This window comes from Heloderma suspectum, chromosome 4 (genome assembly GCF_057233095.1).
Source record: "Heloderma suspectum isolate Gila_16-S chromosome 4, 16-S_ref, whole genome shotgun sequence".
Classification (NCBI taxonomy): Eukaryota; Metazoa; Chordata; class Lepidosauria; order Squamata; family Helodermatidae; genus Heloderma; species Heloderma suspectum.
Window position 1 is genome coordinate 73,535,718 of NC_139461.1, and position 72,035 is coordinate 73,607,752.

Consider the following 72,035-nt stretch of genomic DNA (forward strand, 5'->3'; position numbering starts at 1 on the left):
AAAAAAAGTCTGAATAAAAGGAGTTTTAGAAAATGCGGCTTTTCAAGAAGGTAGGGGCTAGTTGGCAGCAGATTGGTGACGATGTCATCTGTCATGAAGGAACTCAAACCACTCTAACTTCGACCTAAATTGCTTGAGAAGACAGCCTCTGGTTTTTGTTTTGCTGTTGTATTACAGCAGTGGTGAGGCCTACAACCCCAAATATAGGCCCCCCCCCACAATTGCTATTCATCCTAGGAGGGAAGCGGACACTGGTGCCAATGGCAGCATCCGTCTGGGGGTAAATACCAGCTTTAGGGTGGGGTGGAGTAATTTCCATAGGGACTGTAGTGCAGGAAGAAAGGATGAACCCCTTCCTTGTGCCCCATAATTCTGCTCCCGATCACCCCCATCCCACATGTCTGTAATTTATTAACAGTGGCAAAATCTTCAGATATGTGAAATGCAGTCACTGCATCAACTGCCAAAGAACGTTAGCCAGCCACTGAGGGACTGCAGCAGCAGCAGGGAGGGAAGGATGGTTTATTTTGCCATCATTGCCTGGGGAGGGGACAGCAGAATCACTGGCTCATCCCTGAGAAGGCCTCTGCAATGAGCCTAGAGCTTCTGGTACTGGGCCATTGTTCTGGACTCCGTGTGGGTGGCCAGAACAATTGACAACTACCAGGAAATCCTCTGTAGCAGCTCGATTATTATGAAAGCCAGGGGAAGGATTATTATTGCAGTCTTAATTCCTAGTGGGCTTCCTGGGTGCTATCTTGGTGAAGAACAGGAGAAGATCCCAGGCATTTTAGAATTCCAGCCTTTTAGCTCTGTAGTTTTAAATCTGCTATTGCATTTTAAATGGCTGCATTGCTGCTAGGTTTTACTCTGGTTGCATTTTTATACTGTAGCTTTAAGCTATTATACTTTATATATTTTTAAGCTGTATTTTGTGGTTTTAATATCTGTGAACTGCCCAGAGAGATTTGGCTATTGGGTGGTATAGAAATGCAACAAGTAAATATATAATAAGATCTGCATTTTCCACCAACCCGCTACTGAAAAGACCTCCAAGATGGCTGTAATTATATTTTCATGTGTTTTATAATCTTGTAACCTGCCTTAGTGTGCCCTGAAAGGTGAGTTTTACATCTTTTAAACAAACAAACAAACAAACAAACAAACAATATTGTCTTGTTTGGTGCTGATTCAGAGACACGTGTGGCTATGCTCTTTTCAGTCTTGGTAGATCATACCCTTCCTTATATATAATTGAGGAATCTTTTATATTTCTTCTGATCATGGGTCAACCACTTTTACAAGGGGCCTCTCTGCTGACATGGAGGGGATTCCACCTACCAAATTTCAGACAGTTTGGCCCAGTACTCTTTGTGCTAGGTGCAGCTGAACTTGAGTTTTTCCACAAAAACTCTCAAAGCAAAAAGAGATACCTCTCAGCGCCCTGCTGCTGCTGCTGCTGCTGCTGCCTGCCTGCCTACTCAGCTGTCTATGGCCGTGTCTCCATGACAACAGAAGGAGAAGCTAATGGAGGAGTACTGGATTTTAATTTAAAAGGAATCAGCTTTGCTGCAATGTGATCCATGCAGGGCTCCACGAGCAGGTTCTCTGGAGCAGTAAGAATCGCTTCACAGAACATACTTCCTGGTAGTGGTGGTGGTGGTGGTGGAGTGAACGTCATCTGACTGGCAGGGAATGCTCAACCAATAAGAGAGGCTTCCCCCTTCTCCTTCCTTTCTCCTTTCCCCTGAAAGTCCAGATGCCCCCGCATTTCAGGAGGAAGCCTTATTGAGCACAATGGGAGTTGCTTCTGAGCAGACACACATATGCTTGTGCTGGGAAAGAGAGCAGTAAACACAAAGGGGACCAGGTAAAATGAGGATCCAAAAAATCACAAAAGGATCCTCCTGATTTCATATGATTTTTAAAGGGGAGACCCACAAAACCACCATCCAATCACAAAGCACATCTGCCTCCAAGGGCTGAAGCAGAAAAATCATGGATCCACCACTTGTGGGTGCAGCCACTGTGGATAAAATTGGATTTGAGGCAGGGATCCTTAGGGAGCCTCATGATTTTTACAAGACAAATACCCCCAAACACCATCATATCACAGAGCACATATATGACCATGGATTGGGTGACAAAAAACATAGGTATGGGGGCTTCATAACACCATCATGTTATAAAGCCATGGATAAAACGCCCAATTCAATACGGATCCTCTGAATTTTTACATTGGGTCCCGCCTGCCTAACCACCCCCCATCAAAGCACAGAAATCACCTTTGTCCAAGTATGCACATTAAGAATCCCAGATCTGCTGCTTCCTAGCAGATCCCAGATCTTCTGCTTCACCTCAAATGGTGTGAAAAATCATATGAAATCAAGAGGATCCCTGCCTCAGATCCCTGTTTTTGCACCAGTGGCGGATCCATGATTTTTCTGCTTCAATCCATGGAGGCAGAAGTGCTCTGTGATTGGATGGTGGTTTGGGGAGTCTCCTCTTTAAAAATCATATGAAATCATGAGGATGCCTTTTTGATGGATCCTTGTTTTACTTTCTTCCAACACAAAGATGGAAACCAGCCCCCATTTTAACCCTCAGGTAGGGTTGGCGGAGAATTTCTCCCCGAATCTTTGGGAGGCTGAGCGCCGAGGCATTCGGCCCCCCGAAAGTGTTGGGGAAATTCTTCGCCGGCCCCCTGCCCCCCCCAGGATGGGACTTACCTTCAGCGAATGTCCTCCTCGGCGGCGGGTCCCGGAAGCGGTTCGGCGGTGGTTCAGCGGGGGCGGGGGCAGGGGCTAGTCTCCTGACCGGCTGCTGCCGCCACCATTACAAAATAGAAAAGTAAGTAAAAAAAACAAACAAACCACACCCGTGATAGGCTACGTGACGATTTATGTAGCCTATCACGGCTAGATTTCCAAAGTCAGCCGTGATAGGCTACGTAAATCGTCACGTAGCCTATCACGGGTGACTTTGGGGGGAAAAAAAGCACGTACGCAAATGGTGGCGGCCCATGGGCGCCGCCATTTGCATTCCTTATTTTGGCACGTCTACTCTACGTAAAGATTTACGTAGACTACGGCGAAAATAAGGGCAACGCAAATAGCGTTCCCTTATTTTCGCCGTAGTCTACGTAAATCTTTACGTAGACTAGACGAGCCAAAATAAGGAATGCAAATGGCGGCGCCCATTGGCCGCCGCCATTTGTGTACGCACTTTTTCCCCCCCACCAAAGTCACCTGTGATAGGCTACGTGACGATTAACGTAGCCTATCACGGCTGACTTTGGAAATCTAGCCGTGATAGGCTACGTTAATCGTTACGTAGCCTATCATGGGTTTTTTTTTTTTTTACTTTTTCTTTCACAGCCAGGGAGACGGGGCGCTTCTCCCCGGCCTGAATTTCGGACGGGTGAGGCGGGGCGCCTCCCCCCCGGCCTGAATTTCGGCCGGGCGAGGCGGGACGCCTCCCCCCCTTGCCTGAACTTTGGGGGGAGAAGCGAAGCACCTCCCCCCCACCGCGAATCACCCCTGCGAAAAGGTAAGTGACTTTCGTACATCCCTACCCTCAGGATCTCTGTAATGAAGGGGTGCTGTGCCTTGTCAATTGAGGGGATAAATCACTGGTGGAAACACCCCCAAGGACTGCTAGCTGTCTCCTGCTAGCAAGTGGTGGGGACGTGCGCCTCACCTCCTCCTGCCAGGGCGATTCACAACACTTTTTGCATATAAGTCTTTGTGCACATAGACTTTCAATTGCCATGTTATTTAACAACATGGTGATTGTGGCAGAGGAACCAGCGAGCAGAGCAGGGGCTGGGCGGGGTGGGGGGGGGCTTTCTCACTTCTCATATCCCTAAGTAACACCACCAGACTGATCTCTGTCTCTGAAACGCAGCCATTTTTCTCCAGTTATTCAATCTTCCCCCCTCCTCCACCACTGTCTCTGATTGGAGATTGCTGGTTTACGTTCAGCCCTGATTTGGCAACTACAGTTTCCATTTGCCAAAGCTCCCTCCCTCCCTCCTCAATCCTTTGCTGAACTTTCTGAACTTGATACTTTGGCACCAGGCTGTCTGAGTTGCTCAGAACGAATCACCAAGTCAGACAAGGTGCTTCGTATACAAGCTGCTTCGCTCCGGGGTGCTTCATTGCTATTCTGCTCCATCTCATACCACACGGAGGAACCTCTGAAACAACCCGCTTTGACTCGTTATTTGGGCTTCAGACCGAAGCGGTGCACAGCCCTATATTACATTAAGTATATGTATACACAATAAGAATACATGAAATTTATTTTACAGTAGAGTCCTGGCTAACTAATGTGGAACCTATGTACAATAAATATATAGACTTCCATTCCATGTCAGAATTAAGTCAGCTGTACAAATGTTTCAGGACAAATACAACAGAGTAGCATCCTTGGCCTCTTTACATAATGGTACCTGGAAAAGCTTGGCAGATAAAATCTGTTAGACCCTTCCCTCCAAGGCCCCACATTTAGATGCCCCTTATGTGTATGTTGTCTCTGTTAACACTGACTCCTCCTGTGCATGCACCGGGTCATTGCTGACCCCTAGAGGGACGCCGCTTACGCTGGTGTTTTCATGGCAGACTGTAGCGGGGTGGTTTGCCATTGCCTTCCCCAGTCGTGATTAGCTTTCCCCCAGCAAGCTGGGTACTCATTTTACTGACCTCGGAAGGATGGAAGGCTGAGTTGACCTGAGCTGGCTACCCGAGACCCAGCTTCCGCTGGGATCCAACTCAGGTCGTGGGGAGAGTTTCGGTTGCAATACTGCCGCCTACCACTCTGCGCTACTCGAGGCTTAATAGGAGGTTTATGAGCAGGGTTTTATACCGCTCCTTGGGACAACTCTAAAATACAGGCCTACAGCAGGGATTCTCCTAGACTCAGGGAAGAGAGGATGGGTGTATCCTGAAGGTAATTTGTACATAAAAGGATAGTGCACAGTTAATTCACTTTGCCTGAATACAACATAATGGGCCAGTTTGCATGACATGACAGGGGGCATGGCCATATGGAGAACCCTGGATTGGGACCCCAGGTGGGCCAGATTTGGCCCATGGCCATGGGATTCAACACACCTAGCATATGCTAATTTGTACGTACAGATACCACTTTAGCAATAATTACTATAATTCAAAATACAGTAGAAATTATAGAAATACAATACAGCTCATCATTGTAGGGAAAACTATCCTGAGCTTCATGACCAAGAGGCATTTGATACCAGGGTCTCCCTACTCCAGGTCCAACACTTTAGCCACTGTACTAGTACAAACCAGCTCCCAATTTTTAATATCCCACAATTACGAGAACATCCTTGTGTCAATACACTATAATATTACCACAAGATTAAAAGTATACTTGAACAGTTACTACAAATAAATGGTTGGACACCACAGAACACTTTACTTTTCTTCTGCCAGAAGATTAATGAGTTGTTTGGGTGTATTCTAAGGAGCATCTCCCTCTTTGTATAACTAACGTAGCTCAGCTGACAAATATATCACCTTGAGTCAACAGAGTTCTCAAGGTGCCTTGATATTTACATCATCCTGCATGAGGCAGAAGGGCAGGAAAGGGTGGACACAAGCTGATGGAAGTACAATGTATTTTCATTCTATAGTTGACAAAAGGTCAGCAAAATTTAATCAATTTACTTTTATGACTAATGATGATATAATAAACTGTTTGTGGAACAGTTGTTACCAGCTTCCTCTAGGGCTTCACAGCAAGATCAGTGGTTCTGTCAAACAAAGGATATTACCATTTTTTATTGCAAATTTCTTCTGCTTTAATACACTTTCAGTTCTGTTTACCTCTCCTCCTTTAAGCCCCTCCTCAAGACTTCAGTAAAGCCTGGAATCAGAACCACCCTGTACCCCTTAGCTGCACCTTCATTGTCATTTGATTCTCCCCTACCTCACCGACCTCTCCCCTTTACTCATACGTCAGTGTCTACCTCATCCTGGTCTTCTCTGTTTCTTAACAGGCCTGATTTTACAACCAGCAACCCCACATGACTGATCCATTACCCAACTCTGCTGCTCCAAGCTTCAGGTGGGGAATAGAGTGTTTAAATACTCCTTATTTCTTTTTAAAATTGCCCCACACAGAGAAACATAGTTTGGCAGGAAGAAGGCAGGTTCGGGAACCCTTCTTCCTGATATGCTACTTTTTATGTGCAGGGAGTACTTGACATGGGTGCGGGGAAGACATCCAAACATTTGGTACCCACCACCCACTGTCCAGCAAGAGAAACACCATGTTGGTTTGTTGAACTTGTAGACTGGCTTTTATAAATCTGAATCTGTACAAGGAAATTCTAAGACCTTTGGCCAAGGCTTGTATAAATCTGTTTTATGTTCTGTGCAGCCTCAAATACTAAATCAATATTAAATAGTATTAGTACTAGTTTCTGGACAGAGTGGGGTGGGTGGGTTGATCTAGATGACCTCCAAAGTACCAAGTCTCTTCGAATTCTAAAATTCTACATTTCTGTAAATACAGAGCTAAGGTCCTTACCAATTCAGCTGGGGAACTTATTGTGCAGTACCAGTCGGTCAGCACCTCATAATCACGATTTGATGCTAAATGCAAAATAACTGTAGGCCTGATCTCAATGACACACTCCTCTTCAAAATCTGAATGTTGCTGAGGACATATATATGGGGCATTTTACACATTGCACAGAGACAAACATACAGCTGGAAATGTGGTGAATTGTGACTCTTTGAATAGTGTATTTGTGTCACACGTTTTCAGAACAGTTTGTCACGTAAACCTGACGAGTAAGCATGTCACATTTTAAGACCAATACAGAGGGAGGTTTCATCTGGTGTGGAAAAAAGGTTATAAATCTAAAAGTCAAAGAAAGGAATGCAGATCGCAGACATCTATGCAATCCAAGTGGAACAGATAGGCAGCGTCCTGAGGAGACACCACATCCCTGATGTGTTGTACCATTAGGAATTAATTAGAATACAATGTTGGAGAATGAACAATTGAGGCAAAATATAATTTTCACCAGCATGACTTCTATTACTGTGAACCTGATCATTCAGGATTTCTATTTTGTATGGTCACTCTTCACAGTGTAGATGCAGAAGAAGAATGGAGTAAGGTAAGTGTGTTAAAATAAAATGGACAGCGCCTTTAATGACATAGTCACAAGGAAAATAAAACAGTTGGCTCAGCACTATTCAGAAAGGACAGCATTTTTAGTTGAATCATAGTCTGGCAGGTTATTACTTTCTCATGCATGATCTGTAGCCATTTCAGCTCATGTCAGCAGTGAGTCAGGGTGATGAGAAACAGGCTCTGTGGAAATCAAGTTTCTAGTGTAAGACAGAAACAAGTAAATTTTTAAAAAAGGAAATGGTGTCTGATAAACCACTGACGTTACCCCTGTTTCAAGCATTCATTCATTCCTCTTGTAAAATGAACATGCTTAGGTTGGTGCACAGCATCTGCCTCTCCTCCAATGTGTTCATGAGAAATGAAATCCTGAAAAGGGCTATCAGCTAAGCTATTTATGCAGTATCTGACGATAAATGGAATGGTCATGAACTGCCTCCATTTCTAGGCCTGGAATAGTGTGCAGTTGCAGAAAATAAGTATGTGTATGCATGTGTGTGTGTGTGTGCGCGTGCACATATATATGGGGGCCATACCGAATTGACAAGGACTATTTCTCAGTCATTTCACCCATCTGAAAATCGTCTCTTTTGCTTTGGCTATATTTCAAGTATATTGCAAAATTAATTTACAGGGAAGAGAATTGGAGCTGTTGCCTTTTTGTTTTCCCCAGAAAGCCCTGTTCTGAGGTGCTTCTTGCATTTTGGGAAATTTCAACTCAGTTTCATTCTGACAAACCCATGGAAAGGCACAGATGTGTCGCTGAGGTTATAATATCAAGACAGTAGGCTCTGCAGATGTCATTGGAAGCATAATTTTGCTTGAAGTACTTTAATTACAGGAACTAAGAAGCCCTGTGTGACTTTTAAGATTTAAACATCAGAATACAAAAATCATTTGAAAATGGTGGTGCGTGTGTGTGTACAACAAAAGACATTATTGTGAGGGACAAAGTAGACATGGGAGGGACAGGTATTATGTGTAAAGTTGAGGGAGGTGTTCTTACAAGAACAAGTATATGTGAGGGGAGCTGTACCATGTCTCCCTCTCCCACAGCTTACCTTGCCAAGCTCCATTTCATCAGAGCACAGGATAACTTCTTGTATCAGAAATGGGCAATCAAAGATGAAGACACACAATTTAAGGCAAACAAGGCTTCATGAACAGTCCAGGCAATTCAAGGCAGACATTAGTTTAGGAAAAGTTCAGAAAAGAAACCAGTTTGGGCAAATACAGACGTTGCTTACTGCAAAGTCTCTTCAGGCTGAGCACCAACTCAAATACAGGGGAGGAGCTGCTAAAGCCCCCTTCTATCTATCTATCTATCTATCTATCTATCTATCTATCTATCTATCCTGACGGGGGAATCTGGCCCATAAGTGGGTACTACATCAAAGAGGGTGCCTCTGTTCCACCCTTTTCAATAGATGTCTCCACCTGGATGACTCCACTGAAAACCCCTCCCCTGCAGAGTCTTTCTCCATTCCCACAGAAGATTTCTCAGGTTGTAAATCTGATTCAAGGCCATATGTTGAAGCTGTGGCTGATAGAGAGTATCACCCTCCTCCTTTGGCTTGTAATCAGATGGGAAGCCAGGCAGAGCCAGGCTGTCAGGCCTTGAGCTTCCCACAACAAGACAGGGTTCTAAACAATTCTGCTCTAAGTATGAATCAAAAACTGTAAGGCCCACCGTGGCACTGGAGCAAGGCCCAACAGGCAGCGTCCTAGCTCCCCTCATGTCTCATGTAAAAATTAAACTCACACTCCTTGGTTATACATAAATGAGATAGACATGTGAACAATGAACTTGGCAGTTTAGCCCCGAGATTCATTATTTTCAAAATGCGTTTTCAACTGGGAGTTTGTTCTTGCTTTCCAAAATGCATAGAATCATAAGAGGCGATCTAACACAATCCCTGAACACAAGACATGACCATCCACTCCCCAGCTCATCAGGGCTCTCCCATTTAGCAGGGTGAGTGGCCCATGTCAGCAGGTAGATTTGAGCTGCCATTAAAGGGCACCAAATTGTCCAATTAATATATATATATATATATATATATATATATACACACACACGCACGCACACAGACATACATACACACACATACACACACACACATACATATATATATATATATATATATATAACCACTGGGAATGAGAAGTGGGTGACCTTTGTAATTTCTGTCTCAGATACAAAAATGGCTCTGGTTGTCATGGTAACAGAACAGCTGACACAGCCCAACTAACAGAGTAACCCATTTCGGTGATTTGAAAACCAGCTAGATTTGCCTTGGACCCATTTGAAGGCCATCTAGTTCGACCTGGAGCCAAATCTAAATCTTGACTGAGAAATCCAAAGCTTTGTGCCTTCTGTTGACTGTACTTGGAAATTGATAAATGACTATACCCTTTTTTTGCTGTTTCACAGAACTGGATGAAATTCACAGGCATAGTAGCCCTTTGTGATGGGATGAAACCTGTCATATTTCAGACAAATAGATGCAGGGAGTTTTGTGCTAGACACCTTCAAATTGATATGAACTGCCAAGAACTTTTTGGCAGCATCATGCTTACCAAATTCCAGATTAATAGGTTCAAGGGGTTTTGTGCAAGAGCAGCCTTTACAATTTGAGGGTGTGTTTATTTTTTTTTTAAGTATGTGCTATGGTGTTTATGATTGATTGTTATAAAAATGGCATATAGCATGCAGGTGGTCCTAGCTAAGAAACCTGCAAAATTTTGGAAAGATAGGTACAGCGTTTTTTGTGAAGTCTTCATTTTTTCATGAAGTGATTTGTTTCCCTTTACCCCCTCCATGGTTTTGTTGGCAATTTATGAAAATAGCATGCATCATAGGCAGGAAACCTATGATGAATGAAGAACAGTTTAAGACTTTTTTATTTTCTGCTCATTTGGCACTGAAATCACAGAAAGCACAATAGGACAGGGTCGATGATGGATGTGTAGCATACTGTGGCAAAGATAGAAGGACTTGAACAGCCAGCATCCCGGTACTACACCCTGCAAGGTCCCACATTCTCAAACAACAACCAAACAAAAACAAAAAGCAACCCTTAACATTCCTGCTTTTGGAAGAGAGAATGAGCAAAATAGCAGTGAACACTAAAACAGCCCTGCAACATATTACTTCAGTATCTGTGCCCCAAAGCACTGGTATTGAAGAGCCCTGATAAAATCATCCACTCTAATTAGAAGCTTGAGCTATCATTCACAAAACTACAACCCCTCCTGTCCCTCCGCACCGTAGCATTTTCCTTGTATAGAGAACCTGGGGAGAAATATATCCATTTTGCAGCTACACTGTCTGGGTCTCTGTGTCCTTCTGAATGTGAATCACTAACCAAGATTTGGGCCCTGCCTCAATTTGGACACCTCCCAGGTCTTTCTGGATCAGCCTGATTCGCTCTGGGATTCGGCCAAATCTGAAGCACATCCCTAGGAAAAATCTTTACTTTTCCCTGCAAGAGAAGAAAACCGTTTCTAGATTTGACTAACATTTCTCTGAGATGACTTTTAAAATTGTTATTTTAAAAAAAAAAGTACTACATGGTATTGCAAGGAGGGACTGTGCAAAGGAGGCAGGTTTCTTCTTGCATAGAGATTCTGAGAATTTTCTCAAGGAAGTGGGAGGTGTTGACTTATGGTGTCAGTGTCAATGCCATTAGTTGAAGCTGTAACCTTGTCATTTGAGCAATGGGTGGAACACATGTAATTTCCCCAATGCGATCAGATTATTAACAACAAGCAAAAGTACTTAGTGTAATTATTTGAAATAATAACAATGCTGCTTTCTGATTGCTGTAAAGGCTTTGTCTCCATTATCATAGGGGAAAGGGAGAAGACAGCAGATGTCCGGGCTTTGTATGTTAATTAGCCATTTTAAATACATAAAGCAGATTATCAGAACAGTTACGGGTACCAGTGCAAACATCTAACTTGTGCTCACACTTATCTCAACTGCATGGACACATTAGTAAGGGTGACACATTAACAGATTGACAGGTGCATTTGCATAAACAGTCTCCATGTTACTTCCCCCATAAAAAAGAATAACCACACACACAAATCAGCAATACATTTTGCGCAGCGAAATAGCTGAGCTGTAAATCTGCAGTCAGTGTGGAGTAGTGAATAGTGACTGGACGTGGACTGGGGAGACCTGGGTTCAAGCCCACACTCAGGCATGAAGCTCGCGGAGGAAGCCGTTGGGTCTCTGAGCCTAACTCACCGCATAGGGCTGTTGTGAGGATAAAATGAGATAGCCCCCAAGTATGACACCCTAAGTTCCTTGGAGGACCACAAATGTGTGGATGGAATACATGTTTCCGCCTACTCTTTTTAAAATAGGCCTGCACAACTTGTTACTAACCAAACCCAATGCATTCTGCCAGCCACATAACTATCCTCCCCACCTGGCATTGTTGTTGTTGCAGTTCTAAGCAAAACCAGGAGGTTTCTTGAGCCCCTGATAGATCACCACATATAGCTGGTGGATTGCACTCAGATTGACGGGTGACAAGGGATGGTATCCAATGCTGTCTGACCACTAGGCTATTGACGTACTGATGGTGCAGGGATGGCCAACCTTTTTTCTATGAAGGGCAGCATTCCCTCCTGGGTAATCTGTCAAGGGCCACATGTGTTGGTGGTGGTGGTGGGGGCAAAGTCAGTGGTAGTCAGGCCCAGAACCAAAAGTGGGTGCATCATCCCTTTTCTCTTTCTGTCATCTCCTTTTCTCTTTTTCTGCAACCCTCTCCCTCCCTCCCTCCTCTTTTCCAACCAGTGGGCTGCCAGGGAAGGGACAGATCATTCTTGCCAGAGGTCTGAACCGGATGCATCCAGACAGCTTTTGAAATTAGGCTGAGGGCCATGTGGGGGTACCCTGGCCAAAGGAAGCTAGATGGGTGTCTTCGAGAGGGAGGGCCTTCTCAGTTGTGGTACCCCACTTATGGAATGCCCTCTCCAAAGTGGTTTGCCTGGCACCTATGTTGTTATTTTATTAGTGCTAGGCAAAGACCTTTCTTTTCTCCCAGGCATTTTAGAGATTTAGTTCTAGATTTTTATGGCTGTTATATCGACTCCAGTGCTGCTTGTTCTATTGCATTTTATTCTGTTAAATATTTGTACTGTATTTTATATTTTTAAGTGTTCATATGGCATTTTAGTGTTTTAATGTTTGTAATTTGCCCAGAAAATATTGGTTATTTGGCAGATTAAAAAACGAACGAATGAATGAATAGGACGGAGGGGCACATGGAGCCCTACAGCTGCAGGTTGCCCAGTTCTATGCTAGTTGTAAACTAACATGTGAGCAATGGGGAAAAGTGGCACTCTGCCACTGAATTTCGGCAGCAAATCACCTTGTGCTAATTATGTAGTGCAGGCATTAGTCTATGCTACAGCAATGTCAATAGCCCTACTGTTGGATCCTTCCCATTGCTTGTTTTAAAAGAAATATTAACTGAGGTACAATTTTAACATAAATCTGTGGGCCAAACTAGACATTACTTCAATTGTGTGACTAGCAACCACACCAGTTTTTTTTTTTTTTTGATGTAATACTAGATCTCTCCCCACCCTAGTTTTTATCAGGAACACAGAGTGTAGGTAGGGAAGGTTTAACCCTTCCCTCATGAGCAATGATCCTGATGAAAGTGGCCTCTGAACTGCAAGTAGCCTTGCCAACGGGAGCCCCCCCCCTCCAGTAGTTGTGGCATGGGGGCCAATTTTCCTTGGGATCAAGCTGGTGAAGTTAGGGTTCAACGTCCTCCCTCTGATGAGTTCTCCTCCCTGCACCTAGCACTGCATTTTTTAAATGCCTCGTGTGGTTGCTAGGCATGCATTTAAAGTAATAGTTTGTCCCTCAATCAGCACATTTTGTGTGCTGTTGTGGTGCTCAGTAACCCCTCAAAGTATTAAGACAACCTTTGGGACCTCAGGCCTGCAGGGATATCCCAGAAGCACACCCAGATAAATCCCAAATCCTATTCCTTGTGTTGGTGAGCAGTTTAGTATTTTGGGGTGGAGTATGGGAGCTTATATGTATTGTTTCAATGGCTCTCATGTCCTCAAACTGCACAATACGTGTGCTTGTCCTTCCTAAGCAGCAGATTAGAAGATCTGTAGGGTCAGTATGGGTAGTTACAGTCTGCACAAGAAAACTAAAGAATCCCCCTTTTCAGGTAGTTTCTCCCATGCTTCCAGTTTAACAGTGACTAACCAAAGCAGCTATATCAGAAGCTCATGAGTGGACTTGTCCATAGTCCCTTGTTTTAACCGCCTGCCTCCTCTCTCTTTGTGCAGCTCATCTCCATCATTCCCTATGCAAGGCTAGTTCAGACAGACCTGGGACAGTTAGGGCATTTCGGGATCAGGCTGTCTTTTTTTTCTTTTCTTTTTTTAAGAAAAAAAGAAAGATAATCAAGAAACAACATTTAGACACTTAGTTCGTAAGGCATATCCTTTTCATTCAACTGAAGTGTGGTTTCTTTATTGTTTAATCACAAGCCTGTAACAGAAACAGAAGGAAACCAATCTGTGTTCCCAGTGCCAACTAATGAGTGAGTCATGGCGTCTCAGCCAAGCAGGTGTGACATCTGATTCAAAGTAAGTATTTACGCCTCCCTCCCTGGAAGCATTTCTTTACCCAAAGGAGGAGTATCTAAATTAACTTATAAACTTAATACCAAGCCCTCTTTTAATTGGCAGTGTGACTGTGTGAAAATGCTGACTGAATGCTATTCATAAGTACTGGCCTTTTAGTAGGACATACTTGTGGGTGGGACATATAAGAGGAGAAGAAGAATAAAAAATCACTCCCATGAATATAATTTACCTAAGGTTTAGGATTGGCTGCAAACAAACCTTTGATATTTATATGGGCCTTTGATTTCTGCCCACAATAATGAGAGCAATAGATGCTGGAAAAAATTCTGTGAATGCAGCTGAATGAAGCTCCTCTGACATCCAAGGTGGACTCAGGTGACACAGCATTGCATGGCTGCCACTTGCAGTCTCCATAGAACTCCACAACTGTATGTTAATCTCTTGCAGAAAAACAACAACAACAAAGAGTGGGTGTCTGCATCCACCAGGGCTGGCCCAAGATATTTTGCTGCCCAAGGTGAAGGACAAGATAGTGCCCCCTCCTTTGTCCATGTACAGAAGGTGACTGGATGGGCAGCTGAATCTTACTTTAACACTGGTGATGTTACTGCCACACATCTGAGGCAGTAGGCTAAGTTAAGGGACCCAGGTTGTGTGGCATATTCCCTTCTCTCATCCCACAGAGGGGAACAGCTGGAGAGTTCATGAGAACAGCTGGGAGGCTGTCACCACTCCCCCCCAGCACCTGCCACCTAAGGCAATTGCCTCACTTCGCTTAATAGTAGGGCTGGCCCAGGCATTCACATAGGGATCTGGTTGTCTTTAGTGACAGCTGTTCATAAATGTGAGATTCAGCCTGCAAACACCACTGGAAATCTCAGGTGGCCTTAGGCAGGTCACTCCCTCCCTCTCCCTCCCTCCCTCCCTCCCTCCCTCCCTCCCTCCCTCACAATATGGACAGAATAATACTGGCTCCCTTACAGGGCAGTTGTAAGGATACCAATATGTGTTATCAATGTATTTATTTATTATGTGTGCCACAATAGTGACACCTATGTTAAGGCCTAACAGTAAATTGAATATTCCACCATGTTAAGGGTTAATTGGGGTGGTAGTGTAGTTCTAATCTTTATAAAATCAAATTTATTTTTTTATCTAAGTATTTCTATTTCACTTTTCCAGGCAAATTGCCCCCACAAAGTGACTTACAATATAACCAGACTAAATACAAAACACGTATAAAATAGGTTAGGGCAGCAGCACTGAAAAATCTTTGGAAACGTCAGCTTTGTCTAGAATGCTGCAGTGAAACTATTGGCTGAGGCTGCTTATAGGGAGCAAGTGACTCTCTTGTTACAACAGCTTCACTGGCTACCCATCTGTCCCAGGCACAGTTTAAAGTGCTAGTTATGACTGATAAAGCTCTACATGGGTGCTTTTATGATGACATCACCCTACCTCATTCATGGACGCTTATGGGGTGGCGGGGTGTGTGTGTGTGTGTGTTCCAGGTGACATCGTCTCCTACTTATAACCCTCCCGTGTTTTCCCACCACTTCATCCATATGTTTCCTTACAGCAGAAAGGTGTTTCTTGTTAAGGAAAAAAAGACAGAATTGCTGCACAATGCCTACTGGTTGCTAGCACTTTGCCTGGTAGCACCTCAAGAACTGGGATAAGGCTATTTGAAAGACAACATTCTCCCAAACGAGCCTGTCTTGAGTTTTAAGATCCTTGGGAGAGAGACCCTTCTCTCTGACCCACCACCGTTGGAGACACATTGGCAGGAAGTGGGACACGAGAGAGGGCAGCCACTCCTAGGCTCTTGAACTCTATATCAGTGGAGGCTGGGCTAGCTCTATCTTTGTTGTCCTGCTACTAACAAACACATATGTTTTATTCAGGCTTGATTACTGACGTAGTTTTTTTTAACTGGTGGGTGCTGTTTATTTCTTTTTTATTGATGCGTTTTTGCTTTAATTATAATTTTGTATTTTGTCTTGTGTTTTATTTTTTGTTAGCCACCTTGAGCACTACGGGTAGTGAAAAGGAGGGATATAAATTCAATTAATACATATAACTACAGTTTAGGAGATATTAATGGGAAAACAGTTGTGCACTGTTCTTGGTAAGGACACACATATAGCTGACATTTGTAGTTACTGGCATAGGACCTATGAAATTTGACAAGTCTCAAAAGATGCATAAGATTTTAAGCTGCTTCCACTTAAAATCAAGCCCCCCAAATCCTATTTACTTCAGTAAGAATATCTATTAGTATCAGGCTGAATGTCTGCCAATTCCTTCAAAAGATGCATTTGACTTTTCTGCATAAAACCTAGAGATGAAAGAAACCTTTACAAAGTAAAGGAGCATCACTGCATAGCATAGGTATTTGCCAACTGTTTTTGCTTTGTTAGTTTTGCCTTTATATTATTTTGTCTAGACTCTTTGCCTCCATTAAAAAAAGTAACTGCTAGCGCTCAGTTGCAAGACTAGATAGTCAAGATGAATATCTGCACAATAAGCAAAACACATTTAGAAGGTGATAGTTGCTTTGTTCCAGGGAGGAGCTTCAATGGAATGAAGAGCTGGTAGGCATATCCTTAGCACTACATCCCTGCCTTGAAATATGCAGAGGTAAACCTAGAAATAGAGTGCCAGATATAAACCAATACTTGGTGTGTTGGCTTCTACATACACCTTTCTGTCTATTTTCACGTGGTTTATGCACACTAAAAACACTAGCAGAGAGGGGCTGCCTTCTCCATTGTAGGATTTCTATTTGTTCTCTCTCTTTGGAGAAGGTCAATTTTGATATCTATCTTTTTGGCACATCAGATGATTGTGTCTGCCACATTAAAATGTTTCTGATAACTGTTCTGTTGGGAGTTTCTCACAAATTTCCCTCCACTAACTGCAGTTCTGTGTGTTTACTGCAGTCATTAGTATGGTTCCAAAGGCCAGGGTGAGCAAGGAGCTAGGGATGCAAATCTGTCAATTTCTCTGTGTTTCCAATTTTTCCAAAGTTAAGTTTGATTTGTCCCAAACTTTGAGAGTTTTTTCCATCTTAAGTTCCATTTGTCCTGAACTTTGAGAATTTTTCCACCTTTAAGTTTGGTTTATCACAGACTTTGAGAATATATTTTTAAATATACATGAAACTTTGTATGCATTTTTGTGCACATTTCTCTTAAGACATGTATTTTCCTATGCATTTTTGCCTAATATGCTGTTTTTTTTGCAAACAGTTTTCTTAATATAATGCATTTTGACATTATTTTAACTAATACACACATTTTTGTGTGCACTTTCCCATTATATATTCATTTTTGTATATTGCATTTTTGATTGTTAGAACTCCATTGCAAAATTAGAAGTGCAAATTTCAGAGGATAACTGATTTTTGGCTCACACAATGGTTCAAAAGTATGAAATTAGATAAGTTCATATTAAAATGAAAACTGAATGAATTCCTCCCCCCGCCCCATCACCATCTCTACAAGGAGCACAGTTGGTGCCATAATGTACTGCTATCCAATAAAGCTAGCTGCCACTGCCCAGGGTGGATGTGTAGTAAGAGAAAGGCAAGGGCTAGGTGTGTGCTGGAAGGACGATCTCTAGCGGCCACCTGTATTGGCTGCTGCTGGTGTTCCCTCTTTCTAGAGGGCAATTGGGGGGGGACTTCATTACACATCTTCCTTCATTAAGGGGTTAATGAATTTCACCTGGTTCAGGCAGCTTGGCAGATAAACACCACAGGCAATGCACATCAGGAAGGTTTTGGCTCATGGGTTGGCATTTTCACAAATCCTGTGTTATGACTCATCTAATTTGCTGTGAACAATGGTCAAGGAAGTCTTATATGCATTTAAATACAAAGCTGTTTTAAAGAGGGAAGAGAATATCTGACAAGTACCCAGCACAGTACTTGTCAGAGAGCCAGTGTGGTGTACTGGTTAGAGTATTGGACTGGGACTTGGGAGATCCAGGTTCTAGTCCCCACCCGGCCATGAAGCTCCCTGGGTGACTTTGGACCAGTAACTGACTCTAAGCCTAACCTACCTCACAGGGTTGTTGTGAGGATATAGAAAGGAGGAGGATTATGTCAGCCACCTTGGGTTGCTTGCAATAAAAAAAAAAAGGTGGGATATAAATGTAATAATAAATAAAAGAAAAATATATTTTCCATAAGAGTTGTTGTTGTTGTTGTTCAGTCGTTAAGTCATGTCCAACTCTTCATGACCGCATGGACCATAGCACGCCAGGCCTTCCTGTCCTCTGCTCTCTCCCGGAGTGTGCTTAAATTCATATTCATTGGATCGGTGATGCTATCTAGCCAATCTCATCCTCTGCCGTCCCCTTCTCCTTTTGCCTTCAATCTTTCCCAGCATCAGGATCTTTTCCAGGGAGTTTCCTCTTTGCATTAGCTGGCCAAAATATTTGAGCTTCAGCTTCAGTATCTGTCCTTCCAAGGAGCACTCAGGGTTGATTTCCTTTAGGATTGACTGATTTGACCTCCCTGCAGTCCAGGGGACTTGTAAGAGTCTTCTCCAGCACCACAGTTCAAAGGCATCAATTCTTCAGCGCTCAGCCTTCCTTATAGTCCAGCTCTCACAGCCATACGTTGCTACTGGGAAAACCATAGCTTTGATTATATGAACCTTTGTCGGCAAGGTGATGTCTCTGCTTCTTCCTATGCTGTCTAGGTTTGCCATAGCTTTCCTCCCAAGGAGCAAGCGTCTTTTAATTTCATGGCTACAGTCACCGTCTGCGGTGATCTTGGAGCCCAAGAAAATAAAATCTGTCACTGCTTCCATTTCTTCCCCTTCTATATGCCAGAAAGTGATGTGCTTAAAAATCTGGCTAAGTGGGCTGTATCGTTATGATAGTTTTGAAGGAGGACAAGTTGTACTAAAAGTACATATAGAATCACTAAATTCCACCCTCAGCCCCACCGATATATCCAGCAATGGTGCCCTATCTGTCCCTCAGAGATGAGCAGTTTAGAGATGAGCAAGAGGATGAAATGTGGCCATCTGGACACATGCTTGTTAGGAAATGCTACTGTGATCTCTGATGGACAGAGGTTTTAGCTCAGCATGCAAATGCCATTTAACGGAGGGCAGTTGATTGGTTCTACTTCTAAACAGAGCCATGATGGATCACCACATTGGTACACTAAGGAGAAATCTAGATAAAATGTCAAAGCTTTTTACTACAGAAAAAAACAAGCCACCAGCGGTGTCTAATTCTCAGAATCTTCAGTACTACAGCCAAGTGAAATACTGACACAGGATAGGATTATTATTTGTAGGAACAAGTTATTTTCAGTTTTCAACAAAATAAAACAGCAGCAGTTACTGAATGACAAAGCTTTTAACTTTCCTTTAGGTACCCAGGCCAACATCCACACTGCCTGATCAGATAAGCATCTTAACATAGCCTGTCCAAACAAAACACCACACTAAAAATATCCTTTTCTTATTTTTATCACTGTTGCTATCTGTACAACTAGGGTATTAAGGAGCTGCGAAGGCCAATTTCCTATGTTTTCAAGAAAGAAAGCAATTGCTTATATTCTGAATCTGACTGGAAATTGGACAACCTGATCTGCTCAAATCAGTTTAGCTGCTGTGACAGAAGCTGAAGAATGGTATCCTATGCTGTTGGTATCTTGAAGAATGGTAACCCAGATAGGGCAAAACTATGGATTTCTGCCCCATTTACCCTTGAAAAAAGAAGCTAAAATACTGTTTAGTTTCTCAGATATATGGGATCCCATAACATCCATCCATCCATATAACATCATCTGTCTACCTTATTAACACATAAAGATTACACTTTATTTTAAGCTTAGCACTTGCCAACTGGGCTGCTCATGCTTAGATGCCAAGATGGAATGTAATCAAGAAACAGAACCATAAAATGCTCTAATGTTCTGACATATTTTCCTTTGTTCAACTGAAATGATGAATTGTGATCAGTGCATTGTTCTTTCTTTCTGTTTCACAGTCTGACAAACATTTTAAGAGAGAAGGTGGGGGGGGAGGGGGTTGTTGCCTTTAACATAAGAAGAGCCCTGCTGGATTAGTCGAAAGGCCTATCTAGTCCAGCATCCTGTTGTTTCCCACAGTGGCCAGCCAGGTGCCTATAGGAAGCACACAAGCAAGGCATGAGTGTAATAGCACCATCTCACTTGTGATCCCCAGCAGTGCCTCTGATACTGCTGGACATAATATATAGCCATCATGATTAGTAGTCATTGACAGACTTATCCTCCATGTGATTCTTACTTTTGAAAGGCGTCTTCTCCTCCTCTTCCTTTGCCATGTGTGCATTTTTAGGGTCTTTAACTCTTTGATTTCTCCATGAGTTCAAGTTGCTTAGCTCACATTAGCCATATTCATCCTGTGCTTTCTCTTTCCTCCCCTAAATTTCTTTTGGAAACTTTCCGTTGCGGCTGCCCACCAACATGACAGCATCTACCAGCAGAGTGGATCCCTCCTCCTGTCTTGCAGTTCCCCATGCCACCTAAATCTGCTCCAGAGGGTTGGGGGGCCTTCCAGAGAACTGTTGGGTGTGTGTAGGGATATGAAGGCTTGAACAAAGAAATCAGAAAAAACCAAAAACCCCTGGGAAAAAATGGGTCAATTTTTGTTGTTGTTTACTCCCCATTCCCCCCCCCCCAAGCCCCAGCCTTCACATCTGTAGATGTGTGTGAAGGTGCTGCAGGGTAGAGAAGAGGGCAGAAAAGTGCTGTTACACAAGCAGAAGCCCACTTGTGCAACTTTGGATGTACCCCATAGCCATTTTTTCTTAATTGTGTGAAGAATTATATGTATTATACAACCTCTGATACATTTACTATATCCTAGCATGTGGGTTTTAGAGTTTTTAAAGATATAAACCTTATTCACAGATGGCCAGGAACTCCCGATGGCAGAAAATATAGTTGCTGAGCCACACCTGTAGAAGGAATCCTGGGTGCAGCTCTGCCGCTTTTGGTACCCCCCCCCCCAGCTTTTAAATTTTTTATTTTATTTTGGTGATGCAGGTATGAATCTTCACTGAAGGTGACACCTCTTTTGACCTCCATGTTTTCTTCTTAATGTTTATTGTCAATTCATCATTTATCGATTGCTCAGATAAATCAAATGGTGGTTTAGAGGTCATTGCTGTGTACATTTATTTGGCCGCTTTTAAAGTTCCTCAGAAAAACCATAACAGTGGTGAGATCCAGCTTTCAGATTCAGTTTGTCATGATTAAGCCTGCTGGGTAAAACTCATCTTAAGTATTATCCCTTAACACAATATCCATAAAGCTGAATATATATACGTGTGTGTGTGTGTGTGTGTGTGTGTGTGTTGTCCGTCCATCCCAGTAGTTAAAAAGGAATACAGCACAACTGGTTATTATGGGACAATTTTTATTAGCTAGTAGAAGAAATGTTTTAGAAGCTTGTGATGTTTCTTTGGGAACAATTGCTAAAGGTCTGGGGACTGCCTTGGCTCATAGCCTTACATGCTATTAATCATATCACTGCAACAGGGGCTGGGAATTGCTTTCTACTAAGGCTGCAATGTTTAGTTGGTTAATCTGTTAGACAAGTGGAACCCAATCATGACCAAGTTCCAATTCCTTGCATCAAGTTTTACAAATCCCACAATCAAATTAATTCAACCAGTGAATTTCTATCAGCCTAAAGGCAGCATTCATGCAGAAATGAATCAGCCACCCCTTGATTCCAGTGAGCACAGGGTGTGTTAGAAACTATGCAAGTTTGTAAAGAAGTCTTTCTTTTCCCTCGCAGCTATGCCAAAATATTATCATCTTCCTTTCCTTAGACATTCTTTTCTGACTCATGAGCTTGACCTTCTCTGTCATTGTCACTACCAAGCTGAAAATGCAGTTTATGATCCTTGTCCTTCAAAATGTGTAGGATTAAAAGGCACCCCTTCACTTCTTAATAATACTGCTTCTTAACACATTAGAAATGTTTCTACTGGGTGAAACGAGGCACACCCAATCTCCTTAAGGGCTGAGTACTCAGTTATCCAAACACACCCAGCATAAGAAACAACTCATGATTAGGAAGAGAAGCAGTAACTCTGGGCAGGCCCAACCTGCTCATCTGCTCTTTGCTTAACCTGTTTCTCTTTTTGGTGGATTTCTTATTAATTTTCAAACTTGTTTTTATTTTTTGTATTTACCTACATGGATGTTTCTCTCCCCACCCCCTCCTGCCCCTTACTTTTAGGGAGGGTTTAGCATATGTGCACAAACTGGAATAAACCCAAGCAAAGTTTCATTCTTGCATTCTCCTCCTGCACACTGGGGAAAACTTTGCTATCATTTCATTTCACTTTTAAAGAATCCTGGTTTGGCATGTCATATGAATCAGAGATCATGGTTTAAATTACACTCTGTTTCGTTAAACAAACCAGCTTCAGAAACCATGGTTTGAAGTTGGCTCATTTAGAAACTGACCAGAGTTTACTTTAAACCACAAAATCTGATTCATATAACAGGAAAAGCCAGGATTCTTCGAAGCTAAATCCTAGTGCTGCATGGCATACTATTCTGCAGGGTCCTTCAGTCCTTAGCAGTGGCTTTTCAGGGATGCAAGGGGCTTCATCAGAAAAAAATAGTTGTATAGGTGGAACTCTGTTTGTAGTTCTTAGGATCCAAGCCTCTGCGAATTCATTTCTGTGAAATGTCTATATATCATGACATTGTATATGATGTCTTCTTGCATTTACTTTGTACACAACAAATAGAAGGTCACATAAAATAGATTTCAAGTAATCTCAGGTTTTCCTGGTCAGAGGTCCCAAGTTCAGTGATTTTCTAATGTGAAGTATTTTGGACCATGACTCCAAAACTCTAATATAGTTTGCTGAGGATCCTAAAATGAACACCCTGGAACTTTATGCAATCCAACACATTTATATACTAAACACATTTCAGTGGTATTTGCTTACCAATGAATATGTGTAAGATCTGAGTGCCAGTACATTGTCTGTGCACTATGATTTATTGACCAACACAAAAGGAAAGGAGGTTGTAAGACCAATCAGCTATTCTTTAAATGACAATTAAGATTGCCCTCAACAGCTGCATATCCCTATGAGAATAAAACCAATTCTCAATAGTCCATCAAACTCTACCATCCTAGTTACGAGAAACTAGTGCATTCAAGAAACAGACCCCAGGATAGGGCTATGCAAATAGGAACAGACTTGATTCTCAGTGGCTGAGGTTACTGGGAGGAGAGAGCATGTTTTGCATTCATCCCTGTACTTTACCACCATGTGAGAAAGGAGTTCTATTCTCTCCAAAGGGGAGAAAAAATAAAGCACTGTGCTTAGAAATGAGGAGAAACCACCTCTGACAATAGGTGGTTAGTTCTCACTAGAGAGATCCCAGGGAAGGAGATCACAGGCACATCACACTTCTACACATATCACTTGTCTCCCCATTTTGGGGGTGGGGGTTAATCTGTAATAAATGGTAGTAAGCAAGAGAATATGCATTATTAAATGCTTATGAATTATTAAACATCCATGGCAAGACCAACTTATTATCATGATTTCAGAAAGCATCTAAGTGAATAAATGTGAAATATGTGCTGAAACCAAGACAATACATGCACAGGCAAGTTTAATCTTAGGATGTGGATCACCTGCAAAGAACATGCCCAAGATCGAGTGAAATAATACATACAGGACCACACCTAGTTTGAAGCATTCAAAGATGAAATTTCGTATGATGGAAATAATAAACACACCATTTCCAGTGATTACATTAATAAAAGCTGGGATAGCAGTTCAATCCTCTCTTCCCTTTTACCGAAAACCAGATCAAACGGATCACGTTGTCTGGCTGGGTGTCACACAAGCTAGGAGTGCCAGGTCAATAAAGCTTGAATGAGCAAGATGAAGACATCAGTCTGTATCCACATGCATATCTCCATTTGCAATGCATGGAAAGCTGCTTGTGCACAAAGATCTCCCTTGAGGGATCAGAGTCAGTGACTATTTCTACCCTCCAACAGAAAAATCTTACTAATAATGGGTTCATCAGCAACCATATAAACAACACTAATCATGGGGTAATATTTTTCCTCCCTCAAACGATATACATAGAGTCAGGCATTGTACTACAATTGTGGACTTCTGTAGGCATAGTCTGAAGTCTCAAATTCATGGAAGCCCTCCTCTGTGAATTGAAGGCTAACCGAATCATCTTCAGAGAGATATGCCTTTATTTATAAACTTGTAGCCAGACAGCAAACTTCAGACTTATAAGCACTGCAAATCATACTGAACACCAACACCTTGGAGTCTAGTCTGAACACGTACCTCTTGCAAAATAAGTAAATACATGCATTTTTTCCTTTTGCAAAATCTATGCTGATGATCCAGCTCTGTGGCCAATCAAATGGCTCTTCAGATGCCTTAGTCAGGGGCATTCCCACTGCTGCACTTTGCCAGTGCAGCAATGGCAAAGGCGGTTTATATGCCAGTATTGGGTTAGGTCCTTGTCTTGCATCTTGAATCTGCTCTGTGACCTTAAAGCGGTATAGTGGTTTACAGGATTGGGCCTTTAATTATTATTTCCTTGTTTTCTTCCTGTGGGGTGGTGGTGGTGTCATTCTCCAGGTATGAGTAACCATGCTTCAGTAAGCGGATTCAGCTGCTTGTCTTTCACTTTAGTGATTTATTTCTGATTTTTTTTTTAAGGAGCATGTAACAAACCCAAGATCAAAGTCAATATATTTAATTATCCTGAAATCTATTTTTCAGTTTCTTGTGAACAAAACTATGCATATGTATCCCACTTCCCTCCTAGCAGCTCAGGAGGGTGACATTCATGGTGTCAGCCCATTTTATACTCAGAATAACCCAATGAGGAGAGGCTGCGTGATAGTGACTGACCTAAAGTAAGTCAGTGAACTCCAAGACTGAATGTGGGTCTCCGCAGTCCAAGACCGAATGTGGGTCTCCGCAGTCCAAGACCAACAATCTGTCCATTATACCATTTTACTTGCAAAGATTTTACTTTGTCACTTGTGCTTACAGTTCCCTACATTCTTCACTTATGTTCGGTGACTTATTGTGGTACAAAGAACTCTGTCCCAACGGCTAGTTGCCCTGTGAAAACCACAGCAAGGGGAAAGACACTCTGACCTCCACCACCAGCTAGAGCAGGGGTTGGCAACACACAGCCCGTGGGCCAGATGTGCCCCCCTGGCCATTTTGCAGCCCCTGCTATGTTCCTTGCCACTGCCACCACCCACAATTGTGCCACTAAATCAGCCATGTGTCGAGAAAATGACACCTGTGGCAAAGAATTCTGGTGATTTTGTAGGGAAACAAGGCACATAGGGAGTGCATGCCACTTCCAGGAGTGCGATTCTGTTTGGAGACAAGGTGTGCACCCCCTATGCGCATTCTTTCCTTACAAAATCGCTGTGATTTTTTTGCCACTTTCTCTTCATGCTGCAGTTTTGCCGTTGGGCTTTTGGTGATGGCAGCACATTTGGCGGTGCTGGGGTGTGGCCTCTGACGGGTTCTGGGCTGGGTGGTTATGGTTCCCCAACCCCTGGATGTTGTCCCCTGAGCTAGAGGAACAAGGGCCACTGAGTAGTTCCATCTCCTGCACGCCAGGAAGAACACCACGGCATCCCTTAGCTAGACAAGGAGCTGCTTTGGGAAGTGTGCTTCCCTCCCTCTCCCTGCCAGAAAGCTCCATCACCAACAAACGTTTATTCGTGGCATGTGTGTTCTTATGCATTTTTGTGTTCTTAAGTTTCTCTCCATGGTAATTTTAGATTTTCTTCTGGTGCTTGTTTTAGTCTCTGCTGCTTTTAATTGCTGTATTGATTGTTTTTCATTGTTTTATGTTTTGATTTGATATATATGGATTGTGTGTGTGTGTGTGTGTGTGTGTTGAACATTGCCTTGAGAGCTATCAGCTATGGGGCGACTAATAAATTTTAGAATAATAATAAATCATATTATTATTAACTGCCAAATGAATTTTCCATTTAGTGAAAGGTGTGTGGCTTTTTAATTCTCTTCCCTAACAGGCTAGCTTACTAAAAACTATGGTAATTATAACTGCTCTGCTGTTACATCTTGCAGATATACATAGAGAATAATTTAGAACTGGTTTACATGCTTAAAAGCTAGGAATCCTAGAGGCAAACTGGGTGTATAAGTATACTGTTGACTTTGATGCAGCATGCAAAATAGGAGTGGGGAACCCCTGTCCTGCAGGCCCAATGTGGCCTGTGATGCCTTTGGATCCAGCCCACAGCCTCCCCGCATCAGCTCCCCACACACGGCAATTACATTTAGGGAAAAAGTCCCATTTTCTTGAATGGGACCTTTTTTCTAAGCCCAATTGCCACTTGGGGGAGTGATGGGCGGGGGCATCACAACTGATTTGGGAAGAGTTAACCCCCCTCATGCCACATGCTATGAACCCTCATACTTTCCTTCTGAGCAGCCATAAGACTTAGAAAAAAAAAAAGGTCCCATTCTCATGGCCTAGTTGCTGTGTGAGGGGGCAATGAAAGAATGGTGTGGACAATATGGTGCAGCAACAAGGCCATGGTGGCTTGAGGCTAGTGCCCGGTTTCTGAATTTGGAACTAAAGCTGAGAAACCTGAGGGTAGTCCTTCCCCACAGCAATTATCTAACCTTTTTTTCCACCAATAAGAAAATAAATTCCTTTTGGGTTCCCCGTCCTTGGAAGTCAGGTTATTATAGCCACTCATGCTCTATTTCTTTTCTGCTAAATCTATCCATTTCTGCCCTCCAGTCCACCATTAACACCAGTACCTGAACTTCATTAGTCGTATAGCCTCTCAGTTCTCTTCTCTCCCATTCTCACACCACCACCTTCTTCTGCTAACTTGGCAAAATGCTAATTTCTCTAACCTTCGTCGTTCCCTGTCTTTTCTAGTCAGGTTTATTAGAGCTGGTATACTGGCTAACCAAGCCATTTTTCTCTTTTGTAATGAATGCATGCAAGTGTTATTGAGAACACATATCTGTACCAATAAAGTGTGTGCTTTTAGACTCTGAATGAAAGTTAATTCATTCATTCATTCATTCATTTCATTTATTATATTTCTATACCCATAGCTGAAGCTCTCTGGGTGATTCACAAAAATTTGAGCTAATTTCCCCATTTTAGAAGTAGCCATTCCCTGTTTTAGTTAGAACATGGTTCATGAAGCCACTCTGTGTGCACCTCACCTATAGTTAAAGGCCCTCTTAGAGCTTCACTGGTCGTTACTCATGACTACATGAAAGTAACATGTCCATGTGAATGAAGATGCATGGCAACACACTGTGTGTGTAGTATTTATCAAACATGTGAAGTGGCTCTCCGAATCGAACAATGATTAATAAAAATCTATTTTTGTCATACATTAAACAGTACTAATATGGTTCCTAAATAACAATTTGTAGTCTTTCATTTTATTTTTAAATAATTATATGGTGCATGAAATGTTTATTTATGTCTTTAAATCCAATCAGCAAATTGGTGAAGCCACAGGAAGTTGAGACCTGAACATTAGCAACATTAGTAAATTGGATTGTGTGTTAAAAGTAGGTAATTATTTTCTAATTAAAAATAAATTAATACTAGAGCAGCCTTCCCCAACAAGATGCCCCCCAGATGTTTTGGATCACAACTTCCAGCATTCTCCACCATTGGCTGGTGCTTCTGGGAGGTGATGTCCAAAGCATAGAGTGGGGAAAGTTATTCTAGAGGAATGGCTCAAACTATGTAAAACCACTCTCAGAATATGGTTGCAATTTAAACATAAATTCCTAAAAGGGTTATTAGTCTGCTTCTATTGAACTGGTAGTACTTTGGTTGGCTTTGAAGGCTTCTAGTAGCCATATAAAAACATGAAACCGCTTAGAGCAGAGGTGAGGAATGTATGGCCCTCCAGATGTTGGTGGCCTGCAACTCCCATCAGTCTTAGCCAGCATAGCCAATGGTTAGAGATGATGGGAGTTGCAGTTCAACAACATCTGGAAGGCCTTACGTTCCCCATCTCTGACCTAGAGCAAGGGTGGACACCTTTTCTTAAAGCTTCCTCCTGTCCTTTGCAGCATGCAAACTTGGATTGCTAGCTGAAAATTACAAAAATGAAAGACATTCTTCAGTGATGGTTCATAGTAGTGAGTGCTCAGAAGCTAGATTTTCCTGAATCAAGGAATGTTCATCACGACTTACAAAACAATAGAGATGATCTTTAAAATAACTGATGATCCCTGAATAAGGGACATCTGAATAAGGATCACTTGAATAAAGGACATCTAGATGATGAAAAGGAAGACTAGATCAAGGAGAGCTGTGGAGTGTGTTCTATAGACAAGAGTTCTTCTGTATTTGATGTAATGAGAATCCAGGCAATTCAGATGGTAGGGAAGCAGCAAAGTAGCATGGCTCACTAAGAGCAGAAGTCTTGAATGGGTAGGGCAGGGCATAATCCTTGGATTGGCCTCAGCTGGAGGCTCCCTCTCCCTCAGTGCTATCTTGGTGGGATTCTGTGAAACCCAGAATCATTTCCTCCCAGGCAACAGGGAGGGAAGGGCAAGCCCTGAGGCCCAGTCCATCCAATTTCTTCTTCTCCCCAGCATTTCAGCAGGGGAGGGATACTTTGAAATGAGAAAGAGCACGTTCTGCAAGTCTTTTTTGGAACAAGCCCTATCAATTTTAGCAGGAGAGCTGAATTAACCCGGCCCTTTACTTTAGACAGTCAAAGCTTGAGTTAGCAAAAAAAGAAAAAGAGGGAGAGAGGGAGGGAGACAGGGAGAGAAAAGGAAGAAAGTTGCATTCACTTTCTCCATCATATACTTGTTGCTGCTGCTTTGCTGGCCTGGGCATCACTTTTTCCTTTCACCCTCACTCTCCTGAGGACCACCACTGGGCCCAAAAGGTCAGTAAACCAATAAGCCCCTGAACCCTCTGAATTCCAGAGTGCTGGAAATGGTGCTACCAGCTGTGGTAAGGTATAGAGGCATCATGTTGCGTAGAACTGTCTGGCTACAGCTTCTCTTCAGCCTACCGGTGAGTAGAAAATAATGTGGAATTGTCTGTACAGCAATAGCAAGTTGCCAGAAAACAAATCATTGTGAAATTAAGGGCCCAAATAACATTGCTGTGATTAGTTAAGTTCAAAGACAGTATAGCATTACAGATGTTTCTCTCATGTGTGTTGGGAATGGGATATGCTAAGAATGCACAGCACTTACTGTATTTTATGAAACTGATATAATTTAAAATATATTGTCTTTTCTTAGAACAGGGGACATCCCATACATCTGACACTTGGCAATGATGAATATGAAACTGAGAGTGTCTACCGTTATTGAAAGTGCTTCTACCATTTGCAGTAATCCTTTCCTAATTATCAAATGTAGTTAAATAAATACATAAATAATAAATCTAAGTAACATTGACAATTTAAAAACCAGTTTGGAACTTCTTTATTGTTAGTTAGGGTCTGATAATTCATTGGTTAATTTAATGTACTTAATGCATAGATCAATGTTTCAAACATGGGGGATAGCATGGAACCATTTGATACAGTTCTGTGGAATCATAGTATTCCAAAATCAGGTACATCTATTATGATTTAAGGAGTTTTAATATTCTGGAATCAGGAAACATTTTCAATAAACTTCAGAGACATTGGGAAACTTAAGCCCATACAAGATGTTCAGGGCTGCAATCCAAAACCCACTTACCTGAGAGTAAAACCCACCGAATTCAGTGGAAATTACTTCTGCTTAGACATGTATAGGATTGCACTGTAAATGTTCTGTACATTTATTTCTTTGTTTTCTGTATCAGACAGGGAAACTTGGCCCTCTTAGAATGGATGAAAAAGGAAATATTAGTGCATCAATGACATATGATATCAGGATAATTATTTCTGTATTTGCACTAAAATATTACAAAGCATTATGTTTAAATAAAATGATATTTGATTCTTTTGAGCAAAATCAAAATTCAGAAGAAGGAATAATCTCTATTTTTGTTAAACTTCCCTGCATTTGTTTGAACTTCTGTGGGAATTTATTATTAGTAAATGATTGCTGTGATTCAGTTCTGACTATTGGAAGTGGTTCATAATAGTTAGAAAGAATACAAATATTAGGATTATACTAGAGACATTTTCTGTTGTAGTTTTATAGCATAAAGGTCATAACTGTCATTCTGAAGATGGAGGCCTGGTTTGCACAGGAACAGGTTGTTTGATGTCATGTCCGAACCTGGAACTCTGGCTTTTTTTAGGGACAAACAACCCAGAGTTTGAACCCAAGGTTTGTTATGGGATTCAAACTCTCGTTTGTTGGTCCCTCAACAACCCAGAATTCCTGGTTTGTACATCGCAGCAAACAACCCAGGAATTGGTTGTTTCTAAACTGGATGCAAAGCAGAAGTGGTGAGCAGTCAGGAGGCAGAACACTCACTCCTGCATGGCCCCAACCAACCACGGGTTAATTCCTATGATTAATTCATTGCGTGAAAACTGGATCAGAGTATTTTCTTACACTATTCTACAGAGGTGACTTGGAATCATAAGCTGTCAATATTAATGCTAATCAGATAACAGAAACTATAAAAATAGGGAGATGGGAAGAAGTAAAGTATGATCCAACTACTGTTCATGTCATAATACTTAGGAATGTCCAGGAAAACCTTCCCGTCCACTCACAGATTCGTGCAAATAATGAGCAAGGGGTATGATACAGTTCACATAGGATGAATGCATGTGTGGAATGCATCCACACGTAAAAATATTTCTGCATAGTTAGCATATAAAAATAAAGAAATACAAGAAGAGCGAGTTTTTAGTTTTGGTTGAGGACTGTAGGGTTGGGCTGACCCATGTTGCCCCTCATCTAGGCCTAAAAGCAAAGGTAATTGTGACATTCTTTGTTATCTGTTGCAAAGGTCAAATTGAGGATCCTTGAGTTTCACCCCACCCCCAATCCATCACTAATATGATTAAGTTTCAGTGGCTCGTTTCATCAAATGTAGTTAAATGGAATTTTCAAAATGTATTTACTTTTAAGGAATTTAAAATGGAGCTGGAACTTTTGCAGCTAATTGTTTAAACACAGAGATAGTGTTAGGAAAATATACCTTTACAGCAGGAAACTCCATCACCTAGTTTTTTTCAGTCCATTGTGCTTTTAATGTTTGTGATGATATGCTTAATAATACAAAGCAATGCAAAGTAAGGTCAGGGAGGATCAGAGCAATGAATCCTTTTCCTCATCTCAAGATCCTAAGACCTGCTGATGTAGTTGAGAGGCCCAAGGAAACAGCCCATTTCGGGGTTTTATACCAGCTACTACTGGCAGGAGCACCAGAAGGAGTGGTTTTTCTCCAGCAGAGTGGACTGGAGCTGCTGGAGTGGGGGTGGATGGAGCCCCCTATTGATGGAGCTCCTCTTCGCCAGTGGCACAGGGGCACCTCCACTGAATGCTAAGCCTTTCCAATGGCCTAGGACTGCACTTACTTCTCTTCTACTAGAATTAATATTTTGTTCGTACATTAAGTTGTTTGAGCATTGTCACTGAATTTTATATTTCCTGCTTCAGAACTGCAAACCTTTGTGAGCCAAGTACTGCTAAATATTTTTATAAATTAAATTACAAGACCATCAGAACTTTGTACTTTCATATTAAAAAAAAGTGCATGTTCTTAAGCTTTTGAATTTCCCCCCTCCCCTTAGGTATTGAGTTTGTTTTGTGAAGCTTGCAAGAAAGTGCCGTTTAATGTCCCTCATAAACTGGAGGCAGGGATGTTTGTTGGCAGAGGTGAGAAAGTCTAAGAATGCCTTGCTTTTACACTTATGTGGATGTTAGCAATTTTAGTATATGCAATAATCTGCAGCTGATATCTGGCTGGCTGTTTCTAACAAAACTCTTCAAATGGTATCTAGGTGATATTTATGTTAAATTAAATTTTAACTAGAGTTGCTCACAGACACTGGAATTTGAATTCTGAGGTCACCAAAGTTCTCCTATACGCTGCAGGCCACTGGTGATATCAGCAGCTAAACCAATGGTAGCTAGAAAGGCAGTGGCTCTTTTGCATGTCTATTGCAACACTGATTTATGGAGCAATCCTAAGTGGGTTGGGTGGTTGGGTAAAGTGGTAGAACCCCTTCCACTGCTTATGCCCTTCCAGCTAATGCTGGCCAAGGCGGGAGTTGAGGGGGGCAGCTCTACTGGTCTTTTCAGTCCAGCAGATGTTCTGTTTTCTAAATTTCCCTCCATTAAAATCAATGGGAGAGGGAAATTATGTGTGCCAGGATGGTGAAGACAAGGAGCCCAATCCTGGGGCCTGTCAGAAGAATGGAGGGGCTTTGTATCCAGTGGAACTACCCCAAGAGCATGCCCCCACCCCTAGATGCACCCCTGGAACATGCCCCCTGCACCCAGAGTGTTGTGGGACCTACCAGCAGGAGTAACTTCACCAGCAGTAGATACACCCACAGAGTTTTCCTTGGACATAGCAGGAGCTGTTGAGGTGAATGTGCCTTCCCCTCTGGCAGAACTTTCTTCAGTTGGCAGAGAGGCACCCCTGCTCCCCCCACCCCTGGTCAGATGGCCATCTGAGGGTGTTAGGATTGTACGGTTAGGCAGTGGAGGCTGGTGGTTCCTACGATGTCAGTGGGGCGGTGAATCCGCTCCAAGTTTCAGTCAGAACTAGCCAGAACTCTAAAGGAGCTATCTAGGGTGCTAAAATCTAATTTTAGATTGACACACCTTGCTTACTTCAGAATTTTTCCTTTGTAAATGTTGCTTCTCCTACTTCAACTAGTTTTTGAAATTTACCTTTTCTTATAGTAAACGTGAAATGGTGTCTTAAGCATTCAGGAATAATTAGCTCAAGCAATCCCAACTTTACAATTCTGGAAGATGGTTCACTGTATACAACAAATGATATTTCCTTGTCTTCTCATGAAAACACTATCACCATATTCTTTAAAGACATTCATGAACAAAAGAAGATATATGGTAGTTTGCTAACCTATCCAAAAAAGGTATATATATTTTACATCATTATATTTCACACTATTTTTGCTCTTCAAGTTTGTTCCTCATCTTTTAACATTAATATTTTACTTTATATGATAGTCTACATGGCCTGTGCATAAGATCAGAAATTGAACATATAGTGTTAGCAATTTCCCAAATTACTGCTAAATATTCCCATTAAAATTGCTATATCAAATATAACTTTGACCAAGAGAATTAATGTTTCTAAGGGTGCAAATCCATACATGTTTGGCTGGGGAATGCTGAGAGTTGTAGGACTTTTTTCTGTCTAAACATGCATAGGATTGTGTCTACAAAGTTCAGTGCACTTTGTAGGGGGGGAAACAGAATTTAATGGGCATAGTGCAAGGAGGAGAGTATTAGAATTCTTTCACATGACAGAAGAATTCTACATAGTACAATTGTGCTAGAAGCCAGAAAGTAATATTTTAAGACTGGGCTGGCCCTACCATTAGGCTGTGAGGCAGTTGCTTCAGGCAGCAGATGCTGGGAGGCAGCAGAAAAGTGGTGGAGGAGGGAGCTGTGTGTGATACACACAGCTAGCCTGCTGCCTTCATCCCCAGTATTGAAATAAGATTCAGCTGGTAGTTCAGCCAGCTTTTGTACATGGAATAGGTGGGAACGCCATCTTGTTATTTTGCCTCAGGCAGCAAAATGTCCTTGGCCAGCCCTGTTTTAAGATGGCTAGTGAGTAACTACTTGAGTCACAGAGGGATTGAAAAATAGGGGAATGTACCTAACAAAATATATACCCCCAAATACATGATTTCTATTGCTGTTTGTTTAAACTATCTCTTTCTGTCTTCTAGACCAGAAGAACTAAGGAAAGACATGTACGAGATACTGTTCTAAGGTGAACTAAACGAAGATGGGTTCCTGTCCCAACCACTATAATGGAAAATTCTCTAGGACCTTTTCCAATGCAAATTCAACAGGTTTAAAAAAATAATACATCCGTCATTTTACAATGAAATTATCTTAACATCTAACCTGCACCAGATAATATATGTTACTGTGAAGGTATAGATTACTGAGAAAAGTGGGAGAAAACCCATCCTAGGTATTATTGAAGAATATGATTTGTAAGTGAAATGCTCATGAAATCAGTGGGACTTTTGACAAATGGAGGGAGCAATCCTATGGCCCCTAGACAGTGTCTGAGGGGCCATAGGATAGTTTGGATTGCCCAATCTGAGGTTGGAGAAAGCACTCCAACTTCAGAGGGGGGAATTGGAGATCTGACTCCCCTCCCCTTTGCAGCTGGTGAAGAAAGAACTGTGCCAGCTTGCTTACGAGGTCAGAAACTCAACCTCAGAGGAGGAAAGGGGGTATGCCAGTGGGCGGGAAGGGGAGGAGACTGGAGAGGCCATGATATGAGCTATCCTGAGCCTCTCCCAGCCTCCTTCTCTCTCCCTCTGAAACACCTTCACTAGATGGGCAAAAAAGCCCATCTAGCGAAAAATGCAGAGTGGGAGGAGAGGGAGGCGAAGATTGCCTCTGCTGCTCCTCCAGCCCTGCATAGGATGATCGTAAGCTTCTGCGTTTAGGGGCTTATGATAATCGAGGGTGCAATCGATAGGATTGTGCCCTAAATGATTTTAGGGATGAAATGCTAGGAGAGCAGTCATGAAGTTCTGAGCGTTTTACATTTTTTATAGGTGATTAGAGGGAGCACTCTCATCAGTGACAACTACAATGTCAAAAGTAGCCTTCAGAGTAGCACTCTGCAGTCCGGTACTCACAGCTACACAGTGCCGCTTTTCAATTCTTGCAAGGTAGCTTGCAAGACAAACTTGATCATCATCCTGGAAGTTCTTATTTTCATGTGTAAATTACTGCCCCACCTTGTAACTTCCTTTTGTTTTGCTGAGATTGTCTGTGTTAAACCAGTGTTGCAGATATATACCTTCAGTTGTATCCCATGTTAGTATAACTTAAGTCCCAATGCATTTCAATGGATCTACTTTAAGGAGGATTAACACTGTATACTACTCACTGTTGCAACGGTTTAGGATTGGAGATTCCATTTTTCCTCTGCTCACATCCTATGAACAAGTCTGTAATTACAACAGAGTAGATATGTGAAGTCTGGGTTACATACTTACAGCACAAATGGAAGCCCATTAAATGTCACAGCAAATGCCACCTTGAAGTCACATAGAAAGAAAAGCGTTTGTGCTTGGTGTCAGCTCCACACAAACCTGTAGTATTTGCAAGCATCTCACTAAACTTCCTACTGGTAAGAGCTGTTTGACAGTGGAACAGAGTGCCTTTGAACCTTGGATAGCTGCTTTAGAGTTTTCACTGAAACCCGGAGCAGATTCACCACCCCGACGAGATCGGAGCCACCAGCCTCCACTGGTGGTGGGCTCTTCTTTGCTGGAGGTATTTAAGTGAAGCTGTATGGCCATCTATCTTGGATGGTATAGCTGCAACCTGCCTTGTACATTCTGCATTAAGCTGGGGGTTGGTCTAGATGACCTCTAAAATACCATTCAGTTCTATAATTTTATGATTCTGCTATGTGGATTAGCCTAATCACATGGAATTTCTACTGCAATGCTAGTGGCCACCAGGAATGTGTAGCACTGGCAGGGATATGCTCCATTTAATCAGGATTATCCACACCAGGTTACAAGCATTATGGACCTTGTAGGGAGCCACTAACACATGGAAGTATTTTAGAACAATGTAGTGCAAAGGCATCCTTTGTGCATCCTGAGATTCCTAATGGATTCTGAATAAATAGATAAGAAGGAAGGAATTATAAGGTGTTTGTTAATAATGGTTTCTGCTTCAAGTTTGTTTGTATTTTCACAGTTGACTTCTGACACGGCTCTAAAATACAACATTACATATTCCATAAGTGGTCATGGTGTTGACAAACCCCCACTAAATTACTTTTACATTGAGAAAGAAATGGGAAGTCTCTTCGTTACCAGATCAATAGATTGGGAAGCATACCCAGAATTTCAGGTATGGGTTTCAAACTTGTCTTTATTGACTGATAATAAACAGTGGCTATTACATGGCTTCTTCAGCAAAGGAGATCATTACCTTGTCGTGGTGTTGGAGCTTGAGCACCTCAATGACGTCATGAGCTAAACTGTGGAGGGACACCCAAGACGGGAAGGTCATGGCAGAGAGGTCAGACTAAATACGATCCCTGGGGAAGGAAACGGCAACCCACCCCAGTATTCTTGCCATGAAAACTAAATGGATCAGTACAACCAGAGATATGTACCATCGGAAGATGGGACTCCCAGGTCGGAAGATGGTCAAAATGCTACTGGGGAGGAACAGAGGATAAGTTCAACTAAGCCCCTGATGTGATGACACAGCTAGCTCAAAGCCGAAAGGACGGCTAGCAGCCGATGGTGCTGGTGGTGAATGACAAATCTGATGTTCTAAAGATCAACACACCATAGGAACCTGGAATGTAAGATCTATGAGCCAGGGCAAATTGGATGTGGTTATTGGGGAAATGTCAAGATTAAATATAGACATTTTGGGTGTCAGTGAACTGAAATGGACTGGAATGGGCCACTTCACATCAGATGACCACCAGATCTACTACTGTGGACAAGAGGACCACAGAAGAAATGGAGTAGCCTTCATAATTCATAATAAAGTGGCTAAAGCAGTGCTTGGATACAATCCAAAAAATGACAGAATGATCTCAATTCGAATTCAGGGTAAGCCATTTAACATCACAGTGATCCAAATATACGCTCCAACCACAGATGCTGAAGAAGCAGAAGTAGATCAGTTCTATGAGGATCTGCAGCACCTACTGGATAGTATGCCAAAAAGAGAAGTTATTTTCATTACAGGAGACTGGAATGCTAAGGTGGGTAGTTAAACAACACCTGGAATTACAGGCAAGCATAGTCTGGGAGAACAAAATGAAACAGGACATAGGCTGATAGAATTTTGCCAAGACAACTCACTATGCATAACAAACACTCTCTTCCAACAACCTAAGAGACGACTTTATACATGGACTTCACCAGACGGTCGACACCAAAATCAGATTGACTACTTCCTTTGTAGCCAAAGGTGGCGGACATCTATACGGTCAGCAAAAACAAGACCTGGAGCTGATTGTAGTTCAGATCACAAACTGCTTATTGCACAATTTAGAATCAGACTAAAGAGAATAGGGAAGACCCACCGATCAGTCAGATATGAACTCACTAATATTCCTAATGAATATGCAGTGGAGGTGAAGAATAGATTTAAGGGACTAGATTTAGTAGATAGGGTCCTGGAAGAACTATGGACAGACATTCGCAACATTGTTCAGGAGGCGGCAACAAAAAACATCCCAAAGAAAAAGAAAACCAAGAAGGCAAGATGGCTGTCTGCTGAGACACTGGAAGCAGCCCAAGAAAGAAGGAAAGCAAAAGGCAACAGTGATAGGGGGAGATATGCCCAGTTAAATGCAAAATTCCAGAGGTTAGCCAGAAGAGATCAGGAATTATTTTTAAACAAGCAATGTGCGGAAGTGGAAGAAGATAATAGAACAGGAAGGACAAGAGACCTGTTCCAGAAAATTAGAAACATCGGAGGTAAATTCCAGGCAAAAATGGGTATGATCAAACGCAAAGATGGTAAGGACCTAACAGAAGCAGAAGAGATCAAGAAAAGGTGGCAAGAATATACGCAAGATCTGTATAGGAAGGATAATAATATCGGGGATAGATTTGACAGTGTGGTCAGTGAGCTAGAGCCAGACATCCTGAAGAGTGAGGTTGAATGGGCCTTAAGAAGCATTGCTAATAACAAGGCAACAGGAGACGACGGTATCCCAGCTGAACTGTTTAAAATCTTGCAAGGTGATGCTGTCAAGGTGATGCATGCCATATGCCAGCAAATTTGGAAAACACAAGAATGGCCAACAGATTGGAAAAAATCAACCTCTATCCCCATACCAAAAAAGGGAAGCACCAAAGAATGTTCAAACTATCGAACAGTGGCACTTATTTCACATGCCAGTAAGGTAATGCTCAAGATCTTGCAAGGCAGACTCCAGCAATTCATGGAATGAGAATTGCCAGATGTACAAGCTGGGTTTAGAAAAGGCAGAGGAACTAGAGACCAAATTGCCAATATCCGCTGGATAATGGAGAAAGCCAGGGAGTTTCAGAAAAACATCTATTTCTGTTTTATTGACTATTCTAAAGCCTTTGACTGTGTGGATCATAACAAACTGTGGCAAGTTCTTGGGGGTATGGGGATACCAAGTCATCTTGTCTGCCTCCTGAGGAATCTGTATAACGACCAAGTAGCAACGGTAAGAACAGACCATGGAACAACAGACTGGTTTAAGATTGGGAAAGGAATATGGCAGGGTTGTATACTCTCATCCTACCTATTCAACGTGTACGCAGAACACATCATGCGACGTGCTGGGCTTGATGAATCCAAGGCTGGAGTTAAATTGCTGGAAGAAACATTAACAATCTCCGATATGCAGATGATACCACTTTGATGGGTGAAAGCGAGGAGGAGCTGAGGAACCTTATGACGAAGGTGAAAGAAGAAAGTGCAAAAGCTGGGCTGCAGTTAAACCTCAAAAAAGCCAAGATTATGGCAACCAGCTTGATTGATAACTGGCAAATAGAGGGAGAAAACGTGGAGGCAGTGACAGACTTTGTCTTTCTAGGTGCAAAGATTACTGCAGACGCTGACTGCAGCCAGGAAATCAGAAGACGTTTACTTCTTGGGAGGAGAGCAATGACAAATCTTGATAAAATAGTGAAGAGCAGAGACATCACACTGACAACAAAGGTCCGCATTGTGAAAACAATGGTATTCCCTGTAGTAACCTATGGCTGCGCGAGCTGGACCATAAGGAAGGCTGAGCAAAGGAAGATAGATGCTTTTGAACTGTGGTGCTGGAGGAAAATTCTGAGAGTGCCTTGGACTGCAAGAAGATCAAACCAGTCCATACTCCAGGAAATCAAGCCAGACTGCTCACTTGAGGGAATGATCTTAAAGGCAAAACTGAAGTACTTTGGCCAAATCATGAGAAGACAGGATACCCTGGAGAAGATGCTGATGCTAGGGAAAGTGGAAGGCAAAAGGAAGAGGGGCCAACCAAGGGCAAGGTGGATGGGTGATATTCTGGAGGTGACGGACTCAACCTTGGGGGAGCTGGGGGTGGCGACGGCCGACAGGAAGCTCTGTCGTGGGCTGGTCCATGGGGTCACGAAGAGTCAGAAGTGACTGACCGAATAAACAACAACAATTACATGGCTTAAGGTGCAATCCTGTGCATGTTTAGACAGAAAAACATCCTACAACTCCCAGCATCCCTTGAGCCAGCCATGCTGGCCGGGGCATGTTGGGAACTGTAGGGCTTCTTTCTGTCCAATAGTGAGATTTCTTTTACTGTTCTGCATACATATCTCAAAAACAGACATATGGGTTATGCCATCAATCATGTTCATCTTCAATATAAGGATCAGAAAAGTTAAAAGCAACATATATTTAAAAAGCAAACTTTTGGCTTGTTAAAAGCAGTCAGTGACTCCTCTTAGGCAAGAAATTAAAAGTGAATGAACAGATGCAGCAAATGAACAGCTGTTGCAACCGGCCGGATTATATTTATTTTATAGGTAACTGCATGTCTGGGACCAACACATGGGGAGTTTTCAAACATTGTGCCTGCCACATAGAAACCCTTTTTGGTGGCTTCCATGCATAGGCCATGTTTACATTGGCTCTCCATTCTTTAGTATATAATAGCCTGGCACCATCCAGATGTGTTGGACTACAACTTCCACTGTCCCCAGCCAGCTTGGCCATTGGCAGTTTTGGTGAGCAATGATGGGAGTTATAGTCCAACACATCTGGAAAGCACCAGGTTGGAAAAAGCTGATAGATAGGATGAGAGTGATTTGGCTGCTTGCTGGGCAACATTTTGAATCACAAGCATGGGATGCATTGTACCTAGGGGTGCACGAAAGCCACTTACCTGGTCTCGTAGCTTGCTTCGCAGTGGGGGGGAGGTGCTTTGCTGCTCTCCCTGAAGTTCAGGCCGGGGGGGGGGAGGCTTCCCTCCTCGCCTGGCCGAAATTCAGGCCGGGGGGGAGGCTTCCTGCCTCGCCCGGCTGAAATTCAGGCCGGGGGGGAGGCTTCCCGCCTCGCCCGGCTGAAATTCAGGCCGGGGGGGAGGCTTCCCGCCTCGCCCGGCTGAAATTCAGGCCGGGGAGGAGGCGCCTCACCCGGCCGCGAAATAAAAAGTTAAAAAACAAACAAAACGCCCCCGTGATAGGCTACGTGACGATTAACGTAGCCTATCACGGCTAGATCTGCAAAGTCAGCTGAGATAGGCTACGTTAATCGTCACGTAGCCTATGACGGGTGACTTAAAAAAAAAAAGCGCGTACGCAAATGGTGGCCCCCATAGGGAGCCACCATTCGCGTTCCTTATTTGGTCGCTGTAGTCTATGTAAATCTTTACGTAGACTACGGTGAACATAAGGGCAACGCAAATAGTGTTGCCCTTATTTTCGCCATAGTCCACGTAATCTTTACGTAGACTACAGCGACCAAATAAGGAACGTGAATGGCGGCTCCCTATGGGGGCCGCCATTAGCCGTACGCGCTTTTTAATTTTTTTTTTTTAAAGTCACCCGTGATAGGCTACGTGACGATTTACGTAGCCTATCATGGCTGACTTTGCAAATCTAGCCGTGATAGGCTACGTTAATCGTCACGTAGCCTATCACGGGGGCGTTTTTTTTTCTTTTATTGGAATGGCAGCGGCGGCAGCCGCTGGTCGAAAGACCGGCTGCCGCCTCTGCCCCTGTCGAAGACCCGCCGAACCGCCACCGGGACCCGCCGCCAGGAGGGACATTCGGGAAAGGTAAGTCCCATCCCGGGGGGGGCGGGGGGGGCGGAGAATTTCTCCCCGAAACTACTTCAGGGGGCCGAATACGTTGGCACTCGCCCCCCCGAAGTTTCGGGGAGAAATTCTCCCCCATCCCTAATGTACCCATATGCCAGTCAGAGCCAGAAGCTCCTATTCATTCAGTTCAATAGTGCGAGGGGGTTGATAGGTAGTTGGGCCCACGTAAGCCAGTCAAACTGATGAATTATTTAGGATGCTTTCTCCCAGATGAAAGATTGCAGACAGGTTTTCCCTCCAAAACCCTGTTATCTTCCTTAACTTCTCAGCTTTCTGATAAGACCTCTTCCATACCAGTGGAAGAGTTCAAGAGAAGGTGACCAGGCACACAGATTTGGAGAACATGATATTGAGAGCCTATCAAGATGCCTCACCAGGCACACATAAAGGCAGACTGCTCACCACACCAAAACTTCGTATGGAAATCTGGACTAAAATAATTGTCATCTGATTGTCAAAAGGAACACTTCATCTGCTCCACAGCAACTGGGAAATAAAAATATTACTTTCCCTCTCTCTTATACAGCTGATTTGCTATGCAGTGACGTTGGATGGATATACACCTGAGATACCACTTGTACATACGATCAAAATAGAGGATGATAATGATAACGCTCCCATGTTTGACCATGATATTTATACTTTTCGCATTCTTGAAAACAGTGGAATCGGTAATGTTAATTTTTAAAAAATCTATTTGGATCAACATTGTAAAATGCTAATTAAATGTGACCATATCATTGGGACATTTGTACCAGTGTCATTTGATCAGTTTCCATAGAAATCTAAGTATATTTTGATAGTGAGAAATGCATGTTCAAAACCCTTCTAATTAGAACATACTTAAAAAGGGGTTTGGGGATGTATAGTTTGATCATACATCAAATAGATGTGTATGTGTGTATTTGGAAATGTATAGGCTTTAATTCTGAATTTATATCCAAGTTTAAAAAACATCTCCAAATACACAGATGTGTGTTCACACAGGTGTGCACACATACACATTCTTTCTCAGTTTGTAATATTGTAATTCAGTGTAAAATCTGCACTGAAAGAACTCCAGTTGATCCAGAGACCTATATGAATATGTGGAGTTTTTACTGTTACTCCTAAACTACAACCTTTTCCCTCCTTCTCTCTAGGGTAAGTCTTTTAAAAGTCTCCCTGGAGTTTAAAAAGTTGTTTGTAATATATAGAGGGCAATACAGAGGAAAGATGCCGTTTTTGCAGCCCAGTTAAATGATCCACCATGCATGCACAACCATATGAATACTCAGAAAGAATGGTATCTGGATTGACATCCATGTATGGTGTGATTGTTATTGGTTTAACTCATCGTTGGGGTGTTTTGACATTTGATGAATTTGAAACTAGGTTTCCTCCCCTAAAGAAAGGAACTGAACATTGCTTGACTTTCTTCTGAAATCTACATTTCCAGTATTTTATGTTCTTAATGCAAAGGGAACACACACACACACACACACACATACTTCCCTAAGCAACTTGTAATCAGGGGTCCTTGGTGTATGATGTTGTTTGTTTACTTACTGCACTATAAAATCAGAAGAAATCTGTTTTCAATGAGAATGTATATCTACAATATATATTTCATTGATCAATGTTCAGAAATGTTATACTTCTCCATAGATTTCTTATAAATAATTTTACCTGTTTTGGGGGGTAAATTCTGATGTGTATGCCTGGATTTATAAATTACATGAAAATTGGCTAGATCTAAATAATGTTTTGAAAACTGTGTTATGAAAGAAAGCTGGAAATTTAAAGTTGATTCCTTGTACATGCAGGGACACTAGTTGGACAAGTGACTGTGATAGACAAAGATGAGCCATACACCTTACATACCAAAGTGAAATATAAACTTGTGTCCCAGAATCTTCAAAGTTATCAGAATTCTCAGGCATTTGTTATACACCCTGATACAGGTTCTATTAAGGTAGCTTCATCAGATCTGGACAGAGAGGTAATTTTTCTGTGCATCTAACATTTATTGGCATTAAAATTTTGTGAATATAAGAGAAACATGCTGGATGTTAAACAGACGGGAGATTCAACAACAGCCCATACTCTGGGTTGTCATTACATGTGAACCACTGTCTCATTGTGGGCAATGAGGCTTGTCCCAAGAATGCGGGGCAGCCTCTCTTATTCTCATAGGAGAACCGGGGGGGGGGGGACCTGGAGAAGGGGAGTCTCTCTTATTGGTTGAGCAGCTCCTGCAAGTCAGATGACATTCACTCCACACACACCCCACCCCCAGAAGTATGTTCTGTGAAGTGACTTTTACTTGTGCAATACACTTTCTTGTGGAGCCCTGAAGGGAACAAAGCTGGCTCCTTGAAAAATCCAGGTAAGCCACAATTGGCTTCTCCTTCCATCTCCTTCCACTGTCATGGAGACACCCCCCCCCCCAGCCTAACTTAACTCACAGAGTGTTGTGAGGATAAAATGGTGGCGGGGGAAGGAGTGTGAACCATGTATGCTACCTTGAGCTTCATGGAGGAAAGGAGGGATATAAATAAATAAAAATAATGAATAAATAAAATCCCCAATGTCATGGGGACACTGAAGAAAGAGACATGCTGCCGTTTAGGATCAAGACACCAATCCATTTTTTCCCCTTTTAAAACAAAAAGATGTGCCTGTTGGTGCAAACAGCATGTAGCCAACCCTAATACTATTTTTAAGGTGCAAACAATGCCAAACCATTTTTTCAAAATGGTTTCTGCTACACCAACCAAATCACAGTATTTTTTAATCAGAAAAAGAACATTATGTCTCTGTATTTCTTTTAATATACTTCAGACAATATCACAGTATAAACTGAACATGGAAGCAAGAGACATGGGAGGCCAGGAATTTGGTTTGTGCACTACAGCAGAAGTGATGATAGAGATCAGTGATGTAAATGACAATGCTCCAAAATTAGTACAAACTGTGGTAAGTTTGTCTTCATTAAAATGCATCAGAGCTTTTAAAAACTTGCTTACCTCTTGCATGGTCTCAGTTTTCTATGGTGTTAATGTCATTAAAGCAGGTCTAATCCAGATTTAGTAATTCTTGGAGTAGCCCATGGAAATCAATGGGTCTTAAGGTAGTCATCACTAACTTCTCTAATTGATTTAAATGTGTCTAGTCTAATCATTACTCAGTTTGGATCTGACCCATAACATGTTAAATGGGGGGGAAGAATGCTGGCTGGGGAATGCTGGGAGGTGCAGGACTTTTTTCTGTCTAAACATACAAGGATTGCACCCTTAATCTTTGTTATTTTTGCCTTGGGAAATTGCTTCACTTTTCTAGAAATGTCTAAAGTGTTCATAAATGACTATTTGAAGACTATGTTTATTTCAGTATGAAGTGCACTTATCTGAAAATACAGTAAGTGGAGAAATATTGTGCATCCCTGTGATAGATGCTGATGAACCTGGAACAGCTTCATGGTTGGCTACATTCACCATTATAAAAGGAAATGAAGATAATAGTTTTTCTATTACTGCTGATCAAGAGATGAATGTTGAGTGTTTAGCTGCTTTAAAGGTAATCACAGATAGGAAAACCCACCTATGGTGGAATGAGCTAACATAGTAATAATTTAATCATTTTGCTTATTTTGAAATTAGTTAATGTTGAAGCCAATTCTACTTCCAGATTTTAAACTCTGTCTGGCTGTTCTTGAAACCTTATATTTCTAAAAGGTGACTTCTTTGAAATGTTTCTCTAATGGAAATTTCCTTGTTATTTATGTGATTTGGTGGAGGAAAAAAAGTCAGAGGAGGGGAATGAGGAGGAGGAGATGCTCAGTAAGATTTAAAAATACCTACCAATGAATGCTGTCATTATTTGAAAAGTTATTATAGCATCGCTGTACTAAATCATGCATTGCTTTTAATAAAAATACATTTATTTCCAGGGACTGGACTATGAAAACACCAAGGAGAGAAGATTAGAAATTGTTGTAAATAATGAAGCACCTTGTGCTCCTTCTTCAAGACCCCTTCCAACAAGTATGGCCACTGTTGTGATCAGAATTAGGGATCAGGATGAGGGACCAGTATTTGAGCCTTCTGAATATATTCTAAACATAAAGGAATGTTTGCCAGGTGGAACAGTGGTTGGTAATTACCAAGCAAGGGACCCAGAAACTGGAAATAGTGGAGGCCTAAGGTACAAATTTATTTTGGGCTAATTTAGTTTATAGATTGTGGATAAAATCAGGAATCAATTTTAACTGGTTTATACTATCACAGGGCATTCATGGCACATAGTCCGCCTCTGAAATCCTGGAGAGCTGCTGCCAGTCAGTGTCAACATTACTGGACTAGATGGACCAATGGTCTGGCTCAGTAGAAGGTGGCTTCCTTTGTTCCTAATATGTTTGTTCTTAACAGTTACAGAATAATAAATGACCCATGCCATTGGATCACCACTGATCACATGGGACAGCTGAAAACCACTAAAATTTTAGACAGAGGTATTAAACATGGAATACAGTCAATGCAATGTAACAGTCTCTGCAACTGATCAAAGTGAGTATCAAATACTGTGAAAACTTGCTGTCAATGCAGCATGCAGACTCCAACTGTTGACAGTGTTTTGTTGTATCTTCCTCTTAAACCATTGCTTCAAAAGTGCTCCAATTCCATTAGAATGATTTCACAACATGATTTTGGAATTATTATTATTAAACATTTTTCTTTACAAGCCAGTTTACTAGGGTCTAAATCCAATGTTATGAAACAGACTTCTGCTCACACAATGGGATTTCCCTCCCCCCCTCCCTTTGCAGTCCTCTGCATGCCCCGCAAATACCCCTCTGAGGCAGATTTGGGAGGCGTGTAAATGAGATCTGCCAGAGGTGTCAGTTCCACTGGTGGAAGGACACCATTGGATGCGATCCTAGGTGACTCCCTTCAGGCTTCAGTTTTTTCAGGCCTCATAGCTGGAAGCCTATATCATGTTGAAAAACAGATATTTTACTTTTCCCCATAATTCCACATTTGTTTGCTCCTGTATCAACTAAGTCTAGAGATTGTAAAATTAGCCATGATCCAGCAGCTCTAAATCATGCATGGAGCTCAGTGCTTGTAGCAGCTTCCTCTTATGAGCAGGTCAACATTTCCATGCATCCCTAACATATTTTCATTCACAGAAGAAAATAGAAACCTTTGTACAGGCAAGGGTTTAAATGAATGTAAGAACATAAGAGCCATGCTGGATCAGACAAAGGGTCCATCTGGCTCTGCACCCTAATGTTGCATGCTGGGACAAGAATGTCCTAACAAGATAATTACATTGTTACTGAAACGATAAATGGTTTCAAAAAATTAAGTGTGTGTGTGTGTGTGTGTGTGTGTGTATAAGAACAGCCATGCTGGATCAGTCCAAGGGTCCGTCTAGTCCAGCATTCTGTTCACACAGTGGCCAACCAGCTGTCCACCAGGAACCCATAAGCAGGACATGAGTGCAACAACATCCTCCCACCCATATTCCCCAGCAACTGGTGTACATAGGTTCATTTTCCTCTGGTACTGGAGGTAGCACATACCCATCAAGACTAGTAGCCATTGATAGCCTTTAACTCCAGGAATTTGTCCAACCCCCTTTTAAAGCCATCCAAATTGGTGGCCATCACCACATGCTGTGGTAGCAAATTCCATAGTTTAACTATGTGCTCTGTGAAGAAGTACTTCCTTTTATCTGTCCTGAATCTCCTGCCAATCAGCTTCATAGGATGACCCTGGGTTCTAGTGTTTTGAGAGAGGGGAAAAAATGTCTCCACATTCTGTGCTCCATGCATAATTTTGTAGACCTCTATCACGTCTCACCCTCCTTTTTTCCAAGCTAAACAATCCCAGCTGTTGTAACCTTCTCTCATAGGGGAGATGCTCCAGCCCCTTGGTCATTTTAGTTGCCCTTTTTCTGCACTTTTTCCAGCTCTACAATATCTTTTTTTAGGTGTGGTGACCAGAACTGGACACAGCATTCCAAGTGTGGTCGTGCCACAGATTTGTATTGAGGCAGTATGATATTGGCAGTTTTATTCTCAATTCCTTTTGTAATTATGCCTAACATGGATTTTGCCTTTTTACAGTGGCTGCACACTGGGTTGACATCTTCATCGAGCTGTCCACCACAACCCCAAGATCTCTTTCCTGGTCAGTCACTGCTAGCTCAGGTCCCATCAGGTTATACTTGAACTCGGGATTTTTTGCCCCAACATGCATCACTTTACACTTGCTTACATTTGCCATTTAGATGCCCATTCTCCCAGTTTGGAGAGATCCTTCTGGAGCTCTTCACAATCACTTTTGGTTTTAGCCACCCTAAATAATTTGGTGTAATCAGCAAACTTGGCCACTTCACTGTTCACTCCTAATTCCAGATCATTTATGAACAGGTTGAAAAGCATTGGTCTGAATACAGATCCCTGTGGGAGCCCACTATTTACTTCCCTCCTTGTTCAGTCGTTCAGTCGTGTCCGACTCTTCGTGACCCCATGGAGAATTTACCATTTCTTCCTACTCTCTGCTTTCTGTTCTTTAACCAGTTACTGATCCATAATAGGATCTGTCCTCTGATTCAATGACTGCTAAATTTTCTCAGGAGTCTTTGGTGAGGGACTTTGTCAAAAGCCTTTTAGAAGTCCAAGTAAACATTGTCTACTGAATCACCCCTGTCTATATGTTTATTGACACTCTCGAAGAACTCTAAAAGGTTAGTGAGATGGGACTTACCTTTGAGGAAGCCGTGTTGATTCTTTTTCAGCAGGGCTTGTCCTTCTATGTGCTTACAAATTTTATCTTTAATAATGCCTTCAACCAATTTACCTGGAACAGATGTTAAGCTAACTGGCCCGTAATTTCCTAGATCCCCCCTGGATCCCTTTTGGAACATTGGTGTTACATTGGCCATCTTCCAGTCCTCTGGTATAGAGGCTGATCTTAGGGACATGTTGCATATTTTGGTTAGAATATCAGTAATTTCATATTTGAGGGGTTTTTTGAGAACTCTGGGATGGGTACCATCTGGGCCCAGTGATTTATTTGCTTTCAATTTATCAATAAAGTTGAGACCTTCATCTTTTGTCACCACTATTTGTCTCAGTTCCTCAGACTCCCTTCCTGAAAACATCAGTTCAGGCACAGGTATCTGTCCTATATCTTCTGCAGAGAAGATGGCTGAAAATAATTCATTCAGCTTCTCTGCAGTCTCCTTGTCCTCCTTCAGTACTCCTTTAACTCCATTGTCATCCAGTGGTCCAACTGCCTCCCTAGCTGGTTTCCTGCTTCTGATATATTTAAAGAATTCTTTATTGTTGGCCTTGATATTGTTAGCGATATGCTCTTTAGAATGCTTTCTTGCATCTCTTATTGTCTGCTTGCATCGCCTTTGTGCAAGCTTGTGCTGCCTTTTGTTTTCCTCGCTTGGGCAAGGCTTCCATTTTCTGAAGGAAGCTCTCTTTTCTCTAATAGTTCCCTTACCACTGCTCGTTAACCATGCCAGCAACCTCTCAGACTTGGTGCTACCTTTCCTAACCTGTGGTATACATTCTAGCTGGGCTTCTGTTATTGTGGTTTTGAGTAATCTCCAAACATTCTGAAGGAATTTAATCCTCTTAACTCCCCCTTTTAATTTCCTTTTCACCAGTTCCCTCATTTTAGGGAAGTTTCCTCTTTTGAGGTCAAATGTGACTGTGTTGGACTTCCTGGGCAGTTTTCCACTTAAATACATATTAAATCTCAGAGCACTGTGATCACTGTTTCCAATTGGTTCAACAACATTTATATCTCGTACTAGGTCCTGGGCAACACAACCCAGGATTAAGTCCAAGGTCACCTCCCCTCTGGTCGGTTCCATGACCAACTGTTCTAGGGCACAATTGTTTAGGGCATCGAGAAATTTAACCTCTTTGTCATGACTGGAACATGCATTTGTCCAGTCAATGTGGGGATAACTGAAGTCACTCATTATGACAACATTTTGTTGTTTGGAGGCCTCCCTGATTTCATTTTCCATCTCAAGGTCACTCTGAGCATTCTGGTCTGGGGGATGTTAGCACGTTCCTAGCACTAAATTTGTTTTGGAGCCCAGTATTGTCACGCACAGCACTTCAGTGGAAGAGCCTACCCCTTTTAGGTGTTCTAGTCTGCTCGGCACTATGCCCTCTTTGACGTACAGGGAAACACCTCCCCCAGTATGGCCTTCCCTGTCCTTCCTATAGAGTTCAGAGATGACTGTATCCCACTGGTTCTCTCTGCTCTACCAGGGTTTTGTAATGCCCACTATATCCAAGTTTTCCTTTAAAACCAAGCACTCCAACTGTCCCATTTTGGCTCAGAGGCTTCTAGCACAGTGTCTCTCCCCAGGTGCCTCTGGTGTGTGCATCTTTTGCGATGGGATTTTGGCCCCTTTTGTTTGGCTGTTATGTTCTACCATGTACTCCTGGCCAATTCCCCCCCCCCTTCTACATTTGAGCAATCAGAAACATTTTCATCTTCATCCCTTTGGGATGATTTAACCTGAACTGGATGCTTACCAGCTCCTGTCGGCTGTCCCCCAGGGTTTAGTTTAAAAGCTTCTCTGCCACCCTTTTTATGTTTAGCACCAGCAGTCTGGTTCCATTTTGGTTCAAGTGGAGCCCATCCCTCTTGTACAGGCCCAGCTTGTCCCAAAACGTTCCCCAGTGCCTAACGAATCTGAACCCCTCCTCTCTGCACCACCGTCTCATCCATGCATTGAGACTCCTCAGGTTCACCTGTCTAGCTGGCCCTGCACGTGGAACAGGTTTATTATTGTCAGGGTGGACACTGAGCCCATAGAATCCCAGAGTAGTTCTGATTCTGAGGAAGAGCAGTCGCTCCTGGGAGGAGAGCACGCTCCTCTTTCCCAGGGCCAACAGCTGACGGAGATTCCTCCCACCAACATTCCTAGCTTAGATAGCAGTCCAGGGAGTAACGGAGCGCAGATAGCAGACTTGGTGGACGCGCGACGCAGATGCAGAGAGCGGCGCCAGATGGAGGGCGCGGAAAGGAGGCATAGTGCCCAGTTGGCGCGCAAACAACGGCTGCGCCCAGAGGATCCAAGGGAAAAGGGGAGGGACTCTCCCTAGTCCTTAAGTTCAGGGGTCTGCCAGTAATTCCCTTTCAAACGGGGACCAACTGTTCCAACTTAGGGCATAGGTACTGTGCTGCTCAGATCTAGTTGCAAAAGGTATAGTTGTTAAGTTGTAAAAGAAGAATAAAGCTTTGAAAGGAATCCCTTTGTCTGTGTCTGGACTTGGCTACTGGATTAGACTGAGAGAGGCCTCCAAGGAGCCCTTGACAATTACATTTAGTATAAGTAGGGCTAACCACAAGATATGGGAAATCTTAGCCTAATTACATTGCGTTGTATCTAGGGATGCTCAGATTCACCTCCATCCATGCCGCGTGCCACTCTCCATACCCCCACTAGCCTCCCGTTCCTGTTTGCTGCACCGTGCAAACAGCTGCATGGTCTCACCAAGCCACCATTTTACGAAAAAAATCACGGCTTAGTTTTTTCCGTAAATGTAATTTTGCATAAATGGCAGATGTAAATGTGCCGCTTACACAACATTACAGGCGTAAATGGGCCATTTATGCAACATTATGGGCATTAATGGGTCATTTATACCTGTAATGTCACATAAATGGCCCCCTTACAGCCGCCATTTACGCAATGTTACATTTACAAAAAATCCCAAGCTGCCCTTTTTTTGGAAAATGGTGGCTCAGAGGATCAGCAAGGACTGCCATGCTTCCCTAACTAGGTACATGCCAAGTTGGGCGAGTGTGGCAGTCTGCAGACTGGAGACCAAACGGAGGACTGGAGGCTAGATTCTATCCCCTTCCTGGATTCCCACGACATCCCTAGTTGTATCCAATGTTGTCTGTCCACCAATGGAATAGAATCCATTAGCAGAATGGATGTTTCATCCCCCTGTACCCCATGCCCTGCAAACTCTGTTCCAGAAGGCTGAGGAACCCTCTGGGGAGAGCATGGAGGAGGAGAGGAAGAGAAAATTCCAAAGCATGAGTGGATCTCTGTTTATGCAACACTGGATAAAAATTACATTTTTATTTATAAATTACATTTATATCTCCTATTTCCTCCAATGAACTCAAGGCAGCATACATGATTTCCACTAATTCCTGCCACTGCTGCTGAAGCCATTTCTGTTACTGGAATCGTCTCGTCTTCCCCTTCCTACCACACTTGCCTAGAACAGGTTTACTTTGTCCTCTACAGCTCCTATGGGTCAGAAAAAAAACACAGGATACCAGAGGAGATTATGCCCCCTCTTGACATCTATACTGATCCCATCTGAGCAGTGCCCTGGCCAGGATAAGAGTCAGTTGTTCATAGAATCATAGAATAGTAGGGTTGGAAGGGGCCTACAAGGCCATCGAGTCCAACCCCCTGCTCAATGCAGGAATCCAAGTCAGAGCATCCCTGACAGATGGCTGTCCAGCCTTGTCTTGAATGCCTCCAGTGTGGGAGAGCCCACCACCTCCCTAGGTAATTGGTTCCATTGTCGTATTGCTCTACAGTCAGGAAGTTTTTCCTGATGTTCAGCCAGAATCTGGCTTCCTGTAACTTGAGCCCATTATTCCGTGTCCTGCACTCTGGGATGATCAAGAAGAGATCCTGGCCTTCCTCTCTGTGACAACCTTTCAAGTACTTGAAGAGCGCTATCATATCTCCCCTCAGTCTTCTCTTCTCAAGGCTAAACATGCCCAGTTCTTTCAGTCTCTCTTCATAGGGCTTTGTTTCCAGTCCCCTAATCATCTTTGTTGCCCTCCTCTGAATCCTCTCCAGTTTGTCTGCATCCTTCTTAAAGTGTGGTGCCCAGAACTGGACACGGTACTCCAGATGAGGCCTAACCCGTGCTGAGTAGAGGGGAACTAGTACTTCCTGGGATTTGGAAGCTATGCTTCTATTAGTGCAGCCCAAAAGAGCATTTGCCTTTTTTGCAGCCACATCACATTGTTGGCTCATATTCAGCTTGTGATCGACAACAATTCCAAGATCCTTCTCGCTTGTAGTGTTGTCGAGCCACGTATCCCCCACCTTGTAACTGTGCATTTGGTTTCTTTTTCCTAGGTGCAGAACTTGGCATTGATCCCTATTAAATGTCATTCTGTTGTTTTCTGCCCAGCGCTCCAGTCTATCCAGATCACTCTGAATTTTGTTTCTGTCTGCCAAAGTATTAGCTATCCCACCCAATTTTGTGTCATCTGCAAATTTGATCAGCATTCCCTGCACCTCCTCCTCCAAGTCATTAATAAAAATGTTGAAGAGCACTGGGCCCAGGACTGAGCCCTGCTGTAACCTGCTCATTACCTCTCCCCAGTTTGAGAAGGTCCCATTGATAAGCCCTCTTTGAGTCCGATTCTGTAGCCAACTGTGGACCCACCGGATTGTTGTTTCATGCAGCAGTGCAAGAGCTTATAGAATTGGGCCACTTGTTTAGTTAGCCTAATAATAATTAGGTTGAAATAAAGGGATCACCTGTCTTGTTGTGAACATGCCTGAGTATTAAGATCTGCAGGAGAGGCCCGTTTGAGGCCACAATTACTCACAGAGACCCATTTACTGGGCACACATGTAAGGGCCTTCTCCTGTGTTGCCCCCAAACTGTAGAATTTTCTCTCTGAAGAACTACGATTGGCTCTTCCTCTAGGCCTGGCCTCTAGAAAGGGTGCAAAGACCAATCTTTTCAGTCTGGCCTTTCAAAGTGAGTAGTTTTAATATTTTTACTATTTTAATGCTCTCATTTTTATTATTTTAAAGTTTTGTTGTTTAAATTGTTGTTCACCACCCTGACAGCATTTTAGCAGATAAGGCAGCATATAAATGTCAATATAAATAAATAAACAGAAATGGGAGCAGAAACATGGTTGCAACCCTAAACATTTCGGAATATTTTGAATATTAATATTTGAATTTTCTCAGGACATTTTTGAAACCTTACTGATAATTCAAAAAGGGTTTTTTAACAGAACATTCTTTCTCCCTGTTGTACAGTAGTATAGTGCTGAATAGAAATAACTTAGTTCAGGTGCTTAATTATTCCTATAAACCCATGATTAGTCAGTTAATATGTTATTTATTTGATACCTGAAAGCCTGCATTTTCCTCAGATTCCTAAAGCAAATTCCAGCTTCTCTCGTTGAGTCCATTTCTTAGTTTGGCCACAGCAAAAGTCTAAGAGTTATCCTTAATCTATGGGAGGGAGAGAAAATTCTTTACAGTTTTATATAATTTTGGCTACAAAATTAATTTCATTGCTACATATATACATAGATGAGATGAAGCCAGCCTGTTTTGAAAAGTGTGTATATTTACAGTATTAAACTATTTTAATTCCCCAGGTGGTAAAACCGGCACTGGGGAAATTGTGATAAAACTGATGGATGAGAATGACAATTATCCAGTGGTTACTAGAAAAAAGTATATCATGTGTAAGGACAAAAAATCAATTTGTATTACGGCCCTTGATGCTGATCTGCCTCCCTACACTATACCTTTCCATTTTGAAATAGAGATGCCAATGGGCTTAACGTGGAGGATAACACCATACGAAGGTATGTATATGGCTTTTCTCACTCCTATAATAATAAGTATAGCTAATCTAGCAGTCATGTAAAAATGTTCATCACTGGATTTGGATGATTTGTTTTACAGATGAATCAGCATTGCTTTCACCAGTGGAAGATATAGACTATGGCTCTTATAAAATTCATGTTAAGAGATCTGATAACGTGGGTCACAGTGGAACAAGTGAAATAACAGTTCAGTATTGCAACTGTGTAGTTCCAAGTGATTGTTTTGAACTCAGCACAGACATCCCTAAGGATCGTGTTTCTTTAGCCATCCCTGCAGATCGTAGTCCATCTGAAGAGCTATCTAATACTGCTTTTGGTCCCTGGGGCATTGTTGCAACCATACTGGGATCACCGCTACTGCTGTGTAAGTAGACGTATCTCTTCTAGATGAAATGCAGAATGAACTACTAAGAGTCAAACTACACATTCCTTGTGGCAGCTACATTTTTCTTTACTCGGGGCTTTACTACATGAGGTATTTATTATGCGCTTGTCAATCCCTACTCACAATTGTTTACGGGATCTTTAGACAATGTCATGACCCGCCAATTTCATTTCTGTGTCTAACCAGCACTTTTGGCGAACTTTTTAGAGTAGGGAAAATGTGGCATTTAATTGTGAAAGTGAAAGAAACCGCTTTTTTTACTGGTGTATTTGTGCTATTCTGCTATACCAAAGTGCCACCTAGAGGTTATGTAGCAGAAAAGCAGGAAAAGGAATGCTCTTAGTATAGTCCTAAATCTCAATTCTGTGATGAGAACCTAAGTAGATACAGTAGATTAACAGCTGATTAACATCCTTGTGTAAAAAAGCTCTCATAAATAAGTGCAGGGGTCAATATTGGCCCCATAGTGGGGTGGGTGGGTTAGGAAACATTAACCATTTGCCCCCCACAGCAATCCCAATCCAGATCAAGGCTCTCGTACCTACAATTTATCTTGCCCCAAATGATCCATTTCTTTTAATGGGTCATTATTTGGCATGCCAGTTGCCACACCAGGACCTTGATCCAGATCGGGACTATGGTTGGCCATTTATGCTTTGCCAAAGAAGAGGAAATGGACAAAAGGGCACCTTCAAATATAGGTCCATCATCTGTAAAGCAGGGCACATGGCCACCCTAATAGGGACTGCAGTGAGGGCAAAAGTGTAAAGTCCCCTCTACCCCCTACGTTAAGGTCCTAAACTGGATCACACCCTTGTGCCCACTTTTGAGTAAAGAAAAAAAAGACACTTTTGCTAGCTAAGTCTCTAAAGTAACATGGGCTTTTTTCTGTATGGAGGAGCATTCTCTCATGTTAGCCTTAACCTGCCGTCGGAAGTGGTACAACCCAGATGTTGATTTATGACCTCATTTGCTGTTAGGAGAACTAGACCTCTGTTCCAGAGCTATTCACTTCACTCAAAGGAAGGAAGGAAAGAAAGAAAATGCTCTGAATTCAGAATAGTCACTCATGGCATTTTGCATCATATTTATTCTATCTAAGCAATCAGGGGTGCAGCTAGCTTTGAGGGCCTACTGGGCAGGTTGCTTTCCTGGGCCCACTCCCCCCTGTACCCCCCAGCCAGCCCCCTTGCCACCAACCAGCCCTCCTTCCTTCCCTTTGACCCATTTTTTAAAAAAAAATTACCTGGTGGCACCTCCTCCTCCTCCACCACCACCTACCCACCAGCTACATGCTGGCAAAAGCAAGTATTGAGGCAGGCCCCATGCCACACTATTTTGAAATAATTTTTTACAACTTACTTTTTGAGTAGAAGTGATCTGAACCTATCAGATGCTGCCTTTGGGGAACATTGCTGTTGCACCTACAGGAGCAATGAAAGGGCAGGCTTTATGTCCTGTGACCTCATTGGCCATGGCCCCCAAAGGCAGCATCTGATTGGTTCAGATCACTGCTACTCAAAAAGTAAGTTTAAAAAGTTATTTCAAAATGGCGTGCTGGTCACATCAATTCCTTTTGCAGCCAGGCAGTCAAGCCTGCAGCCATAGTCAGGCTGGGAGCAAAGAGAGGGAGGAGGGGCCACCACCACAAGTTAAGGAGGTCATTTGGGGGGCCCTAATACCCTGAGGCCATGGACTTGCACCCCAAGGTCTGGCTGGCTGTGCCACTGTAAACAGTGAACATTTCCCAGCACCCCTTCCTGAGTTACTTAAATATATACATTTGCTTCAAAGCCTTATAAAAATGAACACCAACTTACCACAGTAATTAAATCCAAATTCCTTCATACATGTTGTGAAATCACAAATAACATTTAAATCTCAGGTTTTGTGTATTTCTCTCCTGCAGTAGGCCTGGGTATACTCTTAGGCTTTCAGCTCCATAGCAAAGTTCCCATGACTCAAGAAGTGTGTGACAATTTAGCTTTCCAGAACTTAATTACATCAAACACTGAGGCACCAGGTGAAGAACTGATGGTAAGTAGTATTTTTGCCTAACTGTCTACTTTGCCTAACAAATGAGCAAACTAACCAGTTTGGTGTTCTAAAAAAGGACAACTGTATTTCTACGACACAGAGACCTGGTTCATGCATAGTGCCAATTCCTGGGTTAAACAACCCAGTAATTGGTGTGGCTGCACATGAGTGAGTGAGCACGCTGCCTGCCTTCCACCCACTCCTGCTTTGTAAACAAACAAAAAGGTAAAGGTAAAGGTGTCCCCAACCAGTCGTGTCCGACTCTAGGGTGTGGTGCTCATCCCCATTTCTAAGCCGAAGAGCCAGCGCTGTCCGAAGACGCTTCCGTGGTCATGTGGCCGGCATGACTGAACACCGAGGTGCATGGAACGCTGCTACCTTTCCCGCCGAGGCGGTACCTATTTATCTACTTGCAATTTCTTGCTTTCAAACTGCTAGGTTGGCAGGAGCTGGGACTGAAGACGGGAGCTCACTCCTCCGCGCGGCACTCGGGTCTCGAACTGCTGTCCTCCGACCTTCCGGTCTGCAGTTCAGTGTCTTAACCACTAAGCCATCGCGGCCCAACAAACAAACCATGGGTTAAAACTCTGGGTTGTTTAACCCTAGACAACGCAGAGTGCCAGTGGTCACACTTCATAACAACATCCTGTCCCTGGGTTGTTTCAGAAAGCAGAAGCAGGCAGGAGCCAGCACACTCACTTGCACGTACATACGAACAGCCCATAGTTCATTAACCATGGGTTGTTTGATTGTGCAAATCAGGAGACAGTCTATATTTATGTGATGACACATTATAGCAGTAAAAGTTAATTATACAAGCTCATTAGTATAGGAGGGGAAATACATGAATTGCCAGTTTTATCATTATGAAGAGGTGCATGTGCGCTTAAAGCTAGGTATTGCCCTTATTTTATGTGTGTGTGGAGGGGTTGGGGAAATCGGTGGCAGTGACACTGCTGAATGCATAAACATGCCAGTACAGTATTCAAAAGGTCACTTTTCAGTTTGATTGTTAAATGCTCAAGCAATTTGGTGTTTACTTGCAACTAGTGCCTTGAAGTGTCAATCAACCCCAAAAGTTGTGTGTGGGTCCAGAAAAGGCATCACTTTTTGGTTTTGGAGTTCAAGCTGAGCCAATTTTATTTGTTAAAGATGGAACTGGGACTGGAAAGTTAGCTGCAGCACTGTAACGTGGTTGCAGATGGGACCTACAGGCTGATATGTGTCCAGGTCTGTAAAACATATCTGGATCCTGTTCTGGATGGAAAGGTGTATTGGCAAGAAAACAGCGGAGATGGCAAGGAAATGGACGGGAGTTGCTGCTTTGAGCAAAATGAGGCAAGGAGAGTTGGTTTGGTATGGGCTAAGTGTGTACAGTGGAATATATAATTTGGTCTGGGTTGAGAGTGGGCTCAGGCCTTGTTTTGTATGACTGTTGAAGAATTTTCCCTAGCAAATTATAGGACAGACTTTTGCAACCTGGGGCCCTCCAGACGGGTTCCTGACCACTGGCCATGCTGGCTGAGGCTGAAGTCCAAGTCATCTGGAGGACACCAAGTTGGGGAAGGATACTATAGGTGATTAAAAGCAATTGCTTCTTCTTTCAGAAAATTCTGCTATCGTTTCCCTCCACCCAGGGTGTTCCCATCAAAACAATGAATGCATCTATGAGCATGAGCACAGTCGGAGAAAAAAATGGGAGGCAAGAAGGTTTGGAAGTGGTAAAAGGAGGAGGGCACCACACATCAGAATTAGTCAATGTGGGAGGAAATCACATGGCAGGATCTTTATGGGATTTTGAACTCTATGGAATTCATACAGAGATTTCTGTTCAGAATGGCAGAATTTTACCAATTCTCACTTAGTTGAAGTAAGTCCAAGTCCAAGTAAGTATTCTAACATAGTTTTCCCCAGAGCTCATGTTTGAATTAATGTTAAGCCTATTCATTTCAGGATAATATATTTCACTTAGGTAGCTACTGTTGGTTCACTTTCTGGTTTTTGAATATTACTGTATTCCTCTAGTTATTTCAGACTGTTGGGCTTATTAGTAAACCAACGTTGTGTTGCTCCATTTAAGATGGTTAATTGGGGGGGGGGGCGGTGTATGTGTTCTGTTGTTTTATTAGAATTGCTTCTGTTTGTGGTGTGTATTTGTGTTGCACATCAGTGGTGTATTTATTTCTGTATTTCTATATTTATTTAAAAGATTTATACTCCACCCTTTCCTAAAAATACTACAAGGCAGCTAACAACAAACAATAAAGTTAAAAACTAAATTATAAAACTAAACAGGATAAAACTGAGATATAACATAATCCATGAAGCAGGAGAAAACAAGACAACAGCACCAATCAGCAGCTCATATCAGCACTATAAAACACTATCAGTAACCTATCAAGCAAGATGTTATAGGCTAAAGGCCATCTGATGAAAAGTCATGAGGGAGGGAGGAGGTAAGATGAACTTCCTTTAAGAGGGAATTCTGGAGCTTTAGAGAAGCTGTAGAGAAGGCCCTGGGGGTAGGCATTTTAGTGCCTTCCACATGCTTTGGACTACAACTCCCATAGTCCCTGACCATGCTGGCTGGGGTGGTGGGACTTGTAGTCCAAAACGTCTGGAGGGCACCAGGCTACCAACCCTAAACACTCCCATTATTTGAATGCAAAGCCTAATGCTGATGCTCAAGACATCATATGTATGATATGCAAGCTATTTTTTTAAAGAACTTAAATTATTTTATAAAAGTTTCTTTGCATTTAATTATATACTATGTGAGACATTTTTCTTTTTAAAAAATAGTATGAATGTACATCTTTCATATGTGGTAACCAATCAGAGAACACACTCTGATTAAAAATTAAATCATGATTAAATAATTAAATAATGAAAGATAAAATCTGAAAATGTGCTTTTAATGTCATGTAACCATTTAAGAAAATTGTTAACTTGCCTTTTCTTTCTATGCAGATGGTGTTTCTATGTGGACAGGATGAAGAATATAAACATGTTGGAGAATATGTACTTTCATATAAATATGAAGGAAAAGAATCATCAGTTGGTTCCTTAAGCTCCTGCACTGGCCAGTCAGATGAGGAAGAACTTGATTTTTTAAATCAGCCAGAGCCCCCTTTTAGGACATTAGTTGAAGCCTTTGTAAAGAAATAAGTGTGTTTCTCCTGGTCCTGAAAGCCATGAGCATAATCTACTGGGAAATTCTCTTGTGCAAGCTCCATTGAAATGAATGGATGTTCTTGTGGAGATCTAATTCATTTCAATAGGATCTGAGGAGGAAACATTCCTGTAGTTCATGCCCATTCACTGTTTTCAGCAGATATTCATTTTTATTTTATTCCCCCAAGTCAGCCTTCCCTCCACACTGCCCTCCAAATATGTTCAACTTCAACTCCCACCATCTCCAGCCAGCATGGCCCTTGGCGGGTATATTAAAAACTGATTTTAATATTGGTTTTTTAAAGTTGAGGATCTGAAATTTGTTATAGAATTTGGTCTATGTGAACACCAATTACGTTTTAAGCTTAGTCACCAATTTTAACATCTTTAGCAAAAGACTGTTCTGTTCAATCTGTGCCTATCTTTAAAACACTGCTTTAAAAACCATTAAAATTATTTGATTTCACCTTCAAAGTTATCTGCCAAATAAGTCTGTGTAGTACAAAGTATTATTTGATTGAGCCTCTTTTCTTTCTTTTTTTAAGGAGTTCTAGAAATAACTGATTAAATGTTACTGGTGTGCAAGTTAAAATATAATATTTTAACATTCTTACTTATATTACTTGTGTGCTGGGTTGTGGATCCTTGGCTACAGCCCAACACATAACTATATTTCTGCTTAGGTCAAACTGAAATCAATGGGATTTATGTCTATGCAACTGCACTAGATTACAATCTTTAGGTTTTTCAATCAGAAATGTGAAAATAATATTAAACTGGGAAACACTTCAGTTCACTAGCAAATAAATATTAATATACAGCTGCAGAAAGCTGCTGAGTGATTCAGTCCTGCTTACTTTTGAACAGATGTAGACAGGCTTGTCCTGCTTACTGGTGCGTAGATCGGCTGTTCATGCTTACGTCTGAGTAGATATGTTTCCTACTACAAATTGGTAACAATGGAATTTTGGGGTGCGTGTGTGTGATTTTTCAGCCCTGCCCACTTTTGCCAGTGGTGATGCACTGGAAAGCTTATCCAAAATGGAATCAGGCCCTCAGAATGAAAAAGGTTCCCTACCTCTGCATTAGCATATCAAAACTTGTAAAAGCAAGGGGCTGGATGTGCCTGATCTTGTCTGATCTCGGAAGCTAAGCAGGGTCAGCCCTGGTTAGTACTTGGATGGGAGACTGCCTGGGAATCAGACTTCCTGCACTGAGCAGGGGGTTGGACTCGATGGTCTTGTAGGCCCCTTCCAACCCTATGAGTCTATGAAAGTTCTATGAAAAAGCTGATTGCCAGTTCAACAACGAACTAGTGTTGACTGTGGCATATCAAAACTATCAGTTGGATCCAGACTTGGTCATAGCTGGAGTAGACCCACTGATATCAATGCGACTTAAGTTGGTCATGACTCACTTGAGTCCCAATGGTTTCAGTGCATCTACTCTCCAGCTATGATTGACTGGATCCAACTCTATATTTTTTCATATTCTGTCCACCAAATTTGCTGGACTTTAAAACAGGTTTTGCGTGCACCCATTTCAGGAACACTTGTAGAAATCAGAAGGTGAAATCCAATCTTATGAAGCTCATTCCATATAAAAGAATCACCACCTCTCTGTTGTCTGTGAGCTTATCAGCCCAGTTATATCCCCTACCAAGAACCTGCCTCTCCTCATCACCTCCTTTCTCCCACTCTTGAATCTGATTTGTATCCTTTAAGTGGTGCTGATCAATATGTGGAATCTGCATACTGATTACATTATCTGGCTTGGGGCAAGTGCTTGAAGTAAAATGACAACAATAAGCATTAAGCTAACTATTGATATTTGTAAGGTTTGACTGTTGGTATATGTCCCCAAATTGCTATCTTGTTTACCAGGTAATTTCACTTGAGCAAAGATAATGTGAAGGAAGAAAAATGAAGCTAACCAAGTTAACAAATACAATTTCAAATGCATGAAGTTTTATCCTTGCTATAGACATACGTACATACATACATGGGTATAGAAAACAAAATTGTAAACAGTGGGGCCAAAATGAAATGCAGAGAAATACATTTCTTTTCAAAGCTCAAGTGTATACAAGATAAGAGGCTAGCCTGCAGAAGTAAATTTTCTTAAAGTACAATCCTATGCATGTCTCCCCTTCATGGATCACTGCCGTGTTGTGGTGAAGGGGCTTGCGTAACTCAGTGAAGCCATAAGCTATGCCATGCAGGGCCATCGAAGACGGACAGGTCATGGTGGAGAGTTCTGACAAAATGTGGTCCACTGGACAAGGAAATGGCAACCCACTCCAGTATTCTTGCCAAGAAAACCCCCATGGAACGTATCACAAGGCTAAAAGATATGACGCCGGAAGATGAGCCCCTCAGGTCGGAAGGTGTCCACTATACTACTGGGGAATTGCAGAGGGAATTTCCAAGTAGCGCCAGAAAGAGTGAAGCGGCTGGGCCAAAGCCGAAAGGACGCTCAGCTGTGGATGTGTCTGGTGGTGAAAAGAAAGTCAGATGCTGTAAAGACCAATATTATTTAGGAACCTGGAATGTAAGATCAATGAATCAAAGTAAGCTGGAGGTGGTCAAACATGAGATGGCAAGATTGAACATCAACATCTTGGGAATCAGCAAACTAAAATGGACAAGCATGGGCAAATTTAATTCAGGTGACCATTATATCTACTACTGTGGGCAAGAATCCCTGAGAAGAAATGGAGTAGCACTCATAGTCAACAAAAGGGTGGGAAAAGCAGTACTGGGGTACAATCTCAAAAACGATAGAATGATCTCACTACGAATCCAAGGCAAACCATTCAACATCACAGTAATTCAGGTCTATGCCCCAACCACTGAGGCCGAAGAAGCTGAGGTTGATCGGTTCTATGAAGACCTACAACACCTTCTAGAACTAACACCAAAAAAGATATCCTCTTCATCATAGGGGATTGGAATGCTAAAGGAGGAAGCCAAGAAATCACCGGGATAACAGGCAAGCATAGCCTTGGTGTATAAAATGAAGCAGGACAAAGGCTAATAGAGTTTTGCCAAGAGAACACGCTGATCATAGCAAACACTCTTTTCCAACAGCACAAGAGGCGACTCGACACATGGACATCACCAGATGGTCAATATCAAAATCAGATTACGTCCTTTGCAGCCAAAGATGGAGAAGCTCTATACAGTCAGTAAAAACAAGACCTGGAGCTGACTGTGGCTCAGATCATGAGCTGCTTGTTGCAAAATTTCAGCTTAAATTGAAGAACGTAGGGAAAACCACTAAACCATTCAGGTATGACCTAAATCATATCCCTTATGAATATACAGTGGAGGTGAGGAATAGATTTCAGGGATTAGACCGGATAGACAGAATGCCTGAGGAACTATGGACGGAGGTCCGTAACATTGTTCAGGAGGCAGCAACTAAATCCACCTCCAAGAAAAAGAAATGCAAGAAAGCAAAGTGGCTGTCTGATGAGGCTTTACAAGTAGCTGAGGAAAGAAGAGAAGCGAAAAGCAAGGGAGAAAGGGGAAGATATATCCAACTGAATGCAGAGTTCCAGAGAATAGCAAGGAGAGACAAGAAGGCCTTCTTAAATGTACAATGCAAAGAAATCAAGGAAAACAATAGAATGGGAAGGACTAGAGATCTCTTCAAGAAAATCGGAGATCTCAAGGGAACGTTTTGTGCAAAGATGGGCATGATAAAGGCCAAAGAAGGCAGGGACCTAACAGAAGCAGATGAGATTAAGAAGAGGTGGAAAGAATACACAGAAGAACTATACAGGAAAGATCTTAATGTCCCTGATAGCCATGATAATGCAGTCACTGAACTTGAGCTGGACATCCTCGAGAGTGATGTCAAGTGGGCCTTAGGAAGCATTACTAACAACAAAGCTAGTGGAAATGACAGTATTCCAGCTGAGCTATTTAAGATCCTAAAAGATGATGCTGTTAAAGTGCTGCACTCAATATGCCAACAAATTTGGAACACTCAACAGTGGCTACAAGACTGGAAAAGGTCCAGTTACATTCCAATCCCAAAGAAGGGCAATGCCAACGAGTGTTCAAACTACCGTATAATCGCTCATTTCACATGCCAGCAAGGTGATGCTCAAAATCCTACAAGCTAGGCTTCAGCAGTATGTGAACCGAGAACTACCGGAAGTACAAGCGGGGTTTCGAAGAGGCAGAGGAACTAGAGATCAAATCGCCAACATTCGGTGGATCATGGAAAAAGCAAGAGAATTCCAGAAAAACGTCTATTCCTGCTTCATTGACTACACTAAAACCTTTGATTGTGTGGATCACAACAAACTGTGGCAAATTCTTAAAAGAGATGGGAGTACCAGACCACCTTACCTGTCTCCTGAGAAACCTGTATGAGGGTCAAGAAGCAACAGTAAGAACCGGACATGGAACAACCGATTGGTTCAAAATTGGGAAAGGAGTACGACAAGGCTGCATATTGTCGCCCTGCTTATTTAACTTATATGCAGAGTACATCATGAGAAAAGCCAGGTTGGATGAATCACTGGTCGGAATTAAGATTGCCGGGAGAATTCTCAACAACCTCAGATACGCAGACGATACCACCCTAATGGCAGAAAGCGAAGAGGATCTAAAGAGCCTCTTGTTGAGGGTGAAAGAGGAGAGTGCAAAAGCTGGTTTGAAACTCAACATTCAAAAAACTAAGATCATGACATCTGTCCCCATCACTTCCTGGCATATAGAAGGGGAAGAAATGGAAGCAGTGACAGATTTTATTTTCTTGGGCTCCCAGATCACCGCAGATGGTGACTGTAGCCATGAAATTAAAAGACGCTTGCTCCTTGGGAAAGCTGTGGCAAACCTAGACAGCATAGTAAGAAGCAGAGACATCACCTTGCCGACAAAGGTCCGGATAATCAAAGCTATGGTTTCCCCAGTAGTAATGTATAGCTGTGAGAGCTGGACTATAAGGAAGGCTGAGCGCTGAAGAATTGATGCTTTTGAACTGTGGTGCTGGAGAAGACTCTTACGAGTCCCCTGGACTGCAAGGAGGTCAAATCAGTCCATCCTAAAGGAAATCAACCCTGCGTGCTCATTGGAAGGACAGATACTGAAGCTGAAGCTCAAATATTTTGGCCACCTAATGCGAAGAGAAAAGTCACTGGAAAAGACCCTGATGCTGGGAAAGATTGAAGGCAAAAGGAGAAGGGGACGGCAGAGGATGAGATGGCTAGACAGCATCACCAATGCAACGAATATGAACTTGAGCACACTCCGGGAGAGAGCTCAGGACAGGAAGGCCTGGCGTGCTATGGTCCATGGGGTCATGAAGAGTTGGACACAGCTTAACGACTGAACAACAACATGCATATCTACCCGGACGTAAGTCTCATTCAGGTGAATAGGGCTTACTCCTAGGAAAGTGGGTATAGTATTCAAGCCTTACTGCATAAAACTCAGGATTTTAGAATACATATTTAAGGGCGTAAATCTATGCATGTTTAGACAGAAAAAGCCCTACTACTCCAAGTATTCTGCAGCCAGGAATTTGTTTAGTGCATTAAATGCTCTAACACAAATGTTTCAATGTACTTATTCTACAGACTTGGGTTATCTTGGATCAGAATGAAACAGATGTATTGATATTTCTTCAGTGAGGTTACTTTCAAGAATGGTCTAGTTGGATATTTTGCTAACTGCTAATTTTTTTTTAAAAAAAGTTATATTCTTTCAAAACAAACATTAAAAAGGAGCTTATTCCCTGTATGCTGTCTGTCTGTCTGAATGTGTTACAGAATAAATGAAGGCTGTATAATATGGCTGATAGTGACCAATTATGTTTATACATTACTTGTTACCACAGAAAAAATGTGTGTGGGTTTCTTCTAGTGTCCCCCCCAAATGTCAACTCATGATGCTTCTCCTCTGAGTAGTTTTGGGCTTTCAGCTGTCCTGCAGGCAAATGCTGTGCTCAAATGTCCATCCTACACTGTAAATACTACCCTGACAGGGCAAAGGCTAGCTCTCAGATGCCTTGAGACATTTACAGCAATGTCCATGTACTTTTACATGTAATAATTTCTTAATTGCTCAAACGTCAATCCTAACAGACATGCATTTGTAGCATTTGACTAATTATGGGCACAGTCCTATGGGACAGATGCCCACAGGACAGAGGATTCTGATCCTGGAGCCCTACATCCACCCTAAGCTCTGCTTTCAAGAGCCTGGTAGGGCTTCATTGGCCTCTCTGTCCTCTGAACACACATTTTATGTTAGATGGGCCTCTGAGCCAGACTAACTCATTCATCTTGTTGGGGGTGGGGATAGGAGCTGAAAGGCCTTTGGGTCTAGCAGATCCACGGCCTTTCCCATCCTTGCCCACTGGCCTATCTCCAACACATTCATTTCCTCCCTTCCTGATGTCATGGCATCAACCTCAGTGGAGGAGCCACACTGTGGAGCTTTCTGCAGCAGCTGGGGTGGTGGTGGTCTTGGGCAAGAGGAGATCCACAGCTGGATCTCCTTCACCAAGGTTGGAGCTCTGTCTCTGGTCTCGAAGGAGGAGAGCTTCAGCATCCTATGGCTCCTCAGATGCTGTCTGGAGACCATAGGATTGCTCTCTAAAGTGGTTTTCATGTTCACGGAAGGGAGCTATTTTACTCAATGTGTACTACTTAACACAAAACATTGCAATCTTCTATTGCATAAAGCACACACATGACTGCATTCATATTGTGGAAATGGAGGCTTTCCCTGCTGCAGCAACTGTGAACACCCCATTGGATTCTGCCCTAGGCTGAGAAATGACATTTATTCTCAGTGCCAAGCTTTATTTGGGACACGAGAGCATCCAGAGAAGAGCTTAGAGCAGTATTTTAGCATCATAGGAACTTTGCAAGGTAGATTAGGGTGGAAGATAGTGGTTTACCAAAGGCCACCCAGTGAGTTTCTTGTGCATTTCAATCTCGGCTTCCTGCATTTAACGTCAACGCTTTGACTTGAATGTACATCACATGAGTTTTTGCACTATAGGCACTACACTTCTCTTCCCCAGCCATCATGGTGTGTTGCAGGTGTGTTGCAAGTAGCACTGTGCCAATTTTTAATTTCCCCCCCCACCATTTGTTGGGTGGAGGGGCAAAAAGAAATTGCAGTAAGGGGTGAGAAATTCGGAGAAGGAACCTTACTCTAAGGAGTTGGCTGGGTGGTGGTGGTGGTGTGTGTGCTCTTTATTTTATAATGCTCCCTGCTGAGTGCCTGAAAGCACTCAGGATAAAATGGAGATGAGGAGGAGCATGTGAGCTACCTTGAGTTCCTTGCAAGAGGAAAAAAGGTGGGATATACAAATAATATAATAATAATAATGCTGAGTGGTCGTCATCGTCTTCTTCAGACTTTTAACAACAAAGCCAAACCAAAAATGGCTTGCTCAGCTTTCAAGCATTCACCAGGCAGCAGCACTAGAAAACCCCAAGGAACTCCTGGTTAAGTCGTCTAGGGGGCTTTTCAGAAAGCTCAAGCAGCCGAGGAGGCTGCAAGGACAGAATGGGGTAAAACAAAGAGTGCACACACCACTACCCCTCCCCCCGAGACTTCCTTACAGTAGGATAAGCACTGAAGCCCGTTAGCCCGAGAAATTTTCCTGACTGCCTCTTTTTCAGGGAAATAAGGGTAGGTGGGGTTCTGGCACAGCATTAGTCCCAAGTGGCAACTTTGGCTAGTCACCAGGCCAGTCCAAGACATTTTGCTGCCTCAGGCAAAGAACAAGATGGCTCACCCCTTCCAACCCCTGCCATTCCATGTAGAGAAGCCAACCAGACTCACAGTTGAATCTTGCTTCAACACTGGCAACAGGACAGTCTCCTTCACCACATCTGAGGGCAGCAGATGAGCTTAGGTCATACAGGGCAGGCTGCATGATGCACACTTTGCTGCTGCTCTCTGTCCCTCAGCATCTGCTACCAGAGGCAGCCACCTCATTCTGTCTAATGGAAGGGCTGGACCCAGTTGGTCATACCTTGTAGTACAGTTTGCATTGAATATAAATGTGTGACTATTACACAAGTAACCTTCTGTTATTAATTTGAGATATATATTCTCAATTTGTTTTAGGAGTACAGTTATGGAAGTGATTTACTACTGACTAAGCACTGGCCACTATTTACACAGAATATGCAACAATGCAACACAGAACATGCAACAGAATATGCAACCAAGCTACTTAAGGAATAATACATCCAAATATTGTAAGGGTGCTTATTATAAATCACAATATAACAAGTACATGTTCAAATACAACCAGGTATATTATTCTATTCAGCTACTGTGAGGTAAAACAGCTTTTATAGCAAGAATTTCAAAAGGTGTCAAAAACTCTCTGACCAAAATCCAAAGATCTGCTTTGGCTCACCCAAAGAGCTTGCACGAGCCCAGTGCAATGTTTTTTATCAGCCAGCTCCTATGTGATATCATAAATTGCCTTCCTTTTCAAAAGCAATTTGCCATGTGGAATGAGTGGCTGCTCTCTGAGGAACAAGTATAAAGACCCCTTGGGCTCACACCACCAGCGTCATGATTCTTTGGATCCTTCCCTCTACCTGATGTACCAGAAAATAATTGTTTAGAATGAGGAACAATTATTGCTGCAGTAGTTGGAGCTCTGCACTTGCAGTGGCTGCCTCTGCCCCTGGCTAGCTGTCCCACAGTTATGACATTGTGCCGACACCCAATGAAACTCAGAAGACACTATTCATACTCATAAGCTTCCCATTCCACACCTCACCTGCCTTAATAATAGACAGTTGGCTAGTATTTAATAATGGGATAAAAAATGAGAGAACACAAGAGAACTGCACAGTCGTGGACTAGGCTGCGCAACCCCTTCTATCGCAAGTACATTGGTGAAACCCCGTCTATTGCAACGATTCCTATATATGACTGGAATGTAAATGACAAGACAAAGAATGTGCTATTAAATCACTGTGTGAACTTCCACGGTCTTAGTCAGCCATAAGGCCAATAGTATGAATAAGGTCTCAGTGATTCAGGCTATTATGTGTAATTATTCTCACAATGAAAGGCAAGCTATGTGTTATTCATTTTGATAGGATAACCATCAGTAAACAGACAAATAAAAGTGTTGTTAGTTTCTTAGGTAGGACATGTATTTATATATTGTTTATGCATTCTTCATTTTGAATGACTCTGGATTTTGTTGTTGTTCAGTCATTAAGTCGTGTCCGACTCTTCGTGACCCCATGGACCATAGCATGCCAGGCCTTCCTGTCCTCCGCTATCTCCCGGAGTGTGCTCAAGTTCATATTCATCGCATAGGTGATGCTATCTGGCCATCTCATCCTCTGCCTTCCCCTTCTCCTTCAATCTTTCCCAGCATCAGGGTCTTTTCCAGAGAGTTTTCTCTTCGCATTAGCATTCTCTTCGTATCAGCTCCAGGTCTTGTTTTTACTGACTGTATACAGCTTCTCCATCTTTGGCTGCAATCTGATTTCGATATTGACCATCTGGTGATGTCCATGTGTCGACTCGCCTCTTGTGCTGTTGGAAAAGAGTGTTTGCTATGATCACCGTGTTCTCTTGGCAAAACTCTTAGCCTTTGTCCTGCTTCATTTTGTACATTCTTGCTTTCTCCATGATACAGTGAAAGTTGGTGATTTGATCTCTAGTTCCTCTGCCTCTTCGAAACCTAGCTTGTACTTCCGGTAGTTCTCGGTTCGCATACTGCTTGTAGTATTTGATCTCTAGTTCCTCTGCCTCTTCGAAGCCTAGCTTGTAGGATTTTGAGGAAGGTAAAAAAAAAAAAAAAAACGTGACAGGCTACGTAAAGATTTACGTAGCCTATCACAGCTAGATTTTCAAAAAACACCATGATAGGCTACGTAAATCTTTACATAGCCTGTCACGGCTGACTTGGGGGGGGCGGGGAAGCGCGTACGCAAATGGCGGCGCCCATGGGCGCCGCCATTTGTGTTCCTTATTTGGGTACGGGTAGTCTACGTAAATATTTACGTAGACTACGGCAAAAATAAGGGCAACGCTATTTGCCCTCTTCATCATAGGGGATTGGAATGCTAAAGTAGGAAGTCAAGAAATCACCGGGATAACAGGCAGGCATGGCCTTGGTGTACAAAATGAAACAACAAAGCATATTTGTTGTACAAAATGAAACAACAAAGCATATTTAGGATTGCAGCCTAAATCAGCCCAGAGTTCTGAGCTCTTTCAATAAAACCCTGCTATTTTAGCACAAGAATTTCAGCCTATCCAATAACATATAGAAAGGCAATTTGTAAAGAAGTAAAAGAGGTCAGCTGAAGGCCACAGTCTCCATTTTCCTACCCATTCATGTTCTCCCTATCAGTTTGCAACAAAGCTCAGATGCACCTGGATTGGAGCAGATGCTTTACAAGTTACCTGAGATGAAATCTAGTACCATTTTCCCATTTCCATTTAGGAAAGCTACTATATTGGCATAATTAGTTAAGACGTCTGTCTGGTGTATGATAATGACTATATTGAACCAATGCATTCTGTAATGAATAGCCAGGCCTAAGCTAGGGGGGAAATCTGATTTCAACAATCCCTTTGTGAAATTTTCCCCACTTTAAAGAACTATTAACATGATACACATTCTATTTTTGAGGTTCCTCTACTTAAAATGGTTTCTTTTTCTGTTGTATACATACAACATAACCATTTTTAACCAATTACAATACCCACTTTACAATGGAATCTTATCCTTAAGTTACACTGGATAGACATGGATAGGATTGATACAAAACCTTTTATGCCACATAACTCTACTGTTGTGTACTTAAATCTTCGCAGTGTTGTTGCAAGATCATAATTTAAAGGTCATGGTCAGTGCTATGCCATCAACACAGTACTTACAAGGCGTGGGGGATGAGTGGAGCTGGGTATGGTGAGAGAGGTGTGGAAGAGCGGCCAGCTTTGCTGGCCTAGGCCCGCCTCCTCCACCAGCATAAATTTCAACAGCAAAATAGTTGTCATAATTAAATATACACATACAGGAGTTCAATGGAGAGCCCACGATGACTGCCTCTCCCAACCCAAACTCCATTAGAGGATAGGATACCAAGGAACTCAGGAGCACAGAACCAAGAGTACATAAGATCAAATAAGGGAACACAGATCACATTTGGCTACATCATTGTCCCCATGCTCATTGTAAGTGTTGACACGTTTCAGCCTGTAATCAGTAACAGAAATCTAGATCACAAAAGCAAGGAAGATACAACTCAGTTTTATTAAACAGCAAATCAGGCAGACAGTTCAAACACAACAGGGGATTACTACCAAACAATGATGTCTCTCCGCTCATAGGTACAATTAACACCTTCTGTAAAGGAGGATTACCAGTTTTTTAAGTCTTCAGGTGGAACTAAGTCTTGGGCCTTTTCCAGTCAGCCCAGGGCTCCATTCATGGAACAGGCAGACTGTTCTGGATTTGACTCACCAGATTCTTCATTAAATGCCCTAGGGATTTAATCCTATGGCCCCTTGACAGCATCTGGGGTGGGGTATATTTCAAATTCCTGGATCAGAGGTTGGAGACAGCGCTCTGACCTTGGACCCAGGAATCTGTGCTCCCCTCCCCCACCCAAGCAGCATGGAGAGAACTGCACTGGTTGCCTCTCCAAGGTTGCAAAAGTGATCTCGGAGAGGAGGTAAAGGGGGCATTTCCATGGGTGGGGAGGGGACTGGAGAGGCTGGCTTACACAGTATCCCCAGGCCTCTCCAGCCTCCTTCCCTCCCCCTCCTCAGTGCCCCAGGTAGATAAGCAAAAAAGCTCATCTAGCTAAAATGCAGAGTGGGAGGCACACCTCCCATTCTGCACTAGATGCTCATAAGCGTCAGAGGCTTATGAACATCAAGGGCGGATCTCATAGGATTATGCCCTTAGGCTACAATCCTATACTCACTTATGTGGAAGTACATCCTATTGAGTTCAATGGAACTTACTGCTGCGTAGACATACATAGGATTGCACTCTTAGTGTCACCTTGTCTTTTCCAGCATTACTGGAGCTAGTTGTATTAGATAGTTCTTGGTGTCCCTTAGCTAGCTGTCCCTCTTACAGGGCCCTCTCAGTGGCTGCACCAATACTGTGGAACACCTTGCCCTGGGAAGCATGGTTTGCCCTGCTTTTAATGTCTTTTGCCATTTGGTGAAGACATTTATATTCTGGTAGCCTTTTGCCTGCGAAAAATTGTTTTGAGGTTGTTCTATGTATTTTTATTGTTTTTTGTTTTTTTACTGAATGTATGGTTTTATATGGTATTGTAGTTTTAAATTGCTGTGAGCAGCTCTGAGTAGTGCATGTGTACGAGAAAGGTAGGATATCAATTTCTATATATACAAATAAATAAATTCATCAAAGTCAGTATGCAGACACGTCACACCTAACGTTATCCTAATAATGAGGTCATCCAAACCATGCAGTGATGTTGGCAAATCAATTCAGCAGTGTCACAATGTCCACAAAATATAGTAAGTTCAGCAAAACAATGTATGAATCAATGAGCCCTCAAAGTTCAGCAACATCTCCTATGACCATGATTCTATTAAGATCATAAGCTATTTTTACTCCCTTAGCGATATCTTGTACCTTTATGGACTATGTTCTTTATGCTTCAAGGATGTCCATTCCCATACAACCCTGATCTGCTGATGAAGGCCTTTTGCCACTCTGCATAGACCAGAGTTGGGCAACCTGTAGCCCTCCAGATGTTGTTGGACTGCAACTGCCATCATCCCTGACCATCGGCTACGTTCCACAGGGCTGATAGGAGTCGCAATCCAGCAATATCTGAAGGGCCAGCAGTCACCCAGCCCTGCTGTAGACAAAGAGCTTTTGCTAGATAGTGCATCCCCTTACAGCCAGACCCTTCTCAACAAGTAGCACCACAATAGCACCAAAA

The 72,035-nt window shown here is 42.5% G+C and overlaps 1 pseudogene; it reads left to right on the forward strand.

Annotated features, from left to right (window-relative positions):
• Positions 1-28,825: 28,825 nt before the first annotated feature.
• On the forward strand, positions 28,826-59,077 carry LOC146347023 (desmocollin-1-like; annotated as a pseudogene).
• The last annotated feature ends 12,958 nt before the right edge of the window (positions 59,078-72,035 follow it).